This window comes from Silurus aristotelis, assembly GCF_946808225.1.
Source record: "Silurus aristotelis genome assembly, chromosome: 11".
In the NCBI taxonomy this organism is placed as follows: Eukaryota; Metazoa; Chordata; class Actinopteri; order Siluriformes; family Siluridae; genus Silurus; species Silurus aristotelis.
Window position 1 is genome coordinate 27,023,601 of NC_139584.1, and position 72,089 is coordinate 27,095,689.

At 38.2% G+C, this 72,089-nt stretch overlaps 4 protein-coding genes and 3 long non-coding RNA genes across 8 annotated transcripts; 4 read left to right on the forward strand and 3 right to left on the reverse strand.

The window, feature by feature from the left end:
• The first annotated feature begins 9,214 nt into the window (after nt 1–9,214).
• On the forward strand, nt 9,215–11,790 carry b2ml (beta-2-microglobulin, like). Its single transcript, XM_083554169.1, has 4 exons — nt 9,215–9,446; nt 10,538–10,810; nt 10,926–10,953; nt 11,066–11,790. Exons 1-3 carry the CDS (start codon nt 9,383–9,385, stop codon nt 10,937–10,939), a joined length of 351 nt encoding a protein of 116 aa, XP_083410295.1. The 5' UTR covers nt 9,215–9,382; the 3' UTR covers nt 10,940–10,953; nt 11,066–11,790.
• Nucleotides 10,728–11,206, reverse strand: LOC310733163. The gene is made up of 2 exons (XR_014535635.1): nt 11,064–11,206; nt 10,728–10,949 (listed from the first exon to the last, which is right to left on the reverse strand). It is a non-coding gene; the product is annotated as an uncharacterized lncRNA (long non-coding RNA).
• Nucleotides 11,791–14,066: 2,276 nt separating the features above from the next.
• ubl4a (ubiquitin like 4A) lies at nt 14,067–18,849 on the forward strand. Its single transcript, XM_083554168.1, has 4 exons — nt 14,067–14,457; nt 16,004–16,109; nt 17,123–17,334; nt 17,917–18,849. The coding sequence occupies exons 1-4, from the start codon at nt 14,410–14,412 to the stop codon at nt 18,022–18,024; spliced, it is 474 nt and encodes a 157-aa protein (XP_083410294.1). The 5' UTR covers nt 14,067–14,409; the 3' UTR covers nt 18,025–18,849.
• A 1,051-nt stretch (nt 18,850–19,900) lies between these two features.
• Nucleotides 19,901–29,731, reverse strand: rab7b (RAB7b, member RAS oncogene family). The gene is made up of 6 exons (XM_083554167.1): nt 29,536–29,731; nt 28,805–28,873; nt 25,822–25,948; nt 22,854–23,072; nt 22,072–22,200; nt 19,901–21,050 (listed from the first exon to the last, which is right to left on the reverse strand). Exons 2-6 carry the CDS (start codon nt 28,855–28,857, stop codon nt 20,958–20,960), a joined length of 621 nt encoding a protein of 206 aa, XP_083410293.1. The 5' UTR covers nt 28,858–28,873; nt 29,536–29,731; the 3' UTR covers nt 19,901–20,957.
• Nucleotides 29,732–33,109: 3,378 nt separating this feature from the next.
• On the forward strand, nt 33,110–51,708 carry LOC310733144 (dynamin-1-like protein). Of its 2 annotated transcripts, XM_083554141.1 has the most exons (19): nt 33,110–33,285; nt 33,897–33,991; nt 36,282–36,385; nt 36,947–37,085; nt 37,854–37,892; nt 38,277–38,323; nt 38,411–38,479; nt 39,177–39,263; nt 39,393–39,555; nt 40,800–40,920; nt 41,902–42,240; nt 43,504–43,624; nt 43,889–44,044; nt 44,203–44,292; nt 44,499–44,597; nt 45,545–45,658; nt 45,846–45,955; nt 48,334–48,493; nt 50,447–51,632. In XM_083554141.1, exons 3-19 carry the CDS (start codon nt 36,284–36,286, stop codon nt 50,501–50,503), a joined length of 2,013 nt encoding a protein of 670 aa, XP_083410267.1. In that variant the 5' UTR covers nt 33,110–33,285; nt 33,897–33,991; nt 36,282–36,283; the 3' UTR covers nt 50,504–51,632. The 2 variants fall into 2 exon arrangements, with proteins under 2 accessions (XP_083410267.1, XP_083410268.1); XM_083554142.1 differs by lacking the exon at nt 37,854–37,892 and having other exon boundaries at nt 50,447–51,708.
• On the reverse strand, nt 51,074–53,104 carry LOC310733167. Its single transcript, XR_014535639.1, has 2 exons — nt 51,888–53,104; nt 51,074–51,767 (listed from the first exon to the last, which is right to left on the reverse strand). It is a non-coding gene; the product is annotated as an uncharacterized lncRNA (long non-coding RNA).
• LOC310733165 lies at nt 52,279–53,857 on the forward strand. Its single transcript, XR_014535637.1, has 2 exons — nt 52,279–52,417; nt 52,456–53,857. It is a non-coding gene; the product is annotated as an uncharacterized lncRNA (long non-coding RNA).
• Nucleotides 53,858–72,089: the final 18,232 nt, after the last annotated feature.

Sequence of the window (72,089 nt, forward strand, 5' to 3'; positions counted from 1 at the left end):
TCCCTCATAAGGGACCCCCGGAGCATAGAGGGTTAAGGGCCTTCCTCAAGGGCCCAAGAGGATGCTAATGTTTAGCTGTTTAAATATGCTGTTATGCAGTTATGCGGTTATCCTTACCTGGATTTGTGCGGTTTTTCCTTAAATGTGTATAGTACATTTAATTTAAAATTCAATTGTAATAGTTTCTGGATGAAAGCATAAATCTTTATAAAAGTAAATGCTTTAGTCTCAAATCAGACTTTTGTAAAGTAAAGTCAGAGGTGCGGATATGCAGTATATACAGTGTATATGGGGGTTTCATTGCATGTAGTGTATTTATTGTTTTATTTATCCCTCATTGCACCCCTGATCTTTTGTTAGCTGTGACCTCATTTAAATTACATTTGCATTTTTTCTAATCAAGTTGTTTTCTTCTTTTTTTATTTTATTTATTTTTTTGCCAAAAAACTTTTTCTCCCTAGTACGCTTGTACACCAATTTTCAATAAAATATACTTTCTTTTCTACTCTTTCTTAAGTTCACTGTTATATTTTGTTTATATCCAAAAGCAGGTTTGTTCCTGATATACTAGTATTTTGCATACTAATACTTTGTGTATGCATACATACATTTTGCTACAGGTATTGAGAATGAGAATACCGAATAACACCTGAACACTTGAATGCATACTTCTACATACATTCTACAAACTTTGAATAGGCATACTTATTTTGCGTATTTTAAGTGTGCATACTAATATTTTGAGTATGCATACTTATTTTGCATACTAATATTTTAAGTATGCATACTTATTTCGCATACTACTTTTTTAAGTATGCATGCTAACATTTTGGGTATGCATACTTATTTTGCATACTACTATGTTAAGTATACATACTAGTCTCTATATTTGTATGCATTTTAATTTTGCCTTACTTGTGTACTGTAAATAAGTAAATAAATAAGAAATAAATAAAAATAATTAATAATTAAAAAATAAATAAATTAAGTTTTCTCCTCTAACCAAGTCCTAGACTGAACGTATTCATACACTGTTTCCTAATAAACCAGCAGCAGATGCCTCAATCTCGCCTCCTTCACCTTGTCTCCAAAACGTCCAAAACTATGCATTTGCACTCATTTCTAATCCTGTACATTGTCGTCACTCACAATGAAAACCTCAACATCTTCAGCTCTGCCACCTCCAGTTCCACCTCCTGTCTTATTCTACAAACATAATTTTTAGTATCCTTACTTAGCCCTACATGGTTTGCATAATTATTTTGTATACTAATATTTAGTTTGCATACTTATCTTTTTTTCACATAATAGTATTTTATGCATTCATACTATTATTTCAAGTCTACATTTTTTTAGTATGTATACTTATTTGCATACTAGTGTTTAAATTTTGCATATTAGAATTTTGAGTATGCAAGTACCCATTCTCTTATTGACCAGTGTGTTTCATCTTCATCAACCACACTGTTTACTTTTTTTTAATACGTATATTCCTTATAGGAAAATTTTTTAGTATTCATAATTATCTTGGATATTGTTATTTAGAGTATGCACACTTGGTTTGCATACTAGTAAATTTAGCATGCATACAAACATTTTGAGTTTGCATTTGAGTTTCTTTTCATTGGGCATTTATTAAGAAGTGGTCTGAGAAGCATCTTCTTCTATACACAGCAATAACAATGACATCATCAGAAGCACAATTTCTTTCAACTCATAACATAAACAGCAAATAATCTAAAAACACATTACAGAAAGTGACAAAACACAAGACCTTTGCATTTAATTAATGCAATTTGCATAAAAACAATACTTGCTTGGAAACTTGAAGATGAGCATATTTGAATCATTGAGTTATAGCATTCTATCCTACTGGCATACAAGAATCAATACCTCCAGCACACACACACACACACACACACACACACACACACACACACACACACACACACACACACACACACACACACAAACACCCACACAAACAAACACACACAAAAAGAGCTAATTTTGCATGCATACTTCAATTACCAAACATTCGATTTATTTAATATTCATACATATCTTGCATATTATTATTTCGACTCTGAATGCTTATATTTGCATACTAGCATTTTTAGTATGCACACTGCTATTTTGAATATGCATACTCATTTTGCATTATAATATTTTGGGTAATCATACTCCCTTTTTAATATGCATTTTAAGTAGCCATTCTTTATTTCTGGCCAGTGTATGGTTTTTATTCAGCTTTAGCAACCTCACTATCCTGATGAGGGTCATGATGGATCTTTTATTCACTGAATAATAAATGAGATGTAGAATGTAGAACCAGTGAGACCATCCACAGCAATCTTGAGTGAGGTATCAATGTGGGACCAGCCTCAGCAGCAGCAAGGGATTATCATGTGAATAAAGCTCACAGGAGAAGTGGGGCATTAGCATGAATCAGGCTAATAATTATTTAATATGTTCTTTCTTTATTTGCGTAAGACGAAAGTCTTTCAGTAAGATACTTGTACCCTTGTACCCTTGCCTACTAGATTACTAGCACACTAAATTAAATGCTATGTGTACTGGAGTACACAGTTTAACAAAGGAAATTGCATTTTGGCCTACTTGCATACTAGCACACCTTTATGCTAAAATACATTTGCATACTAAAATATAATTTATTCATTCATAAAAATAAATCTCCATACTATTATTTTGAGGATGCATACTTATTTTGAACGCTATTATTTTAAGTATGCATACTATTATTCTGAGTATGCATACTATTATTTCGAGTATGCAAACTTCTAATGCATACTAATAGTTTAAGTATGCATACTATAATTTTGAGTATGCATTTTGAGTCTCCATTCTGTCCAAGTTGACGTTTTATTTTCAGCAACCACATTTCCTGATCAGGGTCACAGTGGATTTAGAATGATGTCAATACCATGAATTTATTTTATTAACACTTGCATCCATACTTATTCTTTTTTTTAGTATTAATGATTACTTGTACATGACATGCATACTTATTTTGCAATCAATCAAACAAATACATTTAGATATGAGGCAACATAATTTTAAGTATTCTTACCCCTTCATGGTATGCATGCTTATTTTGCATACTCATATTTTAAGAATGTATACTTGTTTTTTTGCATAATAATATTTTGTGCATGCAAACTATTATGCATATTGTTACATATAGGTTTTGGAGCATTCACACTTATTAGCATAGTAGTGATATAAGTTTGCATACTTGCATTTTAAGTACCCATTCTCTTATTAACCAGTGTGTTTTATCTTCAGCAATCACATTTTCCTGAATTACCTGATATTTCTATTCTTTCTTTTTTTATACGTATATTGCTTCTAGAAACTTTTTTTAGTATTCATAATTATCTTGGATATTAATGTTTTGAGTATGCACACTTGTTTTGCATACTAGTAATTTTATCACTAAACGCAAGACCTTTGTGTCTAAAAAACGCAATATGTAAAAATGTTTCCCATTTGGTTTGCATACTAGCGCACCTTTACACAGCAGGAATGAATATCATAAAAAAAATGAAGCAAAAAAAGCCAATAGTCTCCTTTCACTGCAGCCACAGCTGCACCACCCACATACATTATTTCTAGAATCAATATTAACCTTATAAAATTACCCCAAAAACCTTATGAGCATTTGTGTGCATTTGTCCATGCATTACAGTTTCCCTGGGGATTTAAAATAAAAGCAGATTAAGTGTATTTGTGCAAATGCTACAAGAAAGAAATCTCGAAAGTAATTCAATGCTTCATGAAAAAGTTTAAGAACTGCTTCAGCTGACCTTGTCTCAAGATGTCCAGCTTTTTTTTTTTAAATCCATCTTGTAAATGTCCTTACAAGTGTATCTATGACCAAATCGATTTCTTCCCCTCTGCCAGCCGCTGTAAAAAAAAAAAAAAAACAGCTATTAAATCCACACAAATATATTCGCTTGTGCAGATTGCAGCAGATGCAGTTCAACCTTCAACTCAACCTTCATCCTGAAAGCACGAATCACATGGTGTGACAACTGCATCTAAACACATGTTAAGGACGAACACTAAAAGTGTCTGAACGTTTTGTGTTGTATGAGCTTTCACACACACATCTAAGCCTGAACTCTTGCACATATACTTATTCTAGCTTCACATTTTTTTATATGTTTATTTGTTTTGCATCCTAATCTTTAACTATGCAATACTACTACACTGATCAGGCATAACATTATGACATCATAACATTATGAGCTGTGAAGTGAGGAACACTGATGATCTCTTTATCAGGGCACCTGTTAGTGAGTGGATATTTTATATATATATTATATTAGGCAGCATGTGAACATTTTGTCCTCAAAGTTGACGTGTTAGAAGCAGTTTGACAAAATGTGACGGCTAGACGTCTGGGTCAGAGCATCTCCAAGCATCTGGCGCTCTTGTAAGCTGGTCTGCAGTGGTCAGAATCTATCAAAAGTGCTCCAAGGAAGGGACAGTGGTGAACCGGCGATAAGGTCACGGGCGGTCGAGACTCGTTGATGCGCGTGGGGAGCAAAGGCTGGTTTGTGTGGTCCGATCCAACAGACCATCTCCTGTAGCTTAAACTACTGAAGAAGTTCATGCTGTTAATGCTCGATGGGAAGAGCAGAACTGTTTTGGCAGCAAAAGGTGGAGCAGTATCCCTGAGCAGTATATATTGAGCACGCATACCTTTTTGAGAGTACTAACATTTTTAGTATGCATACTTATTTTAAGAACCTGTGCTCATGCTGTTTATTGATTATGCAACCTAGTAATGATATTTGTTTATTAATTGGGATGCAAACTCACGTGCTCTGCGCACATGTATGCAGTTGTTCAAACCAGCCAATCATGTAGCAGCAATGCAGTACATACACTTCAATGCAAACAGGTCAAAAAGCTTTAGGTAATAAAAATATTCACATTAAACAAAAGAATGAGGGAAAAGTGTGACCTCTGGGAGGTCTATTAACCTTGGCATTGCTTTTGGTGCCAAATGGGCGGATTTGTTTTCAACAAACAAAACAAACAAACAACATCCAATGGATAAAAAAATTCTGATGACTGAAACACTTCACTTATTTATTTTATTTCAACGCAGTATTATTTATACAGTGCTTTTAACAATGGACGCTCAACCTTGGGTAAGCAACGTCCACGCATCCAGCATCAATGATGTAAATGAAAGCATGATTCCTCGGACCAGGTCACTTTATTCCACTGCTCCAATAACCGGCTTTTTTGCTCATGTGCCCATAATAGGTGATGGATGGGGTCAACATGGGCAGCTACACAGACTCATAATAGAGCCAGCATGAACTTTCTGCTACAGAAGGTCTTCTGTGGGACCACAGATAGTCGAGCTAGTCTTCACTCCCCACACTCAACAATGAATTCTGATGCCTATGACTTATTTCTGTGATGCCCTAAGCCTAGACCCATGACTCTACCTTGGACCATTTTAGTGGGTACGATTATTTAAATATTTACTGTTCACAAAAACATCATCTCAGAATGCATAACACAACCAGCACCACTAGGTGTCACTTTGTCTCAGGAAACACTGTATATCAGTGGAGTCCAAAATGTTTCCTATGATGGGCCAAAAATTAATATTGTAAATGTTTTATTATACCAAACATTATATTAAAATTAAAGTTGCTATGGTTGCTCTTATTTATAATGACATCAAATTAAAAATTTTATAAATTCATTAATAGAAAACATAACTCGGTAATCTGCTAAACACTAAGTGAAGTTTTATTTTTCGAAATGCTAGCTCAGTAAAAGTCAATAAGAAACCATTTTTTTGTACAGTAGAGTTCAGTGCCTAATAAAACTATTCAGAGAGACATAAAGCTGGTGCTTATTTTTTAGAAGTTTTCCCAAATGGCATTTTTCCCTTTTCTCATTTATAGTATGACAGGTCAAATTAAAGGTCATCCCAGGCCAACTATTGCTCCAATGGCCATGTTTGGGCATCTGGTTTTGTATATAAATTCAATACTCATACTGTAATATCACTTCAAATCTCTTTTTTTTTTTTTTTTCCCCATAATTAACATAGCCATATGTGTACTAGCCTTTCATAGAACTGCTAAGCAGTGGTTTCACTCTGAAAAGTGATCTAAAAGAGATTGGAATAAGAGGTTTTGAGCTTTCATTTATTTGTATTGTTATTATCAAACCTTGTTTCACTTTTATTTTTGAAAGTAGAGCGAATGAAATCCATTCGTCACCACCATTCTCCAGGCTCCTCCTCCTTGGTTTTCCCCTGGGTTTCTTTTAAAACCCCAGTAAACATTAACATGCACTGAATAATATCCAGAGCTTGTTTTTGTTAGCAATCTTCTAATGTAAAGATACATTTTTAAAGTCCTGCGTATGCCTATGCTAAACAGTGTTTACCTCTACTTTCTAGCCCCTTGTTGTTGTTGTTGTTGTTTTATAACATTCTTGACTGTCAAATAGTTTTACTTTCTCACAGAACGCAATCATGTGTTAAATGTAAAATAGCCTACGTTTTAGCTACAAAACATTTTTTGAATAAGTAATAAATAAATCCAAAGAAGACGTGGCTCATATATATACCGTACTGTGCAAACGTTTTGGGCATTCATGAAAAAATGCTGTAAAGTAAGACTTTTTTTAAAGTGTTTATTATGATCAATGAACAAAATGAAAAGTAAATGAAGAGAATGAAATTCCAAATCAAATCAATATTTGGCGTTACCGCCCTTTTGCTTGCAGAACAGCATCAATTCTTCTCTGTACACTTTTTAAAAGAACAGTTTTTTTTAAAGAACTCAGTGGGTAGGTTGTTCCAAAAATCTTGAAATACCAACCACAGAACTTCTGTAGAGGTAGGCTTTTTCAAATCCCTGTCTTTTCATGTAATCCATGACAGACTAAGATGATGTTGAGATAAGGGCTCTGTGGAGGCCAAACCAACACTTCTAGTATTCATTGTTCTTCTTTACACTGATGATAGTTCTTAATGGCATTGGCTGTATGTTTGAGGGGGTCATTGTCCTGCTACAGGATAAATTTGTGGCCAATCACAGGCCTTCCTGATGCTACTGCATGGTGGATAAGTATTTGCCTGTATTTCTCAGCAATGGGGACACCATTAATCCTGACCAAATCTCCAACTCTGTTTGCAGAAATGCAGCCCCAGACTGGCACGCAACCTCCACCATGCTTCACTGTTGCCTGTTCCATGTTGGAGGCATGGCTATTTGGCCACCATGAAGACAACTTCTGGCCAAACTTCTCAAGACATTAGATGGGTGAACCTGGGTGAACCTGGGTCTGGGTTTCACCAGTTCTTTGATAATTGCACTGTAAAAACAGTGTGTAAGAACTAAAAGCCAAAGGATGGTCACACCAAAATCATTTTTGCTCAATCCTCTTTAGTCCTCATTCTAACATTTAACCTTATAACAAAATCTCACAAAAATATCATAAATACCATATTCACACTTTTCGATATGATCTGAAAGTGTCTGGATTGAGTGATTGTTTTACACTGGACCACAGAAATGCCACACATGTATAAGACGTAATTGACTGTATTTGCAGATTGTATACCGATCAGGTCTTTGTTTAGCCTTAACGCATTGATCAAGTACACAATTTCGAATGAATACCTATTTATGAATATAATATGCTCACGATTTAATATACGTGTGAAATCACCTGTTCTAAATAGATTTAAATAAGAAGTTCTGAGCTCTCATTTATTTGTCACTTCATAATCAGATTTTGTTTCACTTTTATTTTTGGAGGTGGAGCAAACGGAAGGCAGTCGTTACAGAACCCTCCTGCTAACCATCCTCCAGTCTCCTCCTTCCTGGTTTTCCCCTGCGTGTTTTTATACCTTCGTAAACATGAACACCACATTAAATAATATCAAAATCCTATTTTTGCTTGCAATATTCAAATATATTTTTCTGCAGATATAATCTAAAGTTTTGCATTTGGCTATGCTCAACCATGTGTACCCCTACTTTTTATCTCCTTGTTGTTGTTTCCTTTTTTTGTCCTTGGCAACCCAGTAGCACATGAAATTATAGAGTTAAATGCAAAATAGCACATGTTTTAGCTGGTTCACTAGACAAAACGATTACAAAAACTATTTTAGAATAATTAATAATTAAACACGAACAACACGTGACTAATATATCTCAGTACTCTTTGTAACATCCAATCTTATAGTAAAAACTCAGAGTTAACTAACTAATAAACAAACCGAACCACTGAAATGCCACACATGTATAAGATGTGATTGATTCGGGCTAATTCCAGATAATGTTTGGTCATGTTTGGCCAAAACACAGGTCATTGGCAGGTAAACCTGAACCTAATTTAACCGAACCGTATCATGCATTGACTTAAACTGGTTATCTTGAAAATACAGGGCTTCTATACTACTATTGCTTTGCTACGATGATAGTAATAAGTAATTCCAACCATATGCAGTTAGTCTAATAGGTTTAATTATTATTTTAACAGTATACACAGCTGATTTATTGTATATTGTATTGTATATGGTTGAATGACAACAAAAGCCTACTTGACTCGATTGCTTGACTAATTTTATAGTGTTATATATAATGTTATAATGTTATAATAGCGCAACATTTTTCACACAGTACTACATAAAAACATAATTTTTTCAACTGTGTCCTGGTAATGACACATGAATAAACATTTAGAAAGTTTCTAAAATAAGTCAGAGGACTCAAACTTATATTTACTTAATCATATTTGCCTATAAATATAAATAAAGAGAATAATCTACATGATGTTTATGAATAAAATTGATTTGATTTGTATGTGAATAAAACACATTCAAAAATTCAGTGTTTACATGATGCTAGTGGTCCTATGCTTCCATTGTTAACTAGTACATGCATAAGATGACAGATTATGATTTATATTAGTCATATACTTTTTTTTGTGTGTAAAACTTAATAAATTGCAATAAATTTCCCTATTAACTGAAGGGAAAAGTCCATAATGAAGAAAAAGAAGCCTCAAACAGGGTCACGTGCTTTCCCGAAAAACACGCGCGCGCCCTGTTTGCAGTACCAGAAGCAAAACCTTCACTCGTCTTATCTGCTTGGTAACAGCAGCGCGAGTCGTTCTGATTGGCTGTAAATTCAAAAGGGGGCGGCGCTTAGTCAACATAATGTTACAGAGGTGGGAACTTTCGCTTCATTTTCCTTGAAGCTTTGAGGAGTCGGTAGTGGTCTGGGAGATCCGTGACACCAGTCCAGCTGTTTTTTAAGCGGAAATCATTTTATTTAAAACAAACTTAAATCGAAATTCATTTGAAAACATGCATCTTCTGCTGTCTTTCTTGGTGATCGCTGTTTTCAGCGCAAACGCCTTCGCTAAGAATTGTAAGTATGATTTCCTGGTGGCTTTCTATAATAGGCCTCATACTGCGATGTCGTGGATATTGTTTTGTATTTATAAATATTACTATTATTCAGAAATAATCATTAAAAAACCTTCTTTGAACATTCATGTATTATTGTAATAACTATTAAATGCTCGTTTCGTCCATTTGTGGCGCAGTTGTCTTTGTTTTGAGCTACTTCCCTGTGTAGAGATATAAAAATATAAATATACATGGGAACTCTTTAATATTTAACAAACATTTAAATAAATTTACATGTGATTAATACAGTATGCTTTGTTTTCTAATGAGCTGTTTGACCCCAAACACGAGTGTTTGGAAATTTCCCCCAAATTTACTTTCACTTTAGGTTTTGTCCACAGCTTTGGCTTTGTGTAGAGAGAATGAAAAATTTATAACAAAAAATATACTATTCTTATAAAACTCTAAACCAGTCGAACACCAGAATTATACAATTATTAATTAAAAAATCTAATTATTTTGAAAACAATATTTCAAAAAGTTCTAATGAATTTGCAAAAAAAAAAAAAAAAAAAAAAAAAGAAATGAGCTAAATAGGATTGGGCTCAATCATGTGTGTATAAACAAACAAACAAACGAACGAACGAACAAACAAATATAGATAGATAGATAGATAGATAGATAGATAGATAGATAGATAGATAGATAGATAGATAGCCAGCCTTCTTTTTTCTTTGGGTTTTTTTTCCGCATCCTATTCCCTCATGCTGGACAGTCGTATAAAGCATTTCACTGCATTTGATTTGATTTGATTTTAGATAGATAGATAGATAGATAGATAGATAGATAGATAGATAGATAGATAGATAGATATGCCTCAGTTATACAGGGAAACAAGATTTTGAAAACCTCTTTCGATCAGGAAACTTTATACTCAAGCGTTGTTTTAGTTTTAACAACGACCACAATGTGAAACAATCATTCCGGATACACCGGAGCAACACTGCCACTATGATGATCATGCTTGTGACGGTGTTCCATGCCTAAATAAGATCCCTGTACCACCCAGGTCTATCTGGTATAATCATGCATGTGTATCTTCATCTCTAGCTGCACCTAAAATCCAAGTTTACAGCCGTAACCCTGGTGAATTTGGCAAAGATAACACACTGATCTGCCACGTGAGCGACTTCCACCCCCCAGACATTGAAATCAAACTGATGAAGAATAATCAGGAGATTCCAGGTGCCAAGCAGACCGACCTGGCCTTTGAGAAGGGATGGAAGTTTCATTTGACCAAAAGTGTGCCCTTTAAGCCCGCCAGCGGTGATGTATACACCTGCGATGTCAGACACCTGTCGGAGAAAAAGACTATCACATGGGGTAAGATGTTAAATAATCCTTTACATATATTTTGTTTCTTTTGTTGCACTTTCAGTTATGAGACTTATAAAGATGACAGCTTTTATTTAAGATATTTTTTTTCCCTCCCTTGCAGAGCCAGACATGTAAAACTCCTGCGCTTCGTAAGTATCAAAATGTTCTAAAGGCATTAATACAATTTTAATATTTTATTCTATTTGCACAAATGAATAGAAATATTACAGTTTTCTTTTTTTTTTTTTTTTTCCTCTACAGATTCCGGGTTTCTCCACTGTTTCTATTATCGCACATACAAACCATCAATTCATCTGTCCTCAGTAAAATAAAGTCTGTATATCTGTCTGTATCGGGCTGGGAGATATGAAACATTTGAAAACCATTATGAAATGATTCTAAATACACAGTATAAAATGTGGTGTTCGGTTTCACCGACAAAGAAACAAAAATATTGCTCTTTTTGATGAGAAAGCATAAAATATTTGATTCAGCAGTCACTAGCATTTTGAACAAGAGACTGGATGAAAATTAAAAAAAAAAAATGTTGTGACACTATAAAAGCCAAAAAAAAAAGAAAATAAACAAACAATGTGTATGTACAATTCTATCGCCCAGCCCTGTGTTATTCACTTTTTAGATAATCACTGCAATATCTTTACAGTTTCTTATGTAATAACTACAATTTCCTCTAGTCTGGAAAAATAACCTGCTTTGAAAATGTAGAAAATGTTTTTTTCTTTTGAATATTACATAATTGTCACCTATCCTCTTTTATTTCCTACTTATTTCTGATTCATGAGGGATGTAAAATTAAATAGTTATATTTTGTGTTTGTTTTAATGACCTTTCTTTTAACTGTTTTTTAAACTGTCAAATAATCACTGAAAAATTATGATGATGATGATGATCATGTTATTTTACAATGGTAATGGATAATGGTAATTGGTACCAAAGATGAATTAAAGATTTTGTCCTTTCCCCAACATGACTATGGTGTTTATTGGTGTGTGAGTGTGAAAAAAAAAGAAAAAAATGTGTCTGAATGAAACTTTCTGACTTTTCATATTTTTATTTAACATAACCAACAGGGAAAGAGATCTGAAATTTATGTTTTATATCCATGAGAAAAAGAGGTTTGTTAATTGTTATAAAAGCAGTTCTGACAGATTTTTATATAGTGGATGCGCTACATTTAATATGTGTAAGTAATACTTAAAGACGTATCACTTATTCAACAATATTGGCGTCTTGTGTCAGAACTTTGTAACAATCAGATGTAAAACTGTAATAAAGTTTCCAACTAATAAACATCTTCAAAATGATAAACTTTGGGGGTCTTAATAGTATGACAGGCTTATTTAATCATTCCATTAATAAAGCATTATTTTTTTGCCAAATAAAATCGTTTTTTGAGGGATTGCTGTAACACGATTGATAAGAGGTCCCTCTTATCAATTTGTTTAAATGAGCCTTGACAACCTTAAAATGTAATTATAAATGTATAAAAAATGTGTAGTGTGAAAGTAATCAACTTGATTATGAAGATCCACCCAACTGCAACAATGATTATTTTTCAAAAATACACCCCACCCCTGTTTTTCTGTGAATTTCTGTAGTGCCTTTGAGTTCTTCAACCACAGAAAAAAAATAGTTTTTCTGGGGATTTTGAAATGAAGGCGAATTGTCTCTTTTGTGGAAATTCTGCATAGAAGACGCAAAAATGTGTAAATGGTCCTTAAAATCTTTTGAACCACAGATGTCGTTTGCGAGCTATGACTAGTATCTAAATGTCCAATCAAAGGACATGAAAATGGCGATATTACTGTACGCCTGCTAGAGGGCCTCTGTTCATCCAACTCAAAATGTGATTGGTTAAAGCAACAGCTTCATTGTCATGCATTTAAAGCTACAAGCGCCTGGGCTGTTGATTCTGAAGGCCTCAAAGCAGATTTCTTTGACCTTGGCAACAAGTGATGGCTGAAATATGATTGGATAGAAAGTCATCATAAACAAACACAACTGGAAGCAGTGCAACTGAGAGAAAAGCTATGAAATGAGCGGATTAGACTATTGGAAAAAAAAATTCTACATATTCATGGTATAAAAAAAAAAGATAATTCAGTTTTCATCAGATTCTGATAGGGCAGTGTTTTGTAGTGAGGGGTCTTAAATGTGACTCAGAAGAAAAATTAGTCTCAAAGAGTGTTTCTTTTATTTTCCACTGGATGCGTATGAGCAAAGCATCGCAAAATCTCCGCAGGAAACAGAAATGAGTAGTTTACCTCTCTACACTCTTCTAGTCTGAGTTGTTGTTGTTGTTTTTAAGCGACTCCCATTAACTCTATGCAGTGCATTACACAGGAAACAGAACAGAGTATGTAATCTCATGAGTCCTTTGGTCAGAGTTGTTCATTCTATTGTCACATGTATATAACTATATTAGGGCTGTCAGTCGATTAAAAATATTTGATCGCAATTAATCGCACGATTGTCATGAGTTAACTCACGATTATTTTATTTAATAGCAACTTAATCGCACATTTTTATCAGTTTGATATGTACCTTAAATGAATACTTTTCAAGTTTTTAATACATGGCCATGTACAAAAATGGATGCTTTATGCAAATTTGTTTATTATTAGTGTTTATTATTTTAATTTACAGAAATCATCAGGACACCAAACGGAACTTTTTCTATATTTCCACATGAATGGTTTTATTTGCCAGATGTGTGAATCTAAAGGGATTTTGGTGCTTGATTTGGGACTTGGTGCATTGGTAAAACATGTTAAGTGAATGAAAATTAATTTTAGCCGGAGTAAATTTTTTATATATACCTTTTATATACAGTATATATATATATTTTTTTATATAACGTTGTAAATAAATGTGTGTTGCATTATTAGTATTAATAACTCGGCTTTTACATGTATTTATATTTTTTAATTTAAAAACGATTTGAAGTTTTGAAGAACCAAGTCCCCTTAATGAACCAACACTGCATTTTTGTGCAATTCTTAAAAAATAATCCTGTATTTAATTTAACTGGGAAGTTTGGAATCCTGGAGTCAGATTTGTCAAGCTGTTTGGAAAACCGTAAAGACCTCCATCTAACATTATGCGTTTCTGATCATTCCTCCACGCCATGCTGCTATGTTGCTTGATCTAAAAAGCAGTGGGTTGATAGTTATTATATGATCGGCCATGTTGAAATGACGTCATTCACTTAACACGACAGGGTCGAAGTCGTTGGAGCTAGACGTTGCGCATGCGCGGTGTGAAAAGGGTCATCCCAGGACACTACAACCTAATCGGTTTTCCGGGTCGGAATTCCAAGTTAGGGGGGGACGAGTTTCGCGTTTCAGTGGAGCGCGGCAGCATCGAGAATATTCGCTCATGACAACATTCAATCGGTTGTTCATTTCATTCCACATTTTATACGATAAGTCCAGTTTCCCACACTCTGATTCGCTAGTTTGCAGAGTTTGATAGTCGCACTAGCCAATCCCAGACCGGATGTGGCGTCACAACCGCGAGAAGCTTCTCGTTGGAAGCTAACGCTGAAAAAGTCGCTACAGTTCGTTTTATTATCAACTGTCAAGATGATCTTGACAGTAAAACCTCTCCAGGGCAAAGAATGTAGCGTCCAGGTGGGTGTAGCATTGAGTTTTATATGTCTATAAGTCCATTTCTGTGGCTAGCTCGCTAGGACATATTTATGTTTTGTGAATATGTAGCTTTCTGGCTAATAGGCTAGCTGTAATTGTAATGCGAAAAGAGACACAGAAGCGGGTCAGTACAGTTTATAATAATAATAATAATAATAATAATAATAATACTAACAACAATAGGAAGCGAACCTGTCTCAAACATTGCAGTATATGATATCTAGTGACTATGTAGGGTGTAGGACACATTATTCACATGGTTTCTATGTAGTGCACTAATTCAATATCTATGTGGTTATTTCTAACTCGGCCTATCAGTTGTATGTTAAATAGCAATGAGTTGTTCATGAACGATGCTTTTTGATGTTTTATTGTGATTCAGAAGAACGAGTAATCTCAGAGTTCATGTACAGGAAACAGAATAGAGTAGTTCATCTCGAGTCCTCTGGTTCGAGTCGTTCATTCTTTTGTCACGTGACTCACATAACTGTAACATTGATGTCGAGATTCGGACACAAAAAAACCTGACCTACTGCACTGTGTAGCGTCTAAGGGAGTCACGTGACAAAGAACGAACGACTCGAACCGGAGGACCGCTAATCCATTAATCATTGTGTTCATCATCATTTGTCCTTGGTTGCATTGGCATATTTAAATATTTCGAACTTTAGTCAAAGTTGCAGTATGTAGACGTGTTGTGGTATCTGTTATTGAAAATATGACATTTTATTTTTGATCAAAGGAACGAAATGAGCTAAATTACTAAAAAAAAAACCGATTTTGTTCATTTTGGATTCAAATAAAACACTAAATCACTAAAATGATCCTATCACTAATATTAAACTGAGCTACTGAACCAAACCTGAAGTCTTTGACATCAGGAAGTATACATGCATCATTGTCAAACAGAAATCCAAAATTGGTTCCTGGGTAGTTTTTTTGTTCTGAGTAGGGCTGAAACCATTCATTGAGCATTGAGGCAAATTAATTCCGTGTTTCCCCACGGACCATTATGACTGACGCACCACCTGCTAAACTCTGAACTGCTCTGGAACTCTAACACAGAGGATACTGCAAAATGAATTTTGATGCACTAAATGGATTTAGTTTTCACATATAATCTTGTGTGCAATTTCAGCAATAAAATGTTTTTTTATACAAAAAATATATATATAAAAAATAAACATTTTACAGGTTGATTTTATGAGACTTGTTTTCTCTTGTAGATTTAGTATTTCTGTTTAATAAAGAAAACCTACTACTTATCCAATTAATTGAATGAATAATCATTAAAATACTGGATTACTAAAATAATCAATAGCAAGTTCTGAGTAATATTTACACACAGACACATATTGAAGCATGCAATGGAAAACCCTGGCAAAGTGATAAACATCTGGATTGTGAAGTTGTAAATTGTAAAAAGAATTACATTTGCATGTCCACCTGCAATCATGACAATAGAAATGACTTGTGAATTCTAGAGAATTTATCTTTTTTCATTGTTGCTGCTTTTGTTGTTTCTCAGGTTGCAGAAAACGAGAAGGTGTTGACAGTGAAAGAACTGGTGTTTGAGCGCTTGAACATTCCGCCGCATCAACAGCGGCTGCTCTATAAAGGAAAAGCCCTGGCAGGTACGAATTCAGACTGTCCAAGATGAGTCATGTTTAGAGGGGAGAATCAGGTGTTTAAGGGGTCAAGTTTGTTCCTCTTAGGAATGCAATAATCTCGTGTATCATATAGTCGAGTGTACATTTTGAATAAAACACAAACTTTATGAATACTTAGGATTACATATATACAAAGGAACAGTCCTAGCAGGTACAAATCAAAAAGAGAAGTCTAAAGAGGAGTCACCTTAGTGGTGTCTGGTTGGTCTCTCATTAGTGGGGAGTCAGGTTAGAGGGGTCTGGTTAGATGGGTCTCATTAGTGGGAAGTCAGGTTAAAGGGGTTGGGTTAGTGGGGTCTCATTGGTGGGGAGTTAGGTTAGAGAGTCATGGTTACTGAAGAGAAAGGTTAGAGGGGTCTGATTAGTGGAGAGTCCGGTTAGAGGGGTCTGATTAGTGGAGAGTCCGGTTAGAGGGGTCTGATTAGTGGAGAGTCCGGTTAGAGGGGTCTGATTAGTGGAGAGTCCGGTTAGAGGGGTCTGATTAGTGGAGAGTCCGGTTAGAGGGGTCTGATTAGTGGAGAGTCCGGTTAGAGGGGTCTGATTAGTGGAGAGTCCGGTTAGAGGGGTCTGATTAGTGGAGAGTCCGGTTAGAGGGGTCTGATTAGTGGAGAGTCCGGTTAGAGGGGTCTGATTAGTGGAGAGTCCGGTTAGAGGGGTCTGATTAGTGGAGAGTCCGGTTAGAGGGGTCTGATTAGTGGAGAGTCCGGTTAGAGGGGTCTGATTAGTGGAGAGTCCGGTTAGAGACATTTGTTTTCCTTAACATTGCAATACGATCAACACTAGATAGTTTAGTGCACATTTGAATGAGTGTATATTCATTATTAGTTGTACAAAAAAAAAAAAAAAAAAAAAAAGCCCTAGCAGGTACGAATCCAGGCAGACTATAGGGGAGTCTCCTTAGGGGAGTCACGTATCGGAGTCAAGTGTGTGAACTTGGTGAATATTTCTCATGAATAAGTACACCCTCGTATTTGCAGACGAATACAGACTGAGCGATTACTCCATCGGTCCAGAGGCCAAGCTTAACCTGGTGGTGCGGCCAACAGGAGAGAGAAACAACGGCTCGGCGGTAGGCAGTAACTCCAGTAGCAGCAGCACTGGAAGTGGCGTATGGCAGTTACTGTCCACCATCCTGGCCAAACACTTCAGTCCTGCAGATGCAGCCAAAGTCCAGGAACAGCTAATTAAGGTATTTTCCGTTCCATATTTTTTATTGTGCCTTCATTCTGATTTAGTTCAGGAACTAAACACTTTGGGTGTGTGAGCTTGTAGTGCCATGCTGCTCCTCAAATCGCTGACGATTCACTGTTTATGAATATGATCAATCTTTTTATATTACAGCACACGATCATATGATGACATTTTTTTATCTGTTTATAGTTACGTTTAATGTTGCAGAAAGTCCCTTATTACTTTAGTTACTGCTGTTATAGTTATTCATCAGACTCTTTTTACTTCAATAAAACAAGCGTATGGTTTTATAGTGAAACCATAAAGTCTGATAAAGTTCTCGTTGTATGAATTTTTTCCCGTGTCAGTCGGAAAACACAGCTTCAGCTTCACCTTTATCCGTTACATGCCGTCCCCTTACAAACAGTGGTGGACGAGGTACACAAACCATGTAGTTAAAGTAGAGATACAGTAGGTAAATTATTTAACTTTCACTTGAGCAAAAGTATAAAATGTAAATACGGAACACCTTCTGACCAATCAGATTAGGGATATACCTTCGTTAGTGATAAGTTATTAAGATTGCATTTTTTGCGTACAGGATTACGAACGTTCCCTCCGACAGCTCAGCCTAGACGATATCGAGCGCCTGGCTGGACGCCTGCTGCACCCCGAGGCAGAGGGAATGGACATGTCATACATGGACTGAGACAAGCTACAAGCATACATATAAATAAATAGTCACAAACACAAAAGCACACTTTGACAGCAGCAACCTGACGTTCGGGGAAACACACGCGAAGAGGACGTTTAGGAAACGTCCGGACTGTAAGACCACGTCTGCTTACTTCAGGTTGGCCGCATGCGAGCGTGGCTCAGCGAAAACATGCCCCCCCCCCCCCAATCCCCCTCTCTTGCTTTCAGATGCCATTTGCAAACGTGACTGCCATCAGTATGCTCCTGGGTTTTATTTTTCCCATCTTCCTTCATGAAGGAGTGAGAAAGGCATGATGACACCATGAGTACAGATTAAACAGTGCACATAAAGAGTGGTTGTGTTTGATTTCAGACGCACTCTGATTTCTAACTTCTGAATATTTATTCCCATTTTCTTATTCTTTCTACGACCACATGAGGATTGATGAAAGCTCGAATGATGTGTTATCGGTGGTACAAGTGTAGAATTTTAAAAACGGAACTGCCCTAAGATACATTGGGGTTAACTTCCTTCTTAAACCAGAATAAAATGCTAGAAGGAAATGATCTATGCTGCAACTATCTTATACCTCACAATGTACATTATTCTGCTGGTTCTTCTGCATGTGCTGGAGGTTGCCACAGAAATCGGTTTGAAGCTTCGAGAACGGCGGTGTTTTCACTCACGATGCTTGTTACATTGGGATGCTTTGTGAACATATTTATTATAAGTTAAGGAGTTAAATTCATCAACACTGACCAGAAAGTTAGTGTTGGGTCATGTGAGCACTCGGACTCTGTAAATCATGTTTCTTATTATTAAAACTGTCAACATTCACTTGATGGCTTCATCTAGTTATTTTATAGTGATGCATAAAGTGCTTTTTTTTTTCCCCAAGTGCAAATACCACCAAGCTGTCATTGTTGGGGCCCTAGAGCAAGGTCCTTAACCCTCTATGCTCTAGAGGTGCTGTATCAGCTGCTCTGACCCCTAACAAGATGCGATTTACAAAGGAAAAATGTCAACCTTCCACCCATCAGGCATCAGACATTATGACCACCTACCTGATTTTGTGTTGGTCCCCTGTTGCTGCCAAAACTTCTTCAGCAGTTTGAGCTACAGGAGCTCGTCTGTTGGATCTGACCACACGGACCAGCCTTCGCTCCTCATGTCCCTGGTCCACCACTGTTCCTCCCTTGGAGCATTTTCGATAGATTCTGACCACTGCAGACCAGGAATAGCCACAAGAGCTGCAGTTTTGGAGACGCTCTGACCCAGACGTCTAGACGTCACAATTTGTCAAACTCGCTCAAATCCTTACGATTGCCCATTTTTCCTGCTTCTAACACGTCAACTTCAAGGACAAAATGTTCACTTGCTGCCTAATAAATATATCCACTCACTCACAGGTGCCAGGATGAAGAGATCATCAGTGTTCTTCACTTCACCGCTCTTAATGTTCTAATGTCATAATGTTATGCCTGATCAGTGTATATGTGACAAGTAAAACATATTTTTTACAATTTCTAATATTTAAGGCGTTTCATTACATAGAGATTCAGATACAGATTTCCTTTCTCATGAACGTTAATGCAAGAACACACCTGGCCATGTTACAGTACTCCATCCTGAAGCCTTTCCCCATCGCTGAAAAACGAAATCTGTAATTTTCTTTTTTGAGTACCAATAAAAAAAGAAAAATATATTGTAGTTAGCTTTTAATTGTTCTTTTATGCTCCCCATTTAATTTCCAGTAAATCAACTGTTGCTACTGAAACGATTGTCCGAACTTCGGTTCTAGAAAAATCCAAATCAAAAAAGAAAACAAACAAACAAACAAAAAAAAAAGCAAGCACATACATTCGACATTCTTTTAAAAACTGAACAGTTTGGTTGTAAATGTATCCTTTATTTGTCTATTTGGCTTAGAATATACGCTACCAAATTATATTGGCACATGTGCCCAAATACTATTCTTTTTTCTCTTTATTTATCTTAATTTAAACCATATTTCATACTAGAATATAAAACAAATTCTCTGATAAGGTGTTATATATATATATATATATGCCCACACACACTATATATATATTTATATACACAATTATTGATTTTTTTAATACAAGTATGTAAACGTACAAAGGAAAAGCAATAAATGAAAAGACCTACAGGTGAACGTTTTATGCTTCTGCGCATCCTCTCGTGAGATTCGCTTCCGCGTGTTGTCCTAAACTAAATGGACTGCAGAAGCCGATAGTGTCTAAGACACAATGTATGCACCGGTTATGTGGTAAGTGCTTGAAAAAAAAATTTGTGTAAATGAATGCGATTGTGTAAGCCGGCGTTTTGTTAGTCAACGGCGTTTGCGTGGCGCTCGGTGGGTTACGCAAACCCGAGGCCAAGCGGATGCTCTGGTTAAGACGGTCCTCGGTCGCTTGTATATTCGTGACATGCAAACACAGACACGTTGGATGTCGTTACCACTGGTGGAGTTTATACAGCAGGAAATGCAGGATCAGCACAGAAATACATAAGACACATGGAATGAAGCAGGATTAAAGGCACAATGATTTTTTTTTTTTTTTTGGGAAGGAAAAAAACAAAAAAAATAAAATAAAACGTAGTGACAGTCTTGGACAAAGTAGTGATACTGAGAGCAATATATATATATTTTTTTTTTATTTTTTTTTTTATTTTTTTTATTTAAAGGATATACGCTATACTCTAAGAAAAACGTTTGCTCTCTCTCCTGTTTCCGTAAAGTGGTGCCATGGAGATTCGGAAAGAGAAAATGGAACGCTATTGTACATTTTTGAAGGTCTTGAAGGAGAAAGAGAAGACAAACATGGCAGGGTTGGAGGCTTCGATCGTGTTTTAGTCCCTGCTGGATTGTGGTCATCTCTTTCCCCCTTCTTGCAATTAGCTTTTTGTTTCTTTGCCGTCCCTCAGCAGCTGCAGATATCGTTCGGGTTTGCAGGTTTCTCGTCTCTTAGCTTGATCGGTTCCGGAAAGTCCGGGCTCGGGTCCCCTGCATTCTCCTGCAGGATGGAATATTATTATTGATACTGCTGTCATAGTGCTTTAATACAGAGAGACTAATAAATAGGAAATTATGAAACAGAAAAGACTTTGGGCTGGTTTGTGTAGAATGTGATCGACTGAAACCATATTGAAATGAATGGACTGGAACCAGGTAGGACTGGGATGGGGAGATGGATTGGAAATAGGGTTAAAAATAAAACTTCCTGGAAACTTTTCATGGGAATTTTTACAAAATTAAGTTGAAACTGTATCATATACGTTTCATTTTGTTTGTTCAAAAGTTGTGAAACGTGACATGTTAAACTTTGGTTTAATTGTACACAGTACATTCAAGTTCCCTTTTATTGGCTAACCTATAAATTTGTAAATTCCCAGTTTACTCCTACTTATTCCAATGGAAAGTTTCCAGTCATGAACATTCCTGGAATTTTGGAAATGAATTGCTTTGGAATAGATGGATTAGACTCTGGTTAGGATGGATTCGAGGAACCGGTTTGGCAAGAATGAATTGGAGCTGGATAAGATTAGGATGAACAGAATAGGATTAGACTTGCTTGGAATTAGGATTGGAGTGGGTAGGATAGACTAGATTAACAGAGACGGAATCTGATTTGGATTGGATTAGATTGAAAGCTTGAAATGGGATGGAATTAGGTGGCTTTAGAAGTGGACGTGATCATCACAGAATTCTGTTTTGGAACCGGACTATGTAAGGGAAGGGGAATGAAACTGGATTAGATTAGGATGGATAAATTGGGAAAGATGCAATTAAATAATACTGGACTTGGACGTATAGATCGGAATATATTATTTAAAAAATAAAAATGGGCAACATTGGACTTGGATAGATAGAGTTTAACTGTATTGTAACGAAGTGGATTGGATGGATGGATGGATGGATGGATGGATGGATGGATGGATGGATGGAGAGAGAGAGAGAGAGAGAGAGAGAGAGAGAGAGAGAGAGAGAGAGAGAGAAATGTAGATGATGGTGATTTATGTAAGACGCCTCTGTACCTGTTTAAGTGCATTGCGAGCGATGGTTTGGAACGCCTGGTCCACGTTGATCCCTTCTTTGGCACTGGTCTCAAAATACGGGATGTTGTTCTTGCTTTGACACCAGGCCTGGGCTCGTTTTGTAGTAACCTGGAGCAGACAAAAAGGCTTGTTTAAAAAAAAAAATAAAATAAACGAAGAAATCAAAACACTGAGTGCAACATTTAAACATTTTAAACCTCAAATCTCTTCTATAGGTAAAGTCGTATATAAATACGCAGCAGGGATGTTTGCAGCACACATGCTTATATAACCTCGACTGCATTACCGGACCATATACTCATTTATAGATTTCATAGTAATGCTGGCGCATACAGGAGTATGGAGCGAACCTTCGGTCCTCTTGACGTCTCCACAACGGCTTGTTTAACCCGAGTGGTCACCTAGTTATCGATTTTGTTTCCTGTATCCTTCTAGAAGACGGCATTAATAATACCGACACACAATTTTAAGAGACTTTCCAAAGAAATCACCACTGATTGATTCCAAAAAATTGCAGCAATGATGGAAAAAAAGTTGAATAAATGCCATTTATATTTGTTGGAAATTGTGAAATCTTAATGCTTTTTTAAAAATCTATCTTTACTATTCTTTCAACTATTTAGTCAAAATCCATCACACACACACACACACACACACACACACACACACACACACACACACACACACACACACACACACACACACACACACACACACACACACACACACACACACACACACACACACACACACACACACACCTGTCTGTTCTCCAAGTCCATCTTGTTTCCGAGCACGACAAATGGGAAGTTCTCGGGGTCGCGAGGGCTGGCTTGGATCAGGAACTCGTCCCTCCAGCTGTCCAGAGTCTTAAAGGTGTTTGGAGAAGTGACGTCATAGACCAGCACGCAGCAGTCGGCGCCCCTGTAGAACGCCACGCCCAGAGACTGAAAACGTTCCTGGCCGGCCGTGTCCCAAATCTATCAACACACAAAACATGATTTTCCACAGATCCAAATTTACAGTAACCTATCAATCCAGCTATATAAGACATGAATTTTGTGATTTCTACCAGTGTATCACAAGAAGAACCCACACAGACACAATGGTTACACTGTGAAAGACCCAGGACCCCACTGCATGTGTTTGCGCCAATACAGGAAGCATACTGCAAAAAGGAAGTGTTTACATTAACCAAAATGCAATTCCACAGTCTATAAATGCTAAGTGCTCCAAATCCACTGTATAGACAGAAGTATTTGGATACCTGACCTTTCCTGCCATGTGGTTCCTCTCCAAACTGTTACCCCAAAGCTAGAAGCAGATCATTGTAATTGGACGTCTTTGGATGTGGCAAAATGATGTACACAAATGTCAATAAGTACACTCCAGAATCTGGTGGAACATCTTCCCAGAAGAGTGGAGGGAGAGAAAATTGGGACTAAATGTGGAATGCGATGCTCAAAAAGCAAATACCATACTTCTGACCAAGTGTTTGATCACTTTTGCCAATACAGTGTATGTCTGTATCTGGATTCAACTGCAAAGTGACCTTTTGAGGGCTTTTTTTAATATACATATATAAAATAACCCATGAAGTGTATTTTATTTAGTTGAATATCTTCATGAATTAATGGTATGTTTATACAGAACACCTCCAACAAGAGAATGAGAAGAAGCATTAACTCTTCTGCCTGTATTCCCTGTTTGTCCCCATTACAGTCATCGCAGGCAGGGTGGTGAGTCATGTGCTCGCTGGCACACGAGGATCAGCATTCCACATCGCGGCACAACACCACAACACAACACAACACAGCACGTCACGTCACACAAGCTGCTAACTTGTTCTTACAAAACCAGTGGCTGCTGGGAAACCATCAGGAAGTCAAATGACATTACAAACTGACTGGATTCGTCATGACGCTGACTGGGTTTGACTCAACACTTCATACTCAACATTAACACTACTGTAGATCATATCTCAAAACCAGAGAGCTTTCAGGGAAGAAAATATCGCATATAATACGATGGTGTATTACGGCCAATATCGGATTTTAAAAGGGAACTGGAAGGGGGAGGGGCAGGGAATCTCAGTGTAAAACTTAGAAAGTTGTAAGTCAAAACTTCCTAGTTTAAAACGACAACAATTTAACATGAAGAAGATAAAAAGTTTTAAACTCGGAAATTTCCAGTATGATGATCTGGTGATTCTGGGATAAATATGTATTTAACTTTTTTAATCCAAGGGAAAATGCAAAGCAGGTGACGTCTGCCCAACCTTGCAAAGTGTATATGCTGTTTCTTCCTTGATAGAAATCGAAACCCCGCAGATTTTTGAGTTTAGCTCCCTGCCTCACCCTTAAAAGCCGTTACTGGCCATAATACACAGTTGTATATGTGGTTTTCTTCCTTGATAGGAAATGTTTGAGTTTTACACACAAACTTTTATAAATCTTTGTTTCTTCCTCATAAATTTGTGAGTTTTTTCTTGTAATCTTTCCAGCTTTAAACTCCGACGTTTCCAGCTTTAAATGCCAAAATTCCCTGCCCCTCCCCTTCCAGTTTTTTTTTTATCCCACAGTGGCCCTAATACGCTGTTGTAAAAACTAGCCATGACAACAGTCATTTTTTTTGTCGACAAAATTCGTCTATTGATCGGCAAAAAAACCTCTCAGAACGGCTTGTATGCAAAATAATGTGCAGCGACAATAAATTCCTTAGAACCATCTAATACACAGTATTGACCTTATTTTATTGATGTGGCAGAAGATGCTGAGTAAGCATTTCCAACATTCCTGGAGATAGCGTATCTAAAATAGACAAGATAATCAGAATGGTTCCTGATTTCTTCCAGCAGGTTTCTAAAACAAATAGAGTTTAATCAGAAAAGTCGATAATGTGTGTGTCGGTGAGTCGGCACGTGCTTTGAAGTTTACGCTTGCGAAGACGAATGCCATTAGTTTCATTAACTCAAAAGTCATTAACTGGGGGAAATCGCTTGAAATGTGGGATTCAGCAAAGGAAGATCTTGCTGCTATAGAGCTCTGATCTCATCCCTACTGAAGACTTTTGGGATGAAGGTGAACGCTGACTGCACCCCAGGTCTCCTCACCTACATCAGTACCTGCTTTTACTAACACCCTTGTGGGGTATCCACAAGCACACTCCAAAATCTAGTGGAACATCTTCCCGGAAAAGTGAAGGGAATTAGAAGAGCAAATTGGGACTAGAGTTAGCGCAGTGTCACTACTCGCTCCGTACTGGAAAATAAGATTTGTTTCAGACATACATGAAAACGCTAAAGAACTAGAACAATTTAACCAAGCAGCAAGTGTTTTAAACACACACACACACACACACACACACACACACACACTTGATTTCTGTCGCAATTGTGCCATGCTAGTTCCTTATCGAAACCTATTTATGGTAACGTACTTATAAAAATTTCTAAATCTGTGCACTGGAATCGTTTCAGAACGAACCCACTCTTGGCTTTCTGAAGCTGCTCATAATCATGCAGGTGGAGGGTTTTCTGTATATCCTACATGAACACCACCACTGACAAACTCCCTTACAATTATGTCATCTAGTCAACTGGGCAGGTGAGGGTTAAGGGCTATTGGTTTAGAAATCCAACTACCGACCTGCCACTTCCTGTATCAAACCTAGCTCATGGAGATCCGTGTTTTTTGACACAATGACCGCTTGTAAATATTTCAAACCAACCTGCATGGTGACCAGCCTGTCGTCCACCATCACCTCTTTGGTCAAAAAGTCGGCGCCGATCGTGGCCTTGTACTGGTTGCTAAACTTGTTATTGACATACTGGTTCATTAGAGAAGTCTTTCCAACCCTGAAAGAAAAAAAGAAAAAAAAGGAGGGGGTGAGGGGAGTGAGAGATCATGGATTCATGTAAACTTGTCCAATAAAACAAGCCAAGAGTGCACTATATTCAGCATTATAACAGCAAACAAAGACAAAATCCGCAAATAGTGACGCCTCAGCAAACAGTATAGCAATGTGTGAACAGAGACTTGGCTAAATCAATAACATTTCTCTCATCAGGAACAGAGATGTACACTAAAATGGACAAAAAATATTGTGAACACTTGATTACCGTAATTTCCTGGACTATTAAGCGCACCCAAATATAAGCCGCAGCCACTGAATGTTACAAAGATGTTTATTTTGAACATAAATAAGCCGCACCTGTCTATAAGCCGCAGGTGTCTACACTGAAACTAATGAACTTTACACAGGCTTTAATGAAAAGACAGTGTCTGTTACACGACTTGTATCTAAACAGTAGCCTACCAAGAAAGTCATTGTTCACTGTCTTCCTCCTTCCTTTCACAACTATTTCTCTCGTTTATCTTTTGGCATCGTCGTGCGTTTAAAAATCACCATCGGTGAAGTTTTTCTCCCGATGCCGTGCAGCTCAGAACACAGGTGAAGTGTGTTTTCATGCCCGGTTGTTTTCAGCGTGACGAATGATTCACATTTCCTGTAGACAGTCCGAGTGAGCGGCAGATCAAACGTCAGAGGAACATCATCCATATTTATGATGTGGTGCCGCCCGATTCAGTGGGAGCGCATCTGATTTAATATAAAGAGTTTCATTGGTTCACCTGAACCCGTTCAGCAATTTCATTGGTCTAATGTTATGGGTCTCAGTTTTCGGCTTGAAGTTTGTGAAACAGAGAACAACCCAGGAAAAATCCATAAATCCATAAATTAGCGGCTTATAGTCCGGAAAATATGGTATAAGATGCTTTTTGAGCAGCCCATTCCACATTTAATCCCCATTCGCTGTAATAACCTCCACTCTTCTGGAAAGATGTTTGCTCTTTCAACCAAAGTCAGGTAGGTTTGACATCCAAAAGACGTCCAACACCATTGTCTTTCACAACTTTGTGGTGAGGAACCACATGGGTGGATGAGTCAGATGTCCTGAAATGTTCATATAGATAGTTGTGTTGGTATTTATTTTATATTTCCGGCATCATGCCTGCTCCGAGACTCCCACATGGCCTAGCGGTTACAATTGAAATCCGTTCGAAAGAATGCGATTCGAATTACGGTCAACAGTAACATCAGAACTCTGTGATATTAAAACCGAGTGCTCGGGAGCTGAGGATCTGGATGTGGTAAGAAAATTTGGATGAAACCACAGGCAAACATAGAAGACAATAGGAAAAAAGAAGTTGCACGTCAAGGCTTTGGCTAGACCACAGAAACGTGAAGCCACGCCTAAAGCCAGGCTGAAAGCAGTAGAAAACGAAGGTGACTTGGAAAACACGGGGAACTCCTAAATACCAAAGTCCTCTAACTTACAGGTAGAAACGGTTTACTTTATTGACTGTGCAAATGAAATAAAGAATAGGACAAAAAAAAAATCATATCCTGGGTCATGTGAACATGGGCAAAGAGTAAAAAATACGCTTTGTGATAGTGTGTGTGTGTGAGAGTGTGTGTGTGTGTGTGTGTGTGTGTGTGTGTGTGTGTGTGTGTGTAAAAAATCCCTAGTATGTGGAGCACAGCAGGACTCTCTCACTAGGTCAAGATCGCAAACGAGATGAGCCTTTGATTACATGACTCATTTGCATACTGCACCCTTTTTAACATCAATATCGAAAAAGCCACAAGAGCGCGTTTATTCAACTTTTCAATCTACAGAATCTGCGTAAACACATTTTCCCCCCCGAACTGTGCAACGAACAGGAAGCTTGTTCGCTTTAAAAGTACTTATAACATACATTTGGAGCTGATGTTGTGGCATCAGTGAGACTTATTACAAAATGTAGAAAACATTTATATTCATGGGACACTTTCTATTCATTCCTTTCAATTAATGATATTTATTTTTTTTTTCTCCAGACACAAGGATATATCTTACATCTGGAAGTAATCAATTCGCTTTACGCAACAACTCGCTCTTTGATTTTCCCTTTTCTATTTCGAACAACCTGGGTTTCTTTCTGTTTTGGGGGTGATGAAATGATCTGTGCTCATATGATGTAGCAAAAATAAATTGGTTTGGAGAAAGAACTAAACTAAAAAAAAAAAAAAAAAAAACACCTAGACTCTTCCATTTGGAAAAAAAAAATAATTTAAACGCTTGACATTTTCCTTTGCTAAGATCATCTTTTTTTTTTAGAGCAAAAGTTTGTGGACACCTGAGCACATGTTGAGAACATCCTAGTCTATATTTTAGTCCCCTTTCGCTCTTATAATAATCTCTATTCTTCTGGGAAGAAGTCCAGTTCCATTTTGTGGAGATTTCTGCTCATTCAGCCAAAATGTTTTGTATTAGTAAAGTGAGGAAATGATGTAATGGATGAGAATCAAGATGTTCAATAGGGTGGAGGTCAGAGCTCCACAGCAGGAGATCTTCCACTCCAACCCACGTAAAAGCAGATCAGAGATACAGGTTTGGGTCGTCTAGTTCAAGTAAAGAGAAACTTTCATGCATCCTATACAACTGTGTGCCTGCAACATTGGCTTAAGAGTTTGGAGAAGAACCACATCCAGGGTGGAAATGTCAGGTGTCCCAATACTTTGTCCCATAATGTTCATACCAGCTTTTCTTATTTTGGGGAAGTCAAAGAGCTGTTTGCTTCTGAAAGTAGAAGTGGTGAGATGATGAGTGTGTGTGTGTGTGTGTGTGTGTGTGTGTGTGTGTGTGTGTAAGATTGAGAGAGACATTTACCCAGAATCTCCAAGGATGATCACCTTAAGCAGCACCTTCTTGCGAGAGGCCATGATGTCTAGACCAGATCTGAAGAATCACACACCCACACACACACACACACACAGTTATCAACCGTTAACTCTTTATGGACACTCGGAATTCTGCTCCTACTCAGTCCAACTTTAAGGGAATTCTGGGAATGCCACTGTTACACCATCAGCAAACCTAACTAACTCAAGATGGCCATTTTACTCAATTATAAAACTGAACATTGAAGTAGTTCACTAGGAATTGAATATAACACAATTGCAGGTTCAAACAAACAAACAAACAAACACATTTCCAAAATATTAATCAACGCGCGTATTCAAATATTGTGACGTCACAACACGGGGGGGGGGGTTTCGATCATATAGTGACGAATGTTAGAAGATGCGTTATGGTTTTTTGTGGATGTAAACGCAGAAATTAAAACGATTTCATGGGGAAAAAAAGAAAATATATATCGCAGGAAATCAAATTCGGGTTTGGTAGAAACAATAGCAAAAGGCTGCAGGCGAAGCTTGGTAATAAAAAAAAGGCGGAAATTGGGTTTTATAAATAAGGAAATATATGCACAGATATAAAACAGTAAATAAGTACATCATTTAATACATTAAGGTTAAGATTAAACAAGGACACCTTGAATTTTTGTATTTTTTTTTGAAGGAAGGAAAAAAAGGACGGAAGAAAGAAAACACGACCCCTACCTCCTACCGGCTTTTTACTTCCGAATCACAAAGACAGCGTTGATATCCGTCTGAAAAAAATAAATTCAATGCCTAAATAGTGTCGAAACAATCAATTTCCTAACCAGGGTTGAGTTATGGAGGAACACATCTGCTGAGGAGACTGAACGCCTTCCTCTAGGCGAACATGGCTGCGGCGTCACAAGGGACTGACGCACTGCTGACCGGCCTCCAAAACCGGAAGTGCCGCCCCTCAATTTTATTTTAGTTTTACACATTTAAACGACCATATTTCTCTTAAAAACCTTTTCTCAATCAAAGATTAAACACGCAAATTCTACAACACTCATTTCAACTGCTTGTTTTGTGTGTTTTAAATCGCTCAATAATGAAATCCCCAGATCTTCCCTTTGCGTACTTGTTAGTATGCGAGTATGCAGAATCCAAACCAGGGCCTCGAAAGCTCGATTCTCTTTGGCATACTTGTTATTATGCTAGTGCACACAAGAAGAAGGCCTCATTTATGAACTGAGATTTTTCTGTAATTTAAAACAGGACTAATTATAATAATTCAATTTCAAGACTCAACTTGCACTTGGTATTTTCCATGTACAATTCCGATTTAAAAAAATGTTTTGGGGAAAAAAAGGTGTTTTCACTTTTAATCAACCCCAGAAAACAAGTTATGACCTGTTAGTATGTACGCTATATGGACAAAAGTATTAGGATACCTGACCTTTCCCAGCCATATGTTCGCCAAAATGTTCTCCAAACTGTTCACCCACAATTGTATAGGACGTCTTTGAATGCGGTATAATAATAATAACCTGTTCCAGCATGGCAATATCCTTGTGCACAAAACCAGCTCCATGAAGATATTTGCATGGTTTGGAGAGAAAGATCTTGAGTGGCCTGCTACAGAGTTCGGAACTCAACACTACTGAACACTTTTAGGATGAATGTGAACACTCAGTGCACCCTAGGCCTCCTCACCTCACCTACATAAGTACCTGACTTTACTAACACCCTTGAACACAAATGTCCACACTCCAAAATCTAGTGGAACATCTTCTTAGAAGGTTGGAAGGAATTTTAAGAGCAAATTGGGACTATATGTGGAATGTGATGCTTAAAAAGCACATACCATACTTATGACCAGGTGTCAGCAAACTTTTGGCAATATAATGTAGGTTATAGAAGCTATAAACAGCCATTCCCTTGTTACTCAGAAACCAAAAAGCCCTCTCTCCTAATACTTTCTCATGGTGGAAAATACCTTATTATCTATTGTTTATCTTACATTATCTATTGTATCTTAGTTTTTTTTATAACACTTGTAAGTGCAGTATATTATATTATAGTTAGCCATAGTAGTAATAGTATTAGATGTAATAGACAAAGCTGAAGAATAAGAGTTGCATTTACATTAAAAAATTAAGGGACTTTCTGTGTATAAAACTAACATGATTTATTTAAAACAGTTCTATCACAAAAGCTTTACAATTGACCAAATAATAGAAGTGAATTATATAGAATTAAAGTAGAATTAGACACTCTAAATTCAGAAAATAAATAATATTCAGCAATATTTGTAACTTTGTCTCACCATATTCAATCTGTACACCTATATTAAGATACTAGACAGTTATGTGGAAATCTCAGTACTCATTAATGACAGTGAGAAAGACCTAAAGAAGACAAGCTCAGTCTTGAGCTCCGGGTTTGTGGGCCAGGGCACACCCAGAACTGAGTGATTCTCTGCTCTTCTCTTTTTTTTATGATTCTACATCCACGCCCTGGTTACTTAGTTTTGCTCTTATGTTTCTAGGTTACACATTTGCAATATTTGGCTTAATAAATAGTGCAGATGATTGTATAGTTTGTGGAAATACAGGGACACATAACTGAATAGTACAATTGACATTAATGAGAAAGTGTAATGTTTTGTGATAAATATTGAAAGTGCTTTATCAATATGAGCTAATAAGTTAATAATAATACATTATAATTATAGTAAGTAGTAAATAATAGGAAAGGACACAATCAGATATACTGCATCTTCTATAAAAAAGAAAAAGAAAAAAAGAATTTCAAATGTTAAGTGACCTAAGTTTTTAAGCTATTTTTAGGATTAAAATGAAATAAAAATTGAGCAAAATAATAAGATAGAAGCAACCTTATGGTCATTGCATTGTACAGGTACACAGCATAAAATGCAGTTTAGAATTGTGCAAATTTACAAGTGCAGATAAATATGTAAATATATAATAAATAAATAAATAAATAAATAAATAAATAAATAAATAAATAAATCATATATCATGGCTGTCAAAATTATAGCATTTTATTAACGTATGATTGATGCAGCATGCATTTCTGTTTGAGGATGGATTGGACTGTAGTTGGTGTCGGCGGTCTGCTGCACTGACTCGGGAGTGCAGTTTGCTTCTGGTCGTCATCACTGTACCCCGCAGCATTGTATATCTGCTTCAAATGGACATTTGGTGCAACCCAGATGAGGATGGGTTCCCTCTTGAGTCTGGTTCCTCTCAAGGTTTCTTCCTTATGCCATCTCGGGGAGTTTTTCCTTGCCACAGTTGCTCATCAGGGACAAACATACTTACAAAGAACATATTTACGTTTAATCACCACATTATCTGTGTAAAGCTGCTTTGAGACAATGTTCATTGTTAAAAGCGCTATACAAATAAAAATGAATTGAATTGAATTGAATCGAATCTTACCCTGAGGAGAAGTTTCCGTCTAGCCACTCTGCCATAAATCCCAAATCGGTGGAGGACTGTGGATCTCCAGAGCTCAGTCAGAGTGACTATCAGGTTCTTGGTCATTTCTTTTATTAAGGCTCTTCTACTCTGATTGTTCTCACAAGAGTTTTGTTTGTGCCACACTTCTTCCATGTGAGAATTATGGAGGCTACTTGGAGCAGTTTTTTTGTATGCTTCCCCAGATCTGTGTCTTACACCAATCCTGTCTCCGAGCTCTGTCTCATTGACTTAATGGCTTGGATTTGTGTTCACATGTGCATTATCAGCTGTGAGACCTTCTAAAGAAGTGTGTGCCTTTCCAAATAATGTCCAATCAATAACCTTTTCTATTAGGTGGACTCTAATCAAGGTGTAGAAACATCTCATCAATCATCATGAGAACTAGAAAGCACCTTCAAGTGTTTTGCAAAGGGCCTGAATACTTACCAATATGAACATGCCATAATTTAAAAAATTACACACACACACACACACACACACACACACACACACACACACACACACACACACACACACACACATATATATTTGCTTTTTGTTTTTTGTTTTTTTGTTTTCCCTTTGACATTATGGGGTACTGAGTAATAGGGTATGCAGCAGGAGAAAATAAAAAAAGTAATATATTATATATAATTATCACACATAATAATAAAATATTTAATATAAGGAATTAAATAGTGAGGGTGCTACTGATGGGAAGGGATGGGAGCTGTGACCACCCTATAACAGACAATCAAACCATCCAATCATAAAACAGAAAAACAAAACGTCAAAGGTGCGGTAACCAATCAGAGGCTTAAAGGATGACAGGGACACGCCCCCTCGGGTTCTTTGACAGCTGCACAGGGACGGTGGTTGAGGAAGTGAGTCGATGAAGTGAATCATTTTGAACGTTTAAGAGAAAATTATGGTATAATGGCGCAAGGAAAGCTGTGAAGATCATACTGACACTGCCGGAAAAAAACAAACATTATTTTGCATTTGGGTGAGTGAGAAAACTGGCGATTATGGTCCTTTATCTTGCTAGTCAACGTTTTTTGTGTTGCTGGATACCAAACGGATGACCGTTCACTACGTTGGCGCACTTATTGAACAGACGCTGAGGTTGTATCTAGTGCACTTTGTTTCTGATTTAGTGCTTATTGGGATCGAGCCAAGCGGTTATTTCTTTTAGGCTTTCTGTTAGCTAGTTAGATGGCTGATAATCACTATTGGTTTGAGATCTTGCTCGAAATGACATTTTTAGTTTACTTAAATTGCATCAAATAGAAACTTTTAAAGATATTCTTTTGAATCATGTCTTCTGCTACCTGCTGCATCTGTCATCACATCTGCCCAGATGTGGAATATTATATTCCAGATGTGAGAATGACAATATGGATGTTCCTCCCACCACAGAAAAAAAACCCTTCAGAAAGCTGTTTTACTTACATCATATGTTTTAAGAAAGACCTAAAGGCCAAAACCAAATACCTTCAACAAATCAATAACAAGCTTCAAGGGTCACCATTGTGATTTTTTTTGACCCGTGACGAGCTCCTGAATCCCATTTCTAAAAACTCTTTTCTGTCTCTTTGATTACGATTCCTCGTTCAGCCCGAGACCTGGGACTTGTCTGGAGCGTCCCATCTTTAAGAGACCCAGGGACGAGGACGAAGGGGGCGAAGGGACCTAGGAAGGAGGCTTTTCAAGTAAGAACACTTAGTACATCAAAGTAAAGATCGTGACACAAATACCTCGATCTCTTTCGGAAAACTCTGAACAAATGACAATAATATGAACCGCAGACACTAAATCAATAATGTAAATTTTTTGGGTTAAAAAAATGGGTATGAATGAAAACTTGCATGAAAGTTAGTGAATAGAATTAGTTTGCAAGAGCGCGTTTAACAGTAGCCATTGTCCCAAAGCAGCTTTGCAGTGATAGAGGTTATACAGTTGTATAAAGGAATGTATAACATGTTCCTTATATTCTCCTTAAATACTCCCTGAGATGGCACGAGGAAGAAACCTTAAGAGGAACCAGACTCAAAAGGGAATCCGTCCTCACCCTTTAACACTGTATGTCCGTTCACTACAGTTTAGTTCAATGATGGCCGTTTAAAAGCAGAACTGTAGACGCAAACCAAACAGTGCAAACCTGAGCCATTGTAGTAGACTGGTTATGTTCATTTCAGTCGAAATCCATCCTCAAAGTTCTTCAGTTGCTTAGTAACTTCATGGATCTTTAGGCTGTTGATTTCAGTCTTCAATTGAAGAGAACATCCATCCAGAGGTCATACATATCTGTATTTTTAATCTAACATCTAATATACATTTTTGGTTTTATGGTTAAACTGCAAAAAAAGTACATTGAGATGGAATGTAAATACAGGGTTTCCTCAGGGGTCTTAAACAGTCTAAATAAGTCAAAAAGATTAAATTTTAGACGATAAATAATCTTAAATTTGCTGTTCTAAGTCTTAAATAATTGTAAACAGGTCTTAATGTTTATGTAACCCCACCTGTAATGTTTATTGGTGTTGTAGATCTTTTTCTGTTAGTTCAAATATAATTGGCTGTATTAAGACTACAAATGAGACCGACATGCAATAGCTAATGAGCTTTCTGTTATTTTCACACAAATCTCTTTTTGACTGTACCCCAGATGTAAATTGGTGCAAGTTTAGCAAATCTTGTCTTGAAAAAAAAAACTGAATTTAGGGCCTGGTTTTATAACCAGCTGCTCACAGCATATTTGCACGTGTGTGTGTTTTTGATGTCGTGATATAGGTTTTAATAAGGTCTTAAAAAGTCGTAAATTTGACTTGGTGAAACCCGCAGAAACCCTGACGTGACCTTGTCAAAAATGTGGAAAACATCCAAGTACCATCTTTATGTCTCTTAATAGAGATCACTGATATGACATGCATATGGATGTATTGCTTATAACTTGAATAGATCAGGCATAACATTATGACCTTATAACATTATGAGCGGTGAAGTGAAGAAAACTGATGATCTCTTCATCATGGCACCTGTTAGTGGGTGGAGGTATTTATTGGGCAGCAAGTGAACATTTTGTCCTCGAAGTTGACATGTTAGAAGCAGGAAAAATGGGCGAGTGTAAGGATTTGAGCGAGTTTGACAAATTGAGACGTCTAGACGTCTGGGTCAGAGCGTCTCCAAAACTGCAGCACTTGTGGGCTGTTTCCCGGTCTGCAGTGGTCAGTATCTATCAAAAGTGCTCCAAGGAAGGAACAGTGGTGAACCAGCCGAGGCTCATCGATGCTCATGGGCTGACCCGTGTGGTCCGATCCAACAGACTGCTGGAGAAGTTCATGCTGTTAATAATGTTTTAGCAGCAATAAAAAGGAGACCAACACAATATTAGGCAGGTGATCGCAATGTTATGTCTGATTGGGGTACATGGGATTTTTTCTCTGTATTGTACATTACGTCGGGATTAAGTTTTTATTGTACTATAAGTTTCATCGATTAGAAAAAATGTACCCGTAGCAACTTTCGTTTTAACACCAAACAGTTCGGTGTGATGAATCATTTACTTTCAGTTCATCGCCCATCAATTAAGTTATTTTTGGCCCTTTATAGGAGAGAGTTTGGGCATCTCAGCTCTAAACTCACAGGAAGAGAATGTATGTTATTTCTGGTCACAGTGTTTGAATTTGCATTTACGGATCGCTATTTTTATATCTTCATATCTTTTAATTTCATTTTCGTTTCGTTGTCATTTATAGTCCTGAATGAAGTTCAGTCAGTAAGTGAATCGTGGTATAAAGAAGAACCTGTAGGACAGCTATGAAATACCTCTTTACCGCACCTACACCAACACTCGGGTAAACATCTGTATCCAGGATTATGTTCAGGATCTCTGAAGGAAGTGTTTTTCAAATCAAAATCAGCGTCCACATAAAGAGAAGCATAAAACACCATCACCTGTTAAACAGATTGAATTCTCTCTTTTCCTCTCTCTTTTTTCAGAGATGGAGACTTTAATCCCCGTCATTAACCGGCTGCAGGAGGTCTTCCTCACCATCAGAGCCAAGATCATTCAGCTCCCTCAGATCGTTGTGGTGGGCTCACAGGTCAGTCCAACACTGTGGCATCACATCTTTCCATTTCAGTGGCTACACTGTATAGGCAAATGTTTGTGGACACCTGACCATAAGATTTGTATGTGGTTTTTCCAACATCTCACTCAGTTCCCATTTGACATTACAATAAGCTCCACTACTCTTCTGGAAAGATGGAGTGTGTTTGTGGAGATCACACAGGTGTTGGGTACTGAAGTAGGTGAGGTGAGGTGGCCTGGGGTGCATTCAGCATTCCAATTAATTCCAAAGGTGTTCAATAGGGTTGGGAGTCAGCACTCTATCTCGAAAGATCTTCCACTCCAACCCATGTGAAGCATATCTCCATGGAGCTGAATTTGTGCACAGGGGTATTGGCATGCTGGAACAGGTTTGGAAAATTCCCTGTTACCACATCCATAGACAATTGTGTGCCTCCTACTTTGTGGGAACAGTTTGGGAAAGAACAACATATGGGTGGAAATTGGTGTCCCAATACTTTTGTCCATACAGTGTCATACAAATGATGCCAAGGAAAGACGTTTCGATTTAGACTGTATCTGGTTGACTTTACAGAGCAGTGGGAAGAGCTCAGTCCTGGAAAGTCTGGTCGGACGAGATTTTTTACCCCGTGGTTCAGGAATAGTCACACGGCGCCCTCTAGTGTTGCAGCTGGTGAACGTCCCGCCTCTTGAAGAACGGAAACAGGAGAACGGTAACTACCTTTACATCAACAGCAACATGTGATTTTGAAAAGGAGATCGAACGATAAGAAAAGAGGTTTATTGTTAAGCATCTAGGACTATTCATTCCTTTTTCTGTTTTTTGAACGATTACATTATAATTCTGAAATATCTTCAAAAGCGCTTTACATTGGTTGGAGTGGAAGATCTTCACTGGTCTTCTATAGAGCTCTATTGAACATAAATGAATGTGAACGCTGACCGTACCTCAGGCCTCCTCTGCTTAATAAGCAAAAATCTCCACAAGCACACGCCAAAATCTAGTGGAACATCTGGCGTGGTTATTAGAACAACAAATAACGGCACATACGGATCTTATGGGCAGGTGTTGGCAACCTTTCCTCCTTGTAGTGTGTATTAACGTTATTAATGCTATTTATATTTGTGTTGTAAATCGATTTTATTTTCAATAAATGCCATTTTATGGGATCATTTATGTTCTTTTATGTCAGAATATACAGTGTATGATTCATGTACGTGGCAAAAAAAAAAAAGACATTAAATTTAACGAATAGAATAAATGAATAAAGATCCTACGGATTTGAAACCTCAGTGGAGAGAAAAGAGAGAGAACCCGGTGAGACTGTTTTTAGCTGCTATAATTTTATTAATATCTGTTTTTTTTTATTTTTTATATCATGTTCGATTCTTATTCTGTATAGTGCAGAATTTCTGGATATTTCTGGTCTTTTAACATTTTTTTTCTGGATTGTTCTTTCTGTCTTCTTACTCTTCCACAGAAAGCGGGACAAAAGCGAACTCTCAGTGCAGCTTTCCAGGTCTCTGTGTACTAACCTAACTCATTCATCTGCATGAACCTGTTCCTTTCTGTTCTTCAGTTTCACCTGTCACATCTCCATTATGTTTGCTTCCATCTCAGCGACCTTCTGTCTTGTGTCCCGTCCTAAAAATCTGTCCACTTTTTTTTTTTCTTAATTTCTTCATTATTTCATGATTGAATTTCAGAATGGCTGATGATATGGGTTACATCTCCAACATCTCCGCTACATCCTCCCCAATTTACGCTAATTATGAAAAACCCATTGCTGTGCAAAGAGTGAGAGATTGAAAGTTTTTTCGTTCGTCTCATTAAAAACCTTCGTCTCAATAAAAAAAGCCAACAAGTGTTCTCACTTTAACGCTTATTATCATCTTCATTACAGGAATCAAAGCTGAGGAATGGGGAACCTTCCTTCACTGCAAACACCAGGTATTTAACAATTTTAGATTTTTTTTATTTTTTATTTTATTTTCCACACTTGAAGAGCTGAAGTTTTTTTTTTCTTGTTGTTGACAGGTTTTCACGGATTTCACCGAAATTCGGAAGGAAATCGAGGAGGAGACTGAACGCACCACTAACAACAAGGTACTGAGGAAAATCTGTAAACTCACATGCACAGGAAAATTTTTTTTTTTTTTTTTTTTAATTCGGTTAATAATGATTTTTTTTAAGTGAAATTCAGTGAATTAAATATAGTATATCAAGTATATTTTATAAAAAAAAAAAATGTAAACCATAATGCATTGACATAGTGATGGCATTTCTCTTTCTTAATTTTTTTTTCATGACAATATATTTGGATTTAATAAAAAAAAAAAAAAAAAAAAAAAAAAAAGTGTCATGCACAAAATAGCTGATTTGTTGTGGAATTCTGCAGTAATCACTTTCAGTTACTTTTATATCATTTATATATAATATGAATAATATTATAATAACTTTTAAACGTTACTACGGCAACCGGTAGAAGGAACGCCCACTACCGAGTTCATAACACCGTGCATTGGAAAATGTCTTTTATAGTGTTGTGCTATTGTAAAATTCAAAAATGGCAAAATTATGTATAATAACTTTATGATCATCCCATCATACTGAATCAGAATTGTAATGTTTACTATATTATACTATATACTGAATAAAACAGATAAGAAAAGTTATGTAAGCAGATTTTCAAAGGTTAAGGTCATGTGACTTTTGACTGGAATCATTTGATTGGACTGGAGTCATAAAAAAAAAAAATCCAAGACTCGTTAATATTTTTAATATTGTGTGTTTACACGTGAAGGGCATCAGTCCAGAACCCATCCATCTGAAGATTTACTCCCCTAACGTTCTAAACCTCACTTTGGTCGACCTGCCTGGAATCACCAAGGTAACCAAAGACAAAATGTTCTTCATTATTTTTAATTAATTAATTAATAAAATTTTTTAATCATTAACACCTTTTTGGATTGATTGATTGATTGATTTGGATTTTCTTTCTTCTTTCTTCTTTCCTCAGGTGCCAGTAGGTGACCAGCCAGAAGACATTGAGACTCAGGTACAGGAGATGATCCTGTCCTTTATTTCCAATCCTAATTCTCTCATTCTGTGCGTATCTCCGGCTAACTCGGACCTGGCCACTTCAGACGCATTGAAACTGGCACGCGAGGTCGATCCTGATGGTGAGGGAGCCCTCGTGTCTCCTCTTGAGTCTCTCTGTAGTTCTTTTCCCTTCTTCAAAAAGATTATATTGTGTTTCTCGGAGGCAGTTCCATAGTTTTTATAGATTTCTATAGATTCCACATTTAGTCCTCATTTACTTTTAGAAAAAACCTCCACTCTTCCGGGAAGATGTTCCATTGAATTTAAAGTGAGGTAAGGTGAGGAGGCCTGGGGTGCAGTCAGCATTCATATTCATCCCAAAGGTGTTCAATGGGGTTTGGATCAGAGATCTATAGCTGGAGATCTTCCACTCCAACTCATGTAAACTACCGTAATTTCCAGACTATTAAGCGCACCCAAATATAAGCCGCAGCCACTGAATGTTACAAAGATGTTTATTTTGAACATAAATAAGCTGCACCTGTCTATAAGCCGCAGGTGTCTACACTGAAACTAATGAACTTTACACAGGCTTTAATGAAAAGACAGTGTCTGTTACACGACTTGTATATAAACAGTAGCCGACCAAGAAAGTCATTGTTCACTGTCTTCCTCCTTCCTTTCACAACTATTTCTCTCTGGAGTTTATCTTTTGGCATCGTCGTGCGTTTAAAAATCACCATCGGTGAAGTTTTTCTCCCGATGCCGTGCAGCTCAGAACACAGGTGAAGTGTGTTTTCATGCCCGGTTGTTTTCAGCGTGACGAATGATTCACATTTCCTGTAGACAGTCCGAGTGAGCGGCAGATCAAACGTCAGAGGAACATCGTCCATATTTATGATGTGGTGCCGCCCGATTCAGTGGGAGCGCATCTGATTTAATATAAAGAGTTTCATTGGTTCACCTGAACCCGTTCAGCAATTTCATTGGTCTAATGTTATGGGGCTCGGTTTTTTGTCTTAAAGTTTGTGAAACCGAGAAAAAACCCAGGAAAAATCCATAAATTAGCCGCTTCGTTGTTTAAGCTGCGGGGCTCAAAGCGTGGGAAAAAAGTAGCGGCTTATAGTCCGGAAAATACGGTATATGTTGTGTCAAACAGGTTTCCTAGTTCAAGAAAATAGACAATTTCATGCTACAATAACTAAAGATGTCCTTTACAATTGTGTGGTAACAGTTTGGAGAAGAACCACATATAAAGGGAAAAATCGGGTGTCCCAGTGCAGAGTAATAAAATAGATTTTACAATACAAATAAATAGAATTTACATAAAATAATAAATCACGAAGCCTAAATATGTGTCTCTGAAAGTGTGTGTTCTTGCCAGGTCGGAGGACTCTGCTAGTTGTGAGTAAGCTCGATCTGATGGATGCAGGGACGGACGCGCTGGAGGTTCTGCTTGGCCGCATCATCCCCGTCAGGCTCGGCATCATTGGCGTGGTCAACAGGTCCGAGTCCAATAACACTCCAGACACAAAATCTATTCTGTTACAGTGGAACATCACCATAACCGGTTGTTCTTCATTAGTCACAGTTAAACTTGGGGTATAAGGAGTAATGAAAGTAAAGCAGGTTTTTGTGTTCATGGTTGACCTTGTAGTTCATATAAATACAAGGTGGCGCTGGGAAACTGGAAATTTTGGAACTAGACTTTGAATTTGAACCTAGTAGGAATGCGTCCTAATTGCAATTGGACATTGCGTGCTTTGTCTGAAGGCAGAAGTGAACTATGGGTTAGAGGTCAGCCGATTATTTGTTTTTTTGCTGATAATTCAGCATCAAAAGTCGATTGCTGAAACTATCGGTTATCGGCAAAAATCCATTACACAGTACGAGAGCGGGCCTCTAGAGGCAAATCACCCACACGACATGCTGTTTGTTTTGATTGCGTGCTGTACCTTGTTAGTTCATAGTGCGCTAACTAAAGTTAAATAAAATGAAGTGGAAAAATTCATAATTGGGAAAAAAAATTCATAATAATAAAAAAAAGAGTAAATGTTGAAAATGAACAAACAAAAAGAAAACAATACTTTTAAAGTATTTATTCACTTCAGCTTTTACAATTTCTTATAAATCCAAACAGTAATGCTTAAATTAGTAGTTGTTTTTTAAAATCCAGTATCCATTTTAAAAAATCGGTTGATTTAATCCGTTATCGGCAAATTCTGCACTTTCAGTCGACCTCTACTATTAGTGACCCAAATCCTTCACCTTTGTGTCTAGTACCTTTACTTGACCACAAGTGGGCAGTATTTCAAAATAATTTTTGTAAAAACATTTTTGTACATCTGTGTGCAGGTTTTTATTTACTAATACCTTGAATTGTCTTTTATCTTCTTCATTTATTGTTTTTTTTTTTTTTTTGTAAAGTATTTTATTCATGTAGTGCAGTGAATTAAGCCTGTTCTCCTGTCTTTCTCATTTCTCAGGAGCCAGCATGACCTAAACACCCAGAAAAGCATCGCAGACGCGTGGCGTGACGAGCAAGCGTTCCTGCAGCGACACTACCCGTCCTTAGCGTCACGCTGCGGCTCACGTCACCTGGCACGCTCGCTGAGCCGCCTGCTCATGCACCACATCCGCGACTGCCTGCCCGAGCTCAAGGCTCGCGTGACGACACTGAACGCCCAGTTCCAGGCGAGGCTGAGCAGCTACGGGCAGCCTGTGGAGGACCACAGTGCCACTCTTCTGCAGATCGTCACCAAATTCGCCACGGACTACTGCAACACCATCGAGGGCACGGCCCGACACATCCAGACCTCGGAGCTGTGAGTGTCTTCAGAGCCTCATAAAAGCAAATCTTGTGAGCCAAACCAGGAAGTGTAGAAAACGAACAGAAAGAAGAAAAACGTTGCTATTTAAAAAATGTTAACATTTTTAGGAAACTTGTTTAGTAACTTTTACCCAGAAGTGTTTTTTTCCCCCCTTTTATACAAGCGCATGTAATTACAACATTTATTTATTAAATATGGCGTTTTATCCATTTATACCCACACTGTATGAACAAAAGTATTGAGACGCCTGACTTTTCCAGCCACATGTGGTATATAAATGTTCGCTTTACTTCAACTAGGAGACCCAAACCTTCACTTCTTATTCGTTTCCATTTACCATTATAATCATGGAACATCTATGAGACGACAGTCACGTTCGCTATAGCAGCTGCAAACATCGCTAGGCTCAGAGAAAAAAAGAAATAAACAGAGAAAGTCAACCGCAGCTCAGTCCATTCTGAAGACCTGACTGTTCTGAACCTTTCCCAATGGAAACTCCTTTTTTAAATACCATGAGACTCCTGACTTTTTCAGCCATATTTGTTTTTTCCCCAATCTGTGAAACAATTTGACTAGGAGACCCAAAGCTGTTCTCACATGACGACGCCCCTGTGCACAAAGCCAGCTCCATGCTTTACATGGGTTGGAGTAGAAGATCTCCTGCTATAAAGGTCTTCCCTCAAGCCTTCACCCCAGGCCTCCTCACCTCACCTACATCAGTACCTGACTTTACTAACACCCTTGCAGCTGAATGACCTGGACTAGTGGAATATCTCCCCAGAAGAGTGAATGGAAACTAAATAGGTTGAAAAATTCACATAGGAATCTTTTAGTCAGGGGTCCATAAACTTTTTGTCCATATAGTGTATGTTTACTGGAACAACTTCCATTCTAGCAGCTGGAAACACTGCCTTATTCAGCTCGAATATCTGCCACCTGCAGTCATGTTGCTGATCTATTTCCTCCCCCGAAGCCTGAACGGAGCATCCTACCGCCCCGCTCTTCTTCTCTTGCGAGTCTGACAGATACGGAAAGCCACACATTTCCTCTGTGCAGCTGAGTGAAAATGACAAGCGGCTAATTAGCTGGAGGACCAAGCTCATTACGTCCACTCGGGGAAGGAAATATGACTTCAGCCTCTAGTGCTTGTATTTCCACTCGGCTTATTGATGTTCGAAGTGCATAACTTGCTTTAAAGTGCTGTCTGTTTGCTGCGATCCACCACTCAGCCTGTCTTTTGTGCCTCTTGTGGCACAGATGCGGCGGCGCCCGGATCTGTTACATTTTCCACGAGACGTTCGGCCGGACCCTGCAATCCATCGACCCGCTGGCAGGACTCACCGAGCTCGACATTCTCACCGCCATCCGAAATGCCACGGTAATACGTTGTTTTTTTTGTTTTTTTTGAGACCCACCACAGCGAAGTCATTCTGACCTGAATTGGGTGTTCCATCAAAATAATTTCAGTGGATCGTGCCGAAATGAGCGGCTTAGGACCTGATTAGCGCTTGTTTATCAAAATAACACGGTGCATTCAGTGCACTCGGATGATATCCAATGAAACTTTTCCATTCTGGAAAGATGACTAGCACAGCCATATGTGACCAGGTGCATCCTGGGTAAAGCCCTGTTTGTGTCACAGGGTCCCCGTCCAGCACTTTTCGTTCCTGAGGTGAGCTTCGAGCTGCTGGTGAAGAAGCAGATTAAGAGACTGGAGGAGCCGAGTCTGCGCTGCGTCGAGCTCGTCCACGAGGAGCTGCAGAGGATCATTCAGCACTGCTCGTCCCACAGTACTCAGGTAACACACACACACACACACACACACACACACACACACACACACACACACACACACACACACACACACACATACACACACCCCAGTGGTGGACAATAACAGTAATCCACGTTTCTTTTTCGTGTACTTTATTGAAGTATTTCCATTTGGTTTTACAGGAACTGTTGCGCTTTCCCAAGCTGCATGACTCCATAGTGGAGGTGGTGACCAGTTTACTCAGGAAACGTCTTCCAATCACCAACGAAATGGTACAAACCAGGATTTACACACACAAGAACAATCTGGAGCCCTGTTTGGGGGAAGGGAGGGTATATTTCTTTGTCTTGAGGAACCAAATGTTACCACAAGGTCAAAACTGTCAAAAAATTGAAGGTTACAGTAGTAGAGCATGTGTTAATCCAAGGTCCTCACAATGATAGTAAAACAAACTTGTGTGCTTCTGTTTCGGTCACAGGTCCATAATCTGGTGTCAATAGAGCTCGCGTACATAAACACTAAGCACCCGGACTTCACAGATGCCGCACAAGTGTCTGCATCAGTCAACAGCCAACAGGTTTTTGCGCACACGTGTATACACACACACACACACACAAACACACACACACACACACACACACACACACACACACACACCTAATCCAGATACCATATTTGGACAAAAGTATAGAGACACCTGACTTGGTTCTGTTACCACAAAGTTAAAGGCCCACAATTGTATAGAGCATCTTTGGACGTATGGAATTTGCCTATTATTTGATCTCTGAGACCCAAACCTGTTCCAAACCTTCACAAAGCCAGCTCCATGAGGAAGGTTTCCTCACTCTACGAGTACACGACTTTACTAACATTTGTGTGGCTGAATGAGCACAAAGTTGGAGGTTATTAGAAAATTAAATGGGCTGAATGTGGAACAGGAGGTTCAAAAAGCGCATACCAATCTTATGGTCAGGTGTCCACTATATCTTATGGCCGACCTATAGTGGATTTTACCGATACAGATAGCTAGGTTGGATTGTACTTGGCGATTGATCAAGCAATCATTTTTTAAATGTATACTGGATAAAAAAATACAAACATAACACTCTATGTAAAATAGTACTAAACTTAAAAAAATATGAAATTTATGTATATATTAATAAATCAAATTACAAAGTAAAATCTAATTATAAATAATAAATATGACAGCGCTCTCCGCACAGTCTCATGTGTTAAAACAAACAGCATGTGACATCAGTGATTCGCCTTTAGAGGCCAATCTCTAATGAAAGAAGACCTTCTCAGCTGCTCCAGCAACCCGGAAAAACTATCAGTATGGATTTTATTGGCAAAATCGATGAATCCTTCGACTTCAAGCGTACACAAACTTTTGATCATGAATTTTATACATGAGACCACACATACATGCACCCTCATATCTGTTTGTTTTTTAGACCTACAGAAATATAGCAGTTTTCTGGTGTAAAATGTAAACATAACCATACACCATAAATTCCTTCCCAGACTGAATCACTAGATGGAGGAAATCACTGGAAGAACGATAAGATTCCGGTGGAGGAGAAAAGCTCAGTGCCTGGATTTGGAAGCCCTAACAAATCTGTTAACCTACTGGACACGGTAAAGAAAAAGAAAAAAGCATCTTTACTTTTTAAAGTACATTACAGCTCTCAAGAGTGCACTGTTACTGAATTGGTTGGAAGAACTCTCAACCTATGATTGTATATGGTTGTAACATTTTAGCGTTTTAATTCTGTGCGATTCGGACCCTGTTGGATTCGGATGAATATGTTTTCCGCTCGTACAGGCGGTGCCGGTGTCTCGGAAGCTGAGCTCACGTGAGCAACGCGACTGCGAGGTCATCCAGCGCCTCATCAAGTGCTACTTCCTCATCGTCCGCAAGAACATCCAGGACAGGTCAGAGGGGGAAAGGTCCAGCTAATTTAGGAGTACATATGGTTGGGCAAATGGATTAATGTAGGACGCTATGTCTGTATACAAAATATATGAATGAACATATTTACAGAAAGAACGTCAATTATTCGGTATAGAAAGTCTATGGCCTGTTAAAGAAGTGTTTTGTGGACACATGACCATAAGATTTGTATGTGCTTTTAATTTTGGAAGATGATTTTAATTCTACAGCAGAAAATATAGACCATGCAGAACCTCATGTAGCTTCCCGTAAGCATCTATGGCAGTTGAAAGAGGCCCATGATCTCTATAACATATTTAGGAACTCAAAGAAAGGGAGAGGGGGGGCTTTTTACTTGTCACATGTACATTACAGCACATTGAAGTTGTGATTTGTACTTTCATTGCAAATCCAAGCCATGATGCACATGGAGCACAGAGGGTTAGGGGATAAGTGACACAGGACCTAATTCTATTCAACACCAATTCTGCATTTAGTTCCCATTTGCTCTTTATAATAGGGGCCCTTGAGCAAGGCCCTTTACGCTCTGTGCTCCAGGGGCGCTGTATCATGGCATCCCGACATCTCTGGCATATGCAAAAAAAGAATTTTACTGCTGCTGTAAAAGTACGTGACGAGTATAAAGGACATTTTTCCTTCTTTATAATAACTTCCATGTCTTCTGGGAACTAGATTTTGGAGTGTGCTTTTGGAGATTTGTGCTCGTTCAGCCACAAGTCGGGTGCAGTCAGCTTTTCAATTCATCCCAAAAGTGTTCACTAGGGTTGAGGTCTAAGCTCAATAGCAGGCCACTCAAAATCTTGTACTTTAAACCCATATCTTAATGGAGCTGGCTTTGTGCACAGGGGCATTGTCATGTTAGAACAGGTTTGGGTTTTTGAGTTTAAGTGAAGTTTATTCTACAGCATTCGTGTGTCTACAAATTAATTTATGGGGGAAGTACTACATATACTGTACGGCTGGAAAAAATAGTCCCAGTACTTTTGTCCGTATAGTAACTAATGTTAGATGTTGAATTGATGAATTTGTCTGGATCTATATGCATGGCTGTTGTTTATGGACACTTTTTTCAAGCGTTGGTTCCGAAAACACGAATCATATGACAAAAGAACATACTCAATCTGTATGAATATCTCTAGGGCTAAGTGTCACTTATCTGGTCCTCTCTGGCTGTAGAGTTGGTGACAGCCAGGCAACGTCCCCTGTAATTTGTACAAGTGGCAGGACTGTTGCAAAAGGCCTGGAATCATGTTCCAGCGCTTGTGTATTTATGGGTATTAGCTCTTCAGCATATAAGCAAGGCAGCTCTGAGAATAGTCTATGTTTAAGTATTTTAAAAATATGTGATAAAATTCCTTCCAACAGAGTTTTAGGCTGATGGTATCCCAAGTCTGCAACCTAGTGAACCAGTGATGATGTAATTGATATCATTGATAGAGACTTTGAAGCAATTCCGTACTCCGCTCTGGATAAAGGCATCTGCTAAATGCCGTAAATGTAGAATAAACTTGCTACCTTAACGTACAACCCTAATTCCAAATGTTCTTTGCAAATTATATTCTTAAAATGTAAAATTTTACATATTTTGTAATTGATGTCTGCATCATGTCTTGAACAAGTTGGGACGGGGCAACAAACATCTGGAAAAAGTATGTTATTAAAATTAAGCAGTTGATGAGGTCAGCAGGGTAGTAAGATGTTTGCCTCTCTAAGATACACTTTTTATACCCAGAGTCTTTCTGGAGACTATTGGATGCCTGTGCATTTAAAACAGTCATGATTATTTAAAGGAAATCACTGCATTGGCTCATTAACACCTCCAGAAATCATGGTCTGTGAACACAGTTTGCCATGTCGTACACAAATGCTTGTTAAATCTCTATCATGCAACAAAAAAGGCATGCATGAAGTGAAAAATACAACAAAGGACACCCAGAAGTGTTAAGCAGCTAAAATCCTGTATCAGACACATATAGGACAACATTTCTCTCCCAAAACTTTAGCAACTGGTCTCCTCAGTTCCCATATTTATACAGACAGAAAACATGGATGCTACACAGTGGTAAACATGAGCCTGTCCTAACTTTTTTTAAGACCCATCCAACTCAAAATGAACGCTTTTTGTTTAATAAAATGGTATATTTGATGATTTTTTTATTTTTTATTATTGTGAAGAGAATATGGATTTATTAGATTTCAATAAATTTTTTTTTACATTTTTCACAGTGTCCCAACTTTTATTCATTTGGGGTTGTTTACAGTATAAAAAATATCCAATAAAGTATATTCTTGAATCACATCTCTTGGCCACTTGGTCATTCTTTCCCTCATCTCTCTTTATTTTTTTTGTCTCTCTTAGTGTGCCCAAAGCGGTGATGCACTTCCTGGTGAACTTTGTGAAGGAGCGTCTGCAGAGTGAGCTGGTGGGTCAGCTGTACAGGCAGCCTCTACTGCAGGAGCTGCTCATCGAGTCTCAGGAAACGGCACAGCAGCGCACCGAAGTCGCCCACATGCTCAAGGTAAGTGTGTAGTCATTAATGTGTGTGTAGATGAGTGAAAGAAAACTAGGGTACAAACGGGTTAATGAGCTACTGGATGGAGGTAAGATGGTGCTTATGCAAATTAACATACGACTGCAGTGTGCATTTGTGAGCACATACAACAAACTAAACTGAGAGTACAGGGAGTACTTACGATGAAATGCATTCCGATGACCCCAATGACTGTCATTTGTTGATAAATCAGCCATCGGCTGCCCTGATGTCAAAATATTGGCAGCTGCCAGAGAAAATCCCATATCGGTCGACCTTTAGTGTATATACAGGTGCATCTCAATAAATTTGAATGTCATTAAAAAGTTAATTGATTTTAGTAACTCAATACAAACAGTGAACTTATATATTATATAAATTCATCACACACAGACTTATGTAATTCAAGTGTTTATTTCTTTTAATTTGATGATTAAGGCTTACAGCTAATAAAACCCAAAATTCAGTATCTTAAGAAATTTGAATATTGTGAAAAAGTTCAATATGGGAGACTGGTGGTGTCACACTCTAATCAGCTCATTAAGTCTGAACACCTGCAAAGGTTTCCTGAGCCTTTAAATGGTGTCTCAGTCTGGTTCAGGCTACACAATCATGAGGGAAGACTGCTGACTTGACAGATCATTGACCCCCTGCACATGGAGGGTAAGACACAAAAGGTCATCGCTAAATAAGCTGCTGTTCACGAGTGCTGTATCCAAGCACATTAATGGAAAGTTGAATGGAAGAAAAAATGTGGTAGAAAAAGTTGTATTGAAGCCCATTCAAGAATTTGGAGGAGATTCACAAAGAGTGGACTGCACCTGGAGTCAGTGCTTCAAGAGCCTCCACACACAGACGTATCCATGGGCTACAACTGACGCGTTCCTCGTGTCGAGCCGCTCCTGAACCGAAACAACGTCAGAGGTGTCTTACCTGGGCAAAGGACAAAAAGGACTGGACTGTTGCTCAGTGGGCCGAAGTAGTCTTTTATCAGATGGAAGGAAATTTAATTTTATTTGGAAATCAAGGCCCCAGAGTCTGAAAGAAGAAGGGTGAAGAGGCACAGAATCCAAGCTGCTTGAGGTCCAGTGTAAAGTTTGCACAGTCAGTGGTGGTTTGGGGAGTCATGTCATCTGCTGGTGTTGGTGTTTTATCAAGTCCAAGGTCAGCACAGCCGTCTAGCAGGAAGCTTTAAAGCACTTCATGCTCCCCTCTGCTGAACAGCTTTATGGAGATGCTGATTTTATTTTCCAGCAAGACTTGACATCTGCCCACACTGTCAAAAGTACCAAAAGTTGGTTAAATGACCATGGTGTTGGTGGGCTTGACTGGCCAGCAAACTCACTAGACCTAAACACCATAGAGCATCTATGGCGTATTGTCAAGAGGAAAATGAGAAACAAGAGACCAAAAAATGAAATGAGCTGAATGCCACTCTCAAAAAAACCTGGGCTTCCATACCACCTCAGCAGTGCCACAGACTGATCACCTCTATGCCTCGCCGAATTGAGGCAGTAATTAAAGCAAAAGGAGCCAAGAATTTCATCATTTCACCACAGTGAACCGAAGAATATCTGTAAATCTGCCATTCAGCTTCAATTAATGTTCACATTGTTCCAACATAAGGAACGGAAGGGAAAATGATCTCAGCTAGTTGAGTTGATTTGAGTATTTATATAAATGGGTACAGTTTTACACAGGGACAAACAAAAACACATCAGGCAGGCAGTTCCAGAAAAGGAGAACACCTTTAATATTCCAGTGATTAATATAAACACTCTTTATAACCACGCTGTACAGAAAAGCATCATAGAACTGAGAATGCGTTAACAATAATGGAGACTAATCTCAGCATCTCTGGTCAAAAATGTTCTTCTTTTGTTTTCAAAGGCAAACATCTCCATTCCTTGTCCTCACTTATCCCTTCTCTTTTCTCCCCAGGCACTCCAGAAGGCTAACCACATAATCTCAGAGATCCGAGAGACAAACCTGTGGTAGCCTGAGGCGACTGCACGTCGAACGGTTGCGTGCGATTAGGTGTTTGTATGTGCGTACGGTTTAAACTAGTCTAATCTAGGTGTTTAAAGGCCTCTCAGAGCACATGCATCTTTCAAACCAGTCAGTCTTTCAGGTACCTTTTTTTGTTATTACTAAACAAAGTATTTAAGTGTGTGTATGTGTGTGAGCAAGCGAAAGCCGGAGAACTTGCATCCCAGGTCAGTATGATCAGCCTGCTTATTTTCCCCCGAATTAAGAGGCACTCTTGAAATGCACTGAGCTCGCAGGGAAGCTCTCGAGCCTTTTCTCCGAGATGTATTCCGATGTTCTGTGAAGGAAAATTAAATAGTTTTTTTCCCTGCTTGAATTTCCCAGTAAACATCGAGCACTCAAAAGGGCTTGCAGCCGACCAACCCGTAATGACCAAGACAGATTAGTCATGGTTATTGTTTTGTTGTTTATACAAGCATTTTACGAACGAATTCAAATACACCGCACCTGAAACACATGTTTGATCAATGCCGTAATCCTGGGACTTTTTTGAAGCTATTTTTTTTTTCCTTCCAGAAATATCCGGCTCTAATCCATTTACATTCATGCCATTTCTCATCCAGAGTGACTTACATTTATCTCATTCATACAACTGAGCAGCTATGAGATTAAGGGCCTTGCTCAGGGGCCCAGGAGTGGCAGCTTGGTGTGGTTGGAATTTAAACTCATAACCTTTGGATCTAAAATCCAGTGACTGAACCATTAAGCTACCACCTCCCCACATGCACTGCAGGAGCGATACGTATGGATGAGGTTGAAACACTGGAGTGTTCCTTTAATTTCAGTTATTATATCTGTAGTATATGTTTTACAGTGTAGTGCGTCAGGGGTAAAAACGGTTTTATTTCTTTCATTCCACAGCAATTATGCCGAAGGTTACAGTTTCTTAATTTGAAACAAAATCGTCATACTTCTTAACCATTTGTAGTTACTTTTGTTGTCATGGAACATCACATTCGCTTTCGTTATAGCAGCTGCAAACATCATTAGTCTCTCGGAGAAAGTCAACCGCAGCTTGACCACTTTCTCATGGTGGAGAAACGCCCGACTCTTATAAAGCTTTCCCGCCAAGACCCCTTCCTTAAATACACAATACGAAAAAAAAATTATTGGGACACCTGACTTTTCCAGACTTTTCCAGCCATATTGTCTTCCCAAAGTGTTGCAACAAATTTGGATGCACACATTTGAACACCATATTTAAGACCCAAACCTGTTCCAGTATGAGAATGCCCCAGTACACATAAAGATATGCTTTACATTGTTTGGAGTGGAAGGTCTTGAGTGACCTGCTATAGAGTTCTGATCTCAACCCTATTGAACATGAATGAACATGAACGCTGACTGCACCCTCTCATCTCACCTACACCAGTACCTGGCTTTACTAACACCCTTGCAGCTCAATGAGCAAAAATCTCCACAAAATCTAGTGGAACATCTTTCCATAAGAGTGGAAGTTCTTCAGCAAATGGAGACAAAAAAAAAAAAAAAAGGACATAGCAGTCTTATGGTCAGGTGTCCACAAACTTTTGTCCATAGTGTAGACAACTCTTTTACTTTCAAAAATACAAAATATGTCGGTTTCTTTTATTATTATTAGGCATATTTCAAGTCCCAGTGTATCTGAAATAGAATGAAGAACTTATTCGAACCTCTGCATCATCTGACCAATTGCAATCTCAGACTGAACGACATAGTGGTACAATTATTTCTATTTGAATTGTTACAATTACGAATGTCAGAATCAGAAATACGAAGCGATTATATTGTGTGCGCGAGTATCCATTGTTATAATTGTGCATGTGGAGGAAACTAGCATGTGTGTACAGCTGTGTGTGTGTGTGTGTGTGTGTGTGTGTGTGTGTGTGTGTGTGTGTGTGTGTGTGTGTGTGTGTATCCAGGTTTATTTCTGGACAAAAAACAGGAAGTGTGAAAAAATAATTGGTGCTGTAATTTACCATTCGGAAATGTTCACACGGTGTGTTTTCGAGAAGGATCACAGAGCGTAATCAGCGAAGGAACAAAAGTTTCACGCCTATACAAAGCGGCGGAAACGGGATTGAAAACGTGCAGCCGAACAAAACGCGATCGAACAAAGAGACGTGATTGGGAACTGGCTTGATTACGGAATTATTCCAGGCCACTTGGGGCAAAGATTTGATGTGTGCTGTTATAAATTGCTATATATTTATTCGAACGTATATTTGTGAGGTCTTTTTTTTGCACGTACTGTAGGAAATCTAATGGTCAGATATCCACGAATTGTTGTGCCGTATTTATTGTGGATGGGATTATTTTGCAATCGAATGTACCAGGTGGCGCAGGGAAAGAGGAAAGTTTTCAAACTAGGAGGTGGGGACCCTGGGAATTGTTTGGAACCAGCACGAGATTCGCTTCTTGATATTAGTTAAAGTGGAGCCCCCTGGTGTTATGAACAGCCCTCACACCAGAGAATATCGAGCCAGTTTGAGCTGCCATCGTGAGACTCCCTTGTCAATACATTCCACAATATGCATCATCGCTGTGTTAAGCTGTTTTTCTTTGAAAATAGGGAGGGTTGAATACTTATGCAACCATCAAAAAAAACGTCCCAGGGTTCCTCCTCGTTCCAAAATGTCTAGTTTTTCTGCGCCACCTGTATATCAGTATACGTTTGAGTCGACGTCGTCGTGTATCTTTGCTTTTCCGTACTGTTTGACGGTTGTAAGTATGACCGACGCCTCCTCCGGGTGCATTTATATTCATACGGTCACGTCTTTGCACTTCGAAGACGTTACACTTGAAGGTTAATCGCGTGAACCGTCACTTACTTCAACAGGATAAACTCTGGATTTGCGTCCGCACTCGGAGAGACTGGAGAGACCTCACGTACATGCCGGAGTGTAATGGATGGGGAAAGCGATGTCGAGCCGGGAATCTTATTCACCTCTTTTGCAAGCTCAGCACTAATAAGCTTATTGCTAAGGTGCATAACCACCACTTCTCCACATCTCGGACCTCTCCACTCCGGCTCTTCCTGGCTGTTCATCATCATTGTAGTATTTATTTTAGTTACACAGTGAAATTCGTTTTCTTCGCTGCAAATGATGCAACTAGTAGAAATGCATTTGCAACGACGAAGGAGTGTGTGTGCGCTCGTGTGTGTGATTTATTTTTATTTTTTTTATTATAATTTTTTTTATAATTTTACCAAACATATCATTACGACAAAATGTCTGTGAGTTCTTGCCTACCATTATGATTTGTCATACTTGACTATGTACTGGTGTCTGTTTGTAGGTCATTAAAAATTAATGCAAAGTGTGTTTCTTTCTCTTTTTTTCTCTCTCGCTCTCGTTCTCTCTCTCTCTCTCTCTCTCTCTCTCTCTCTCTCTCTCTCTCTCTCTCTCTCTCTCACACAAAAGCAAAGAAAAAAAAATTATGTACACCTGGCGGATCTTTTGGGCTTGACAGCTTCAAGGTTCGATCCTGAGCTCGGGTTACAGATTTTTTGCATTTTCTCCTTGCGTGGTTTGCTTCATGGTTCTCCGTTTTTCCTCTGCCGTTCCAGGAGGTGGATTGGTGAAGCTAAATTGCCCCTACACTGTAAATAAGTGTTAGCCTTTTGCCATCTTGTTTATTTTGTTCTCTATCCCTGATTCATGTCCAAAAAACTCTGGATCCAGTGTTAACTGAAAGAAGTATTGAAAAAAAATTCTATTTTACAAAAATGAAACTCTAAATTTTTTTTTTTTTTAATTAGACATGGTGCCCGAAACTGATGACAAAACCAAAAGTCTCTAATGATAGAGACTTGCTTGATAGAGAGACGGTTCTAAAAAATAAAGGAGTGCGCACAAAAGACAGTGCCCTTGTGCACAAAGCAAACTCCATGAAGATATGCTTTGCATGGGTTGGACTGGAAGATCTCCTGCGATAGAGCTTCATCTCTACTGAACACGTGGGATGAATGTGAATGCTGACTGCACCCCAGGTCTCCTCACCTACATCAGTACCTGCCTTTCATAACACCCTTGTGGCTGATCAACACAAATATCCATAAGCACACTCCAAAATCTAGTGGAACCTCTTCCCAGAATAGTGGAGGGAATTAGAAGAGCACATTTGGACTAAATGTGGAATGTGCAATAGTCCTATAAATATTTATTCAAATATTTGTACAGAATCTAACTAGGGGAGCTCAGATGATATGGGAATTTTAGGAAACGCTGAGAAAATGGCAGAAAAAAGTGTAAAAAAATCTGAACAAATTCGTCAGTACGCCCGAATCATCTTAGGACAGCCTGCTTCACTTCATCATCAGAAAACCATCACGACCAGGATCGCCACTGACGAACGTATGACCATGTTTGAAATGTTAACACCATTTAAATATCTTTCTGCGGCTGAGCTTCTTATCACCGTACTGTTCTTGCCTTCGTTCAAAAGAAACTCCATCACCACATGCTGTTTCAACTCGGTTGTCTGCCATCTTTATTAGAAGTCTCTTTACCAGCCCACGACATGTGCGCCACCTATCAGTAGTAGGACATACTAGCCGTTTACTACTTCATGTAGAAACGCCACACTAGCATCCACAAGGATGAAACGAGGATCATGCAATTTTTGTTATGGGGGTGCTCAATGTCTGATTTTACATAGAACTAACGTTTTTCTCCCAATAATTTAATATACAACACTTTATAATAATGCTGTCAATAAAAATTTAAAAAGAACCAAGCTTTTAATAGATATTTTTAAAGTGCGTGAAGAAATCCAACCCCCCCTTTGACAGATTCACTTTCCATGATCTTGATTACCTGGTACCAGTTGACTATAGGCAAGATGGGGACACCCCTAATATATACACTGAGCAGGTATGACATTATGACATTATAACATTATGAGCAGTGAAGTGAAGAACACTGATGATCTCTTCATCATGGCACTTGTTAGTGGGTGGGATTTATTAGGCAGCAAGTGAATATTTTGTCCTCAAAGTTGATGTGATGATCTACTGTAGCTCAAATTGCTGAAGTTAATGCTTAATTTGTCAGGATAGTTTTGGCCAGTGCATATTTCTGTTGTGATAATATCTTCCAAACTGGTGAAAACAACAGCCTGCATGGTGCAGCATCCAAAAGAAAATTGTCTGGTGTATCATTTGGTGCCTCATCAAAAATTGGTCTCTTGTATCATCGTTGCCCTGCGATATCTACAAAGCCAAAAGCAACCTCGCGTGCTGAAATACTTTTTCCCGACAAGGAAACCTCGTGCTTGTCTGCCGAGACGCTGATGATTTATCACTTTTGAATTATACGCCATCAGCTATCGCAGGCAGCCGCCATAGAAAAGTAATTACTCCACACATAACAAATACGTGGCTGTCACCAAAGTGAGCCTTCAGGAATTACGATAAGAGAGCCGGTTCTGGTTCTTACACTAGGAATATTATTACGTGATTCCTCTTCAGGACTCGTACTGAAGCCCAACCACGTCCCCATTGTCCCCACTCTAATTTATCTTCAAGAGTCCTGCTTTAGGCAGTAGCTGATGCAGAATAATATACTTTACTTACAGTATATATTTGGCTACGAACCAATAGAACGTTTGGCTCGAATTGCTTTTCTTTAATGCGAGTTTGTATTATACTGGGCTCCATTCAATAGAGCCAGAGGCACCTTCATAAATCTACATACACAGTAGGTTTGGAGAGAAACAAACGCTATCTAATGTGAGCAGACGGGACAGTTCGCCTTGTTTGTTTGGTATGTACAGTATATATTCGACATCGGTGTTGTGTTTAGCAGAAATCAAATTACACCCGATAAGATGCGTCTTCAGTTCCAGAGTTCGCAATCCGTTATTTAATGAGTTGCAAATGAAATGAATATTGCGCCCCCGCCGCGTGAAGTACGTCGCTTCCGTCTCAATCGACTGTCAAGAAGACGAGAAAATCTGTGGAGAAAATCTGATCCCGAAATGAGCAAGAGCTCATTTAGGTTCTCATTTTTTAGACAAAATTTGACACACCACATCCATGCCAATAATCTATTCCAGAAATGTAGCCACAGATATTAGGCTGTGAAGTTTGTTGTTCAAAAAGACAAATTTTTTGGCAACAAGCATTTAATTGGGGTATGGAATAAAATAATGACTTGCTCCAAAAGCCCGGGGAAATTTGGCTGCCCCTGCTAAGAGGTTACAGCTGACTTGTGTTGGCACTTGTAGCAGAACAGTGATCCAAAATATACATCTAAAACGAGTGATCTTGCAGCTCAAGCTTTTAATGATTTTGTCACTTAAAGATGGTGATCATTCTAGAACTGATTGGTAAAAATTCCACAGGAAAACTGGAGATTTGGCAAATTACGTCATTCAGGGAAAAAATGGCTCTTTCAGAACACATCTGGATTCATGTGTTCAGGTTTACGGCCAAAGTCTATAGTTAACAATACAACCAAATTCTAATCAAAGTATACTCTTGCAGAACAGTAGCTTTTCCGTGGGGTCAGCCCAGATGTTCTAGCCCTCTCATCCTTCCCATGCACATCACTGAGCCTTAGACACCATGACCCTTCCCTGGTTCACCACTTGTCCCACCACTTGGGCCTCTTTTTCTTGGCTTTTTTTTTACACCACACAAGACTTTTGGAGATGCTCTGATCCAGTCGTCTATCACAATTTAACCCTTGTCAAAGTCCTTACGCTTGCCCATTCTTTCTGCTGCATAGTAGTATAACTTACCCCTTAACAGTTGCCATTGTACCTCTTGGTGTCTTGAACGTTATGGCTGATCCATGTATGCGTTGGGAAATTGACAAAAGAACACATGACTTTTCTAACCAAATATGGTTCTTCCTCCAACTATTACCACAAACGTTGAGGCATACAATTGTATACAATGTCTCTGGATACACTAGCATTGAACTAGCAGACTCAAAACTGTTCCAGCATAACAAATGCCCCTGTGCACAAAGCCAGCTCCATGAAGATATGCTTTGCAGTGGTTTGAGTGAAAATTTTGAGTTGGCGGCTCTAGAGTTCTGACCTCAACCCTATAGAAACACTACATTCACATTTGCATTTATGGTGTTTGGCAGATGCCTTTATCCAGAGCGACTTGCATCTGAGCAGAGGAGGGTTAAGGGCCTTCCTCAAGGGCCCAGCAGTGGCAGCTCGGTGGTGGTGGGATTTGAACTTGTGACCTTTCGATCCAAAGTCCAATTACTAGTGAAAAAGATGAAAAGGTACTTCTTTCTTCACGTATTCTAGCAATGTTTGAAAGCTGGGGTCAGAGAACACGGTCAGCCAGGATGTAGTGCCCCTGGAGCACGGAGTGTACGGGGTCTTGTGCAAGGGCCCCTAAGGTGGCAGCCTTTAAACCAAATCCGTCAGTAACCAAAAGCCTTAACCACTGAGCTACCACTTATTTTGGATTAATTGGAACATTGATTGCACCCCAGGCCTCCTCACTTCACCTACATCAGCACAAATCTCCAAAAACACACTCCAAAATCTAGTGGAGCATCTTCCCAGAAGAGTAAAGGTTATTATAACTCTGAATGCTAAAAAAAAAAAACCTCAGTTTCTCAGAAACATAATCAGAAATAATCGTAGAAAAAAAAAAAAAAAGTAACAGCACATAAACAACCTTCCAGTCTGGAACTTTAGTGTTCATTAATCCGTGATTAATGGATGACCCTCATACCCTCATAGAACAGGACTTTGACCCTCCCTATCTGTCATAAGTACGAGTCATTAATGCCCATAAAACTCTTTTATGATTTAGAGTAACTTCAGGAACTCAGGCCAGGAGACGCAAGCCTGTGCCCGAGCCTGGCTCTTTTCTGGCAGCCATGCCAAAAACGTCCCCAAAGACTTTCGAATGTCTGGCAGAAAGCAGCGCTTCTCATTAAAGGCGTCTTTTCCTCGCAGCGACGTGACGCAGAGGCGAGTAACTCTATAGAAACACTTTGTCAGCACTTCAAAGCGCAGGCCGTCGGCACTTCGGGCTAACACTGAACTTTTTTTTATAGCTCATCATTAAAATGTTCAGCTAATACATTTTCTGAAATGCACCGAAGCACACGGATTTAATGCACCGTTCCAGCAGACGGAGAAAGTAGAGCAGAGGCGAAAAAAATCTATTTCTTAACCCATAAGTTTTAATACATTCAATTGACAGAAATTATAGACGGTACCTCAGTCAAACCCTTACTAACCTGTTGAGGGAAATAACAGTGGAAGTGTATCTTTTATTTAAAAAATTCACACCGTCTTCACGTGATTTATTTTAATTTTTTTTCACATGCAGTGTTGTTTTTTTTTTTACATGATTTGTAAAATTTTGGCACAAGTTCTATTCACATGCAACTTTTTCACGATTGATAGAATTTTTTTTATTTTCGCTTAAAATAATTTCATCTGCGATTGGGGCATTTAGATATGCAGTCTTCTACGTGTAGTATATATAAACTTAAATAAATCAATTTAAAAAAATTTATTTTCATATGTAACTTTTTTTGCACAATTCCGTTATTTCCACCTGCGATTTGTACGATTGATTTATTTTCATTTTATTTTATTATGTAATTATCCCCCCTCCCCCCTACCTGCATAAATCAGTTATATTGACCTGATTTTTTTCTCCAAGTGACTAATTTTTCCATATGTAATTCTAACTTGATTTATTTATTTAAAAAAAAATTCTATAATTTTCACACTTTTTTTTAAAAATATATATATATATTTTCATGTGCAGTTTTTTACGTGTCCACTGTGCAACTGTCAAGATAAATAAATAAACAATGAATGTATTCGCTATCTATTTTACCTGCAATTATTAAATGATTTATTTCCACGATTTCTACAAAATTTCATTAATTTCTTATGTAATTTTTACAATTCATTTACTTTCACTCATACTGTATTTTTTTTTTATTTCACATGCATTTTTTAATATATATTTCAATTTATTTAAATTATATAAATGTCATGTTTTTTATCAAATTAAATTTAAATTAAATATATAGCACATCCACAGAAGGTCGTTTTGCTTTTTTTTTTTTTTTTTTGCAAGGAATTTTTACACAATTAATTATTTGTTTCATATATTGTATCACGCCATTACAAAAACATTTTGTAACATGTTTTTTAACACCTAATGTAACACTGAAAAAAGTATGCAGCTCGTTTGCAGGCATGTTGTCCAAATTGTAGTTGTCATTTTTTCATTCAGTGCGCTAATCTCAAAACTCATGTACATGGAATGTGCTGGCAACCGAATGAGCTTCTCATTGCCAGAGCCGAGACGCTTAAAAGACCATCATGACTAAAATCCAATTAGGCAGTCACCTGTGTGTCAGATCCATTATTCACAATTTAGAAAAACTTAATGTCCGAATTGAGTGTGATAAGGACTGGATTCACCTCGTCAAGGACTTTTTTCATAATGAAGTGAATCAGGTGTCTTGAGGAGTATAGGAAGGACCTGAAACTTGAAAAAGGTTTCTGATTGCAGTTCCATGTATCACAAAAAAAACTGCTTTGAACTGCTGCTTCATTATGGTTAATGGACTCTTTTTCACTTACTAGAGAAAACTGCTCTCCATAGACCATGGGAATGTTGGAAATTTGGCTGCATCTGCTAAGAGCTTACAGCTGGGCTGCAGTTGGCTCTTTCAGCAAGACAGTGATCCAAAATATACATTCAAATCGATTCATTATCCAGCCAAAGCTTTTAAAATCCTGTACACAAAGGTGCCAGTAATTCTGAAGTTGACTGGTCCTAGAGACCTTGCAATTCTGACTCCATTAACATTTTAATACAGTCTGTGAACAAGAGCAGTATTGAGTGCATGCCACATATGCCAGCATCTTATATGCCTATGGACAAAAGGTTGTGACCATATGACCACCTGGCCATATGATTCGTATGTGCTTTTTTTGAACAACCCATTCCATATTTAATCTCTATTTGCTGTTGTAATAACTTCCACTCTTTTAGGAAGATGTTCCACTATATTTTGGAGTGGAGATTTGTGTTAATTTAGCCACAAGGGTGTTAGTAGTCAGGTATTGGTGTTGAGGGAGGCCTGGTGTGCAGTCAATGTTTCAGTTCATCCCAAAAGGTGTTCTATAGAGTTGAGGTCAAAGCTCTATACACAGGCCACTCAAGGTTTTTCACTTCAACCCATGTGAGGCATATCTTTGTGGAATCTGGAACCGGTCTGGGATTCCTAGTATGGTTTAAGTTAAGGAACAATCTAATCCACATCCAGAGGCGATTGTGTGCCTCCAATTTTGTGGTAACAATTTGAAGAAGAACCACACATGGCCACATATGTGAGGTGTCCAAAGCGTCTATATTAAACAAAAATATATTGTATTTTTATATAATTCATTTATAATTTCTTCCCATTTTCTTGTCTGTCTGTCTGTCTGTCTGTAGCCATGACTCTTTTCAAAGGTAAAGTACAGGTTAATTTGTTTTCTTTTTGTACTAATCATTGATATTTGTGTCAGATAGATTAGGGACAATAATTGTCCTATTTGAAATAATGTAAAAAATTCGCTTTGCCAATTTTCTCAGTGTAAATATTATTTTAAAGCATTTATAAGAATATTTTGTCTTCATGATCTATGTTGAGTTTGGTTTCACTGATATTGAACATGCATTTGCATAAAGCATCAATGTGTCCATTCCTATGTCAATAAGAGTATTAAAAACTTGAAAAGTATTAATATAAGGCACCTTTAAAACATAAAATTTAATCATGAGTTAACTCATGAAAATCATGCGATTAATCGCGGTTGAATATTTTAATCGATTGACAGCTCTAATATATATATAATATCTATGTATAACACAGGTCAGTGGTTAAGATGTTTGACTTTTGGTGGGAAGGCCACGCTGCCACTGTTGGGCCATTGAACAAGGCCTGTAAACCTCAGATCCTCAGTTCTGTTTCAGTGTGCTCCACTTATCTCATTGCTTAAAATGACTTGTTTATCGATGTCTGGAGATGGAAGAGAAATCATTAGCAGAATACCAATTAAAATATCTTTTAGCTCTCTTTAGTACAGCTAATAACCCTGTTTCTTTCACAAGTCCATCAATACGAATAACTCTCAGCTTCCTGAATTAATGTTAACATTGATTTGCCTTCATTTTTCTGCCGATTGCATTCCGATGAAAACTCTTGCCACATGAACACAGCAAACTCACACCAGATTTGATGAATATAATTAAAGATTAATCCACAGCTAATCAAAAGCTTTCGTGTCGGACCCTTACAAAATGTGCCCCCAGAGGAGTGTGTGAATGAGTAAGAGGCAGACTCGGGCAAATGTTAAAAATATTTTAATAAAAAAAATAAAAATAAAAAAAAAAACTTCTCAAACAAAAGGGCAAAAAATTTCAAAAGAAATGATTCAAGACAAGGCTAGAGAAACAACCTTGAACATAAAAATAGAACTGGCCGTACAGCATAAAAAATCTAGCAAAGAAACAGAGAACATAAATACACACAGGGGAAATAGGATACAGGTGGTGATAATCACCATAAACGGGCTCAGGGAGACAGGATGGGGGATAAATGGGGCCATCAATTGGACAAACGACAACATAGCTCAGTTGCCCCATAAACCACAGGACCTATAAATCTTGCTAGATGTGCGTTTAGATGATTTCAATGCACAGAGGTGAAGAACCACCTGATGTGAGAGCCTAGTAATAATCTAAATCTTGAAATCTTTTAATATCTTGAGGTCCATTGAGATCCACATTTTATTATGCCATTCTCAGTGTTTCTTAGCCTTTATCTCGTCTTACTATGTGCAGTTCATTTTATTCAGCCTTATCTCTGTGTGCTGTCATATTATTCATTCTTTTTGTACATCACGTTGACAGCCTTTTGTTTGTGGCGTTTTAAATTCTTGATAAATAACATTGACTTCATTTAAAACTTACCATCTTCAGGTTTCCTCTGTATTTTCTCTTTCAAGCACTTCACTCTTTCAATCATCACATCTCCATGCTGTGCCCGGGCTGAATCAAGTCAACTCACTGAGGAAACTCGTCCGTCTGAATATTTTATACAGCATGAAATCTTTGAAGTCAGCATTAATGTGTTATGTTCGTTCTTTGAGAAACACGCAGCTGAAGTCTGGTAGAAATGCTACATTGTGGATCAATATTACATGTAAGGTATAGTGCAGCGCAACTCGGTGGAGAAGTTTCCTTTAAATCGCATCAGCTTCGATTTCAGGGTGGTTAATTTTGTCACATACATATTGCATACGCTTTTTTTGGACATCTAAGCATTCGTATAAACTCCCAGGCAATTCCACCAGAGGTGTAAAGAGTATCTGAAAATCATGCTTGAGTAAAAGACATACCTTACTGTAAATCTTACTCCATTATAAGTTCAAAGTCACTAATTCCAATATAACTTGAGTACAAGTCTTAAAGTATCGGATTTGACTCATATTGAACGTAGGCTCAAAGATGCACTAGTCATCAACATTAAGACTCATGTTAGTTAAAAGCCAAAAGCAGTTGATTTTTGAGTTTAAAATACAAATCAAATTATACACCTCCTAACTGCCATTAACCAAGATTAACACAACAACCTCTTCAGCATGTGAGAATAAAACAAATATCAAACAAGTCAGTCAAAGAAAAAGTATTAAAGCAATCATTAAAAAATAACATTTTTTTATTAGCAAGATGCTAACTCGCCTTTATGTGGAGTAGCTCCATTTGGCGCAAAAAAACACAAATTTCATCTAGTACCCGCAATACCCAATATCACCTCTTCTGCAGAATTAATAAACCATAACAGATGTGCAAAATGTTACTGTCAATGAAAATATATTAGAGTAAAAAGTACATATATTGAATCATAAATGTTGTTGAGTAAAAGTTTCTTATTTGAAAGTCAGTTAAACTAGAAAGTAGCCAAAGATTTACTTACAGTAACAGTAAAGAAGTACATTTACTCAAATACTTTACACCACTGAATTATGCTCAGTTTAATCAATGCTTTACATGAAGGTGCTGCCCTGTAAACAACTGTAAGCATAATAACATACAGTTTATAAAGAAACGTTTACTAATGTAAACTGAGCTAAATGGATGATTGTTTAGGGTCATGTAACTGAAATGGTGAATGTGTAAAGACTATATGGGAAATGGACAAAAACGAGAAGAGAATAAGGCATAAGGCAGTAACACCAACAGCTACATTATATAGTTATATGTGTCAAAAAGGCATTCAATTCAATGAAAATCAAGTGATAAAATCAATGCATCGACATTCATGCATCAAAATATATATGTGTGTGTGTGTATATATATATACACACACACAGAGTCATAGTCCCATTTGTCTTGGTTTTGATTTGTACCCTGTGTTCTCAGATCTGCCAACCTTTAGGGAAGTAAGTGCAATACACCCTGCTGTTCTCCATTATTCTTCCATTCTCAAACCTGAGGAAATGTCACCTTGTTCAAAGAAAAGTTCACAATGCCTCATTATTTGTCAGTGGTCCACCAAACACCACCCTATTGCCTCCTTCTTCAAGAAACTGCCTCCAGCTGTGAGAAATAAATATTTTCTTTCCAACCAGTAGGTCTTTAGCATCAATCACAAGCCCTTCCTTAAAAAAGAATGTTTCTATTGTTAATATCCTTAAATCCTGAGATCACTATCGACAATCTGGCCTGAGGACGAATTATCGATGCACAAAGCTGCGAATGACGAAAAAGATAATGATCATGCACTTGGTGGAGCTACGGACCTGCCTAGCCTTTTTTGGTTGTGGAGATGATGGGCTCTTCCATTGTTATGACTGTTAGTTCATCTCAGAGTTGTACCAGTCCTTGTTCAGACTTTCGACGCTGTATTCCTTCTGCCCCTGGATTAGCGTCCTGAGGACGAACTTGTCAGCAACATGGTGCATGTACAAATCGCACTTTAGGATTGTCTGGACTGTTCTGTGTGACACTGAAAACAGCAGCAATGTTGTGAATTGTTCTCCTGCGATCATCATGCACAAGTTGCTGAATGGTTTTGACATTTTTGTGAATTCAGTTCGTTGAAGGTGTTCCTGATCTCTCGTCGTTCCAGCGATGCTCTTGAAGAGTGTGTGACACTCAAAGTACCCCCAACGACTCGTTGCAGCATTACCATAAACTTGCCAAATCAGGTCGAAGATCTCTGTGGCAGATTTGCCAAGTTTCACACAAAATTTCACATTTGCTTTTTATTCTAACTTGCTGTCCGTGATGAAATCCTAGACGTGTTAATGCACGTGGTCAGAATAGCACCAGTTTCACAGCTTCTAATGTACAACGGACGATGTCTTTTGGCACATTGACTTATGTAGGTTGGTGCCCTCCGTGACTGTGCATACAGCCTTGTGCTGGAATCTGTTGGTGTGTTACAAAACAAGCCCCGGAATTTTTTACAACATCTCGTTTAAGGAACACAGATGAACAAATGTTCCTTTAAAACTGTTTACAATGACTATATTGTATTTTTATGTCCGTATGTTGTCAAGTTTGTTTCACGGATTTTTCGCTGCATCGCAGGATTAGCGGTATATACTGTAGGTACTATTGTTAAGAGTTATTCTTGTGGCAAAAGAAGGATTTTCTAGCCTAAAGAATTAAGCTTTTAGAAGAGCTGTAACCTTTTCTGTATACATATTAGGTTGCCATTTCACGGATTTTGTCTGGAAGTAACCCCTGCAATCGGCGATGGATTACTGTATAAGCATGTAGAAAACAGAACAGAACAGCCCCTTGCCTTTATTTTATACTGTGTTGCTATTAATATGATTTGATTTCACCCAAAAACGCACATATTTCTGACTGTAGAACCTCAATCAGCTGTGGGCTCAACCTGAACCCCATCGATAGTGTGACACCCCAGTGGCCCACTCTTTCTATCCATTCTATTCTGTTTTTCTTTTCTGTCAGGTTAGCCTTGCATTCTCTGACCCCTGTAATTGATAGCTCATTGGTTAAAGCTCTGGATTTTAAATCAGATCAGGCCCTGGTATTGCCAATCTTGAGCAAGGCTCTTAACCCTCTGTGCTTCAGGGGTGCTATATCATGGCTGACCCTGTGCTCTGACCCCAGGTTTCCAGCATTGCTGGTACAAAAAACAATTTCACAGTGATGTAATGTCACATGTGACAAATAAATGCATCTGTTCTTTTCTATAGTGTTCCGTGTATTCTATAGAATTCCATCTCTGAATAAACTTAGCCATCTGACTCCCATGCCTCTGTGTGTCATTTGGTGACCCTCCACTAATGTATTAAACAGGAAGTTCAGTATAGGACAGAGCCTAAGCGCCTCTTCTATTTTTGACATTATATAGAATTAAAAAGGAACCAGAGAACGAAATCTAACACCTATCAATACATCAGGGGGGTCAATCAAGGTTTTAAACATGTCAGGACGTAAACAGTAGAACAGCAAAGGAAGTAAAAAAGGGGGCAAATCAGTCAAAAAGACAACAAATGTTTGAATTTGGATAATAATTCTTTCTCTAGAGATTCTATATACCTTGTAAAAGTTCTAGATGCTCATGGTTCTGGTGAGTCTCCTCATTCCAGCATTTGGAATAAAAAAAAGTGCACATTTTTCCCCAAGTTCAACAAAGTCTTTAATACGAGTTCCTCAGCTGGCAAATCGATTCATCTGGTGGTGAATTTTCAACTTGCTGGGTTTCCTGAAACAGGAAGTGCGCAAGACCGCAATGCCTTGATCCTTCCATATTTCACCCCTTGATCCTGTTTTTAGTCGTGCGATTGGAGCGAAGCCGCTTCTGAGATGTGAAACAGAACGAGTGGCTTAGAGCCTCTCGCGGAATCGAGCGCTCCTTCAAGCAGCGGCATTGCGAGCGGTGTGAATTTACACCGCATTAAAACGTGTGACAGAGAGCGAGAAAGAGAGAGAGAGAGGCGAAGAAAAGGGAAACGTGAACTGTGTTATCTGTGAAGGATGGGGAAATGAGATGGGATAAAGGAGAGAGGGGAAGCGATGGAGGAGGAGAGGAGGGATGTGGCTGATTTTAGCATCTGAGAGGCTGAAGTTAGTCTAGCCATCGGTCTTTAAAAATAAATTTTAACTAACAGGATCAACAAATCACACGTCTGCACTATAATCGGAAACAAGGCCTCTAATGAATGTGGTTGTGTAGGCTAATAGTCAACCAGAGTGTAATTAAAATGGGCCATATGCATGCATTTGCTCATTACATGGGTATCCTGGGGGCTTAAAATTTACTTAAAACCTGACCGTCATGTTGGAAAATCGTATCTAAAAGCTTAGCCTCAGGATGTTGTTCATATTGGCCTTTTCACACAAAATGTTACAAACAACAGCCACGAGCAGAAGAACATGCCGTTCTCTTATCGTCTCTCCACTTAATTCACTTCTGTCACTTGAATATTATGAATATATAATTAATATTTTGGATATTGACATTAGCCCCATCAAGTCTACAGTTTTTTCCTCATAGCGTTTTGATACCTCGAGGCGATATGTTGTTGACACATTTTTTTTTTTTTTGCGAACAAGAATTAATTTGGTTTATAACGGAATTCTGAACAGGAAATTGCGTAGAGGAAGCTTTATGGATTATGCAGGAGTTTGTGGTGGCCTGGTTCCTGCGGAAGGAGTCAAGCACGGATTTGCCGTCTCCTTTCAAGTAGGTAAGTAGCTAATGCGTGCTTGCAAAGTCTCGACACGATGCCAAGGACTAATTTGCTCATTTGCATAGGCTAATTGAATCGTTGTGATCATTTGCATTTCAGAACCTGTTGTTACAGATTAAGGATGACTTTGGGGTAAATTGAATATAACTAGAATATAGCGGTATTTCTTATAGAAATAAGCCGTCTCTGGATGTGACAAGAGAAATGATTTATTTACAGAAATGTACAAAATTTCAGTGGTGGGCCATGTATTTGGTACCTGGGCCTTTTGTGAGGACTTACCAGACTTAATCCACCTCTTAATACCACCACTATCACGTCGCAATTATAGAAACACTCAATATATAAACATATACGATACATATGCAAAATATGTATACAAAAATGCAATATAACAACACGTGGCATTACAGAGAGAGAGGCATTTCACATATGGAGAATGAATATCATTTTACTAAATCAAGAAACCCAGTTAAGACTCCAAACCTCTACACTACAACCGCAACTGTGCCACCTACATCATTTGGAGCAGTTCAAAATCAATATTTGTCTCGTAATAAAAATGTTAATAAAATACATCCTACTCACCAGAGATGCAGACTTATAATTTGCACCGCTCCTCAAAAGCTGTAATCCAGTGGTACCGCTCGTATTCACTGGTCTGGAAGTGGTGAACAAACCCTTTCCCGGGCTGAGACATGCTAGCTAGCTTCGGGCATGGCCGACCTCCTCAGGATGTCTAGCTTTTCTTGAAAATGGATTTTTAAGTATGTCCATAACCAAATCAATTTCTCTTTCTCCGTAGGCATAAAAAAGTCTAACTCAGATGTGTTCATGTGTGCAGCACTATACACGTGTTTCGCCAGTCGAACTTGGCTGTAACAGTTTCCCTCTGACCAACCAATCAGAGGACGGAAAAATGCTGATGCTATTCTGGGCCTGATAGCTGCCCTGTGAGGTGAATTTGATATCTGATCTATCTAGTTCTTAAGGAGACAATGGTAAAAAAGCCAGCAGTACTGACTGTGAATGCCCTGGGCAGATTAGATCGACATGGCAGCACATAGAGGCTGAAATCTAACATCCACATACACGTACTGGAAGCAGTGCAGCCAAGAGAAACGCTACGAAATGGAGAGAATAAACTGTTGGGAATGAATTAATACAATTTAATTGAACAAATATTAGAATATATTATGGCATCCATTATCCATAGCACAGTTTAGGTTTAAGGGCCTTGCTTAAGGGCCCAGCAGTGACAGCTTGGTAAAGCTGGGATATAAAATCGTTATTTTTTTAATCTAAATTCTAACAAACACAGCTGACTATGACCTTCAGTAGGACCTAATTGTTTATACACACATTCTGTTTTTTGCATTTGATCAAATTCCTCCAAATAATCTTTGCCCTTCTACATGTTCGTTGCCTTGGTACAGATAAGAATGAAAGGTGCTTCTTACTTGTACTTTACAGCACAGGAAAATTCTTTATTTGTATATCCCAGCAATGTGACCCCTGGCTTTCTGATCAGTAACCTATAGCCTTAACCACAGCGCTACCACAAGCTAAACGCATGCACTCGATAAAATAAGACTCCAGTAAAACCCGAAGTGCTCCCTTTAAACTTTCACTTAAGTAAAAGTACAAAAGTATTTGCCTTCAAATGAACTATGGTTGATTATGGCTATAATGTTGCTATTATCATTTTTCTCACAAGACTCTTTACTTAATTCACTCAAATTATGTGAAAATACTCTGTTACTCTCAGCTCACCGATCTATTAATAGAATTATATTAATGAGTGATTAATGATATAACACTGATTGATATCTACAAATAATATGGGTGTTGTGGCAAATCCAGTCAGGATTTTCTTCCATCATTTATTTCTCTCTAAATGTTCTGCTTGAAGTTGAACTGAGGCTGATCTGTATGTTCTTGCTAAGTAGATACCACCTGGTAATGTTGGTTTTAGCTTGAATGAAGCCCTGGGTGAATCACGCCATGACCCCATGTCTCCCCCATTGATTCATTTCAGCTTTGAAACTTATTCTTATTCTAGACTTATTCTAGACTTAATGCATTTATTGCACAATTAAATACACGTCATTGTGCACGATTGATCCAACTTTTTGAACCAAGAACCAAACAACTCCTTGGCTAATTGTTACCATAAGATACATACAACTTCATTATAATACATGTCTTTTAAACTGCATTTTAAGGTGCACTGGAGATTCCCCCCTTACTGAATTACCAAATCAATAAATGCTTATATAACTACAATCCAACTAGACTAGTTTGGCTGTAATTGTTTTGTTGCAAGCCACATACATTATGATAAACCAGGTACTATAAATTATAATGGTTTGCAGTTAAAATAAATATTGTTGCTTTATGCGTAAAAGCATATCAGGCAACACAACATTACCTAAGTGATATACAGTTATTAGCGTATTTCATTAAATGCATTAGCCTACACTATCGTCATAATGAGATGAGTGATAGAGCTGCATACACACCTTTTTTGTTTGCATGTTTCCCCTAATTCTTTCCTTTTTTTTAATCGGGCTCCTGAGGCTTTAGACCTTTTTTTAGTCATCCATAATTTGAATTTGAATTCAGCTCTACTTACTGAGGTGACATCACCCAACCTACGCTTCTCCTTTCTGAGTGTATGAGTGAGGGTAGTTCTCTGGGCAGTGAATGCACACTCCGACCAGGTTCTTTATATATATAATTGAAGCGACTGAGCAAAAGCTAGTAATGTTTTGATTTTTTTTTTCTTTTTTTTCGTCGCCTATGTCTACATCTGCCACTGCCAAGCGGCAATCAAGTCAAGTTAAAACATAGCGTGTGCTCTACCCTGACTGGTGGCTTGCTGCGTGCTTGAACAGTTAAGTTTTTAGCCATTTATAAATACATTTATTTTGCAAAATGTAGTTGAGTAAAAAGTACCGCAATTTCCGGACTATAAAGCGCACCCTTGTATAAGCTGCACCCACTGAATTTTACAAATATTTTAATTTTTCAACATAAATAAGCCCTTACCTGTGTATAAGCCGCAGTGTCTACACTAAAACTAATGAACTTTACACAGGCTTTACCGAAAGACAGTGTGTAACGGGTGAAATATGTTGTGGCTCCTTTAAGAGCAGAGCGGCATTTTGGGAATAGCATGTCACTGCATTCTTCCGGTTTTACTGCATGTGAAACTGAGGAATATGTGCTCATTATTTTCTGATGCTCATTTCTAAGTTTCTTTGACTAACCCATAACGCTGTTGCCAAGAATAATAAAAAAGCACGAGTTTTAGAAACCTGTGCTTATATGATTTCTGTTGCAACTGTTGCAACCAGACTCAAAGCGTTATCTAAACAGTAGCCGACCAAGAAAGTCATTGTTCACTGTCTTCCTCCTTCCTTTTAGAACTACTGTATTTCTCTGTGGAGTTTATTTTTTGCATCGTCGTGCGTTTAAAAATCACCCGGGGAAAGTTTTTCTCCCGATGCCGTGCAGCTCAGAACACAGGTGAAGTGCGTTTTTTCGTTTCCGTTCAGAAATTTAATTGGTCTAATATTATGGGGTTCAGTTTTTTTGGCTTGATGTTTGTGAAACCGGGAAAAACCCAGGAAAAATCCATAAATTAGCCGCTTCGTTGTTTAAGCCGCGGGGTTCAAAACGTGGGAAAAAAGTAGCGGCTTATAGTCCGAAAAATACGGTAAGTTTTTTGAGGATAAAATGTAGTGAAGTTGAAGTAAACGTCTCCCCGAACAGAAATACTTGAGTAAAGTACAGATACATTTAAAAAAATACTTTCGTACAGTAATAAATTTACATTTACTTTGTTACTGTCCACCACTAGTTTCAGGATTAGATACAATTCCCTTTTACTTTGTAAATCTCTTTAGATTGAAAGTACTGACCAAAAAGAGTTCCCTGGAATTACAGATACCGTACAGTGTAAAACCCCAATTATGGCGATCTTTATGGTTTTATTACGGCTCCCAGTTTATAACAGTGCTTTAGTCAATTATCTTGGTGATAAATCCTGGTGCTTTGCAGCCACTGAATAAAGAGGAACATTAAAATTGACCTCACTAAAAAAAAAAAATAAAGAAGAGCCAAAGGTTTATGACTAGGAGATCCAGTGATAGTATCATAAAGATGACAAAAAAAAACGCTTTGCATAAAGACCAGGGTTAAAATAAAATGTTTGTACTTATTCCTTTCGTTTCTTTTCTGGACATTCGGTGCCACCAGGATAAGGATGGGTTCCGTTATGAGTCTGTAGAAACTCTTGAATACGCATATAGTATGAATTTCCACGTTCAAATCGGAATTCCTATTCAGAAGATCTACAGAAGGCTAGAAAATCTACAGAAGATCTACGAGGTGGTATTAAAAACTTTTAAGAATAATGGTATAATTGGTGTTATTCTGACTACGAGTGTTGTGTTATATGTCTGCGGTTTTATCACGGGAAGTTAAAACAAAGAGCAAACGTCAAATTCTGCGTGAAACTGACCAAATCTGCTGCATTTGACATGACATCTGTTTGACAGACGGCGATGCTGCAATGAGTTGTTCGAGGTGTATTGAGTGACACGCGTGCTTTAAGAGCGGAAGAACATCACTGGAAGGCGACAAGAGATCAGGAAGACCTTCAAAGACCCCTGGAAATGTCCAGCATTCAGCAACTTGTGCATGATGATCACCAGAGAACACATGAGTACATACAGAGTACATCAGTACCTGACTTTACTAACACCCTTGTGGCTGAATGAGCGGAAATCTACAAAATCTAGTATAACATCTT

Coding starts and splice junctions, on each gene's coding strand:
- ubl4a (XM_083554168.1), top strand. CDS start 14,410: ATGATCTTGACAGTAAAACCTCTCCAGGGCAAAGAATGTAGCGTCCAG. Junction 16,110..17,122: donor TAAAGGAAAAGCCCTGGCAG/GTACGAATTCAG, acceptor TCGTATTTGCAG/ACGAATACAGACTGAGCGAT. Junction 17,335..17,916: donor TCCAGGAACAGCTAATTAAG/GTATTTTCCGTT, acceptor TTTTGCGTACAG/GATTACGAACGTTCCCTCCG.
- LOC310733144 (XM_083554141.1), top strand. CDS start 36,284: ATGGAGACTTTAATCCCCGTCATTAACCGGCTGCAGGAGGTCTTCCTC. Junction 40,921..41,901: donor ATCATTGGCGTGGTCAACAG/GTCCGAGTCCAA, acceptor CTCATTTCTCAG/GAGCCAGCATGACCTAAACA. Junction 43,625..43,888: donor CCGCCATCCGAAATGCCACG/GTAATACGTTGT, acceptor TTTGTGTCACAG/GGTCCCCGTCCAGCACTTTT.
- rab7b (XM_083554167.1), bottom strand. CDS start 28,857: ATGGCCTCTCGCAAGAAGGTGCTGCTTAAGGTGATCATCCTTGGAGAT. Junction 25,949..28,804: donor ATCATCCTTGGAGATTCTGG/GTAAATGTCTCT, acceptor TTTTTCTTTCAG/GGTTGGAAAGACTTCTCTAA. Junction 21,051..22,071: donor CTCGCAATGCACTTAAACAG/GTACAGAGGCGT, acceptor TCCATCCTGCAG/GAGAATGCAGGGGACCCGAG.
- b2ml (XM_083554169.1), top strand. CDS start 9,383: ATGCATCTTCTGCTGTCTTTCTTGGTGATCGCTGTTTTCAGCGCAAAC. Junction 9,447..10,537: donor AAACGCCTTCGCTAAGAATT/GTAAGTATGATT, acceptor CTTCATCTCTAG/CTGCACCTAAAATCCAAGTT.